A 72,089-nucleotide genomic window follows, 5' to 3' on the forward strand; every position below is an offset into this window, starting at 1 on the left:
GAATTACATGGTTGAACCCTATGGGAACACCTATAATTTCTCATGGAGAAATCATCCAAATTTCTCATGGAAGGATCAACAAAAGCCTCAACAGGGCTTTAACAATGGTGGAAGAAACAGGCTTAGCAATAGTAAGCCTTTTCTATCATCTTCTCAGCAACAGATAGAGAATTTTGAGCAGAGTCCCTCTAACTTAGCAAACATAGTCTCTAATCTGTCTAAGGCCACTTTAAGTTTCATGACTGAAACAAGATCCTCTATTAGAAATCTGGAAGTACAAGTGGACCAGCTGAGTAAGAAAATCACTGAAACTCCTCCTAGTACTCTCCCAAGCAATACAGAAGAGAATCCAAAAAGAGAGTGCAAGGCCATTGATATTGTCTATATGGCTGAATCCAAGGAGGAAGAGGAGGACATGAATCCCAATGAGGAAGACCTCATGGGACGTCCCCCAGACAGGAAGGAGTTCCCTATTGAGGACCTAAAGGAATCTGAGGATCATATAGAAACCATAGAGATTCCATTGAACCTCCTTCTGCCATTCATGAGCTCTGAGAACTATTTTTCTTCTGAAGAGGATGAAGATGTAACTGAAGAGCAAATTGCTCAATATCTAGGAGCCAGCATGAAGCTGAATGCCAAGTTGTTTGGTAATGAGACTTGGGAAGATGCACCTCCCTTGCTCATTAGTGAACTAGATACATGGGTTCAGCAAACTTTACCTCAAAAGAAACAAGATCCTGGTAAATTCTTAATACCATGTACCATAGGCACCATGACCTTTGAGAAGTTTCTGTGTGACCTGGGTCAGGTATAAATCTTATGCCACTCTCTGTAATGGAGAAGCTAGGAATCTTTGAGGTACAGGCCGCCACATTCTCATTAAAGATGGCAGACAAGTCAATAAGACAAGCTTATGGATTGGTAGGGGACATGTTAGTGAAGGTTAAAGGCCTTTACATCCCTGCTGATTTCATAATCTTAGACACTGGGAAGGATGAGAATGAATCTATTATTCTTGGAAGATCCTTCCTAGCCACAGCAGGAGCTGTGATTGATGTTGACAGAGGAGAATTAGTCCTTTAATTGAATGGGGACTACCTTGTGTTTAAAGCTCAAGGATCTTCCTCTGTAACCATGGAGAGGAAGCATGAAAAGCTTCTCTCAATATAGTGTCAAACAAAGCCCCCACAATCAAACTCTAAGTTTGGTGTTGAACCCCCACATTCAAACTCTAAGTTTGGTGTTGGGAGGTCCCAACAATGCTCTGATGATCTGTGAGCTCCATGAGAGCTCACTGTCAAGCTATTGACATTAAAAAAGTGCTTATTGGGAGGCAACCCAATTTTTATTTATCTATATTTCTATTGTTCTTTTATGTTTTATTAGGTTTATGATCATGTGGAGTCACATAACAATTGCTAAAATTAAAAAGAGAGTAAAAAACAGCAGAAGAAACAGCACGCCCTGGAGGAAGAGCTTATTGGCGTTTAAACGCCAGTAAGGAGCATCTGGCTGGCGTTCAACGCCAGAACAGAGCATGAATCTGGCGTTGAATGCCAGAAACAAGCAGCAGTCTAGCGTTTAAACGTCAGGATTGCACCCTGAGGAAAGCTGGCGTTTAACGCCAGCAACAAGCATCAGGCTGGCGTTAAACGCCAGAAACATGCTACATTTGGGCGTTTAACTCCAGAAATAAGCTTCAGTCTGGCGTTAAACGCCAGGATTGCAGGCAGAGGGCATTTTACACACCTAATTGGTGCAGGAATGATTCATCCTTGACACCTCAGGATCTGTGGACCCCACAGGATCACTTCAGGATCTGTGGACCCCACAGGATCCCCACCTACCTCAACTCACCTTCTCTCCTCTTCACACAATCCAATAACACTCTTCCCCAAACGCCCTTCACGAATCACCTCAATCTCTCTTCCCAATCACCTCTTTACCACTCACATTCATCCATTCTTCCCGATAAACCCCACCTACCTTCAAATTCAAAATCTCTTTCCCACCCAAACCCACCCTAAATGACCGAACCCTAACTCCTCTCCCTCCACTATATAAACCCCTCTATCCTTCTTCATTTTCACTCATCATTACCCTCTCTTATCTCCCTTGGCCGAATACATATCTCTCTCCCTCTCCTCTATTTCTTCTTCTTCTTCATCTATTCTTTCTTCTTTTGCTCGAGGACGAGCAACTTTCTAAGTTTGGTGTGGTAAAAGCATAGCTTTTTTGTTTTTCCATAACCATTGATGGCACGTAAGGCCGGAGAAACCTCTAGAAAGAAGAAAGGGAAGACAAAAGCTTCCACCTCCGAGACATGGGAGATGGAGAGATTCATCTCAAAAGCCCATCAAGACCACTTCTATGAAGTTGTGGCCAAGAAGAAGGTGATCCCTGAGGTCCCTTTCATGCTCAAGAAAAATGAGTTTCTGGAGATCCGACATGAGATCCAAAGAAGAGGTTGGGAAGTTCTTACTAACCCCATTCAACAAGTCAGAATCTTAATGGTTCAAGAGTTCTATGCCAATGCATGGATTACTAGGAACCATGATCAAAGTATGAACCCAAACCCAAAGAATTATCTTACAATGGTTCGGGGGAGATGCTTAGATTTCAGTCCGGAGAATGTAAAGTTGGCATTCAACTTGCTTATGATGCAAGAAGATGCACACCCCTACACTAGAAGGGTCAACTTTGATCAAAGGTTGGACCAAGTCCTCATGGACATATGTGTGGAAGGAGCTCAATGGAAAATAGACTTAAAAGGCGAGCTGGTTCAATTAAGAAGACTGGACCTTAAGCCTGTGGCTAGAGGATGGTTGGAGTTCATCAAACGCTCCATCATCCCCACTAGCAATCCGAAGTTATTGTGGATCGGGCCATCATGATCCATAGCATCATGAGTGGAGAGGAAGTAGAAGTTCATGAAGTCATCTCTCTAGAACTCTACAAAGTAGCCGAAAAGCCCTCCACCTTGGCAGGGCTAGCTTTTCCTCATCTCATTTGCCATCTATGCTACTCAGCTGGAGTTGTCATAGAAGGAGACATCCTCATTGAAGAGGACAAGCCCATCACTAAGAAGAGGATGGAACAAACAATATATGCCTTCCATGGATCTCAAGAGACGCATGAGGAAGCTCATCATCAATAAATTCCTGAGATGCCTCAAGGGATGCATTTTCCTCCAAACAACTATTGGGAACAACTCAACACTTCTCTAGAAGGATTGAGTCATGACATGAACCAATTAAGGGTGGAACACTAAGAGCACTCCATCATTCTCAATGAAATTAGAGAAGATCAAATAGTTATGAGGGAGGAGAAACAAAGGCAAGGAAGAGACATAAAGGAGCTCAAGGACGCCATTAGTCCTTCAAGAAGAAGACGCCACCATCACTAAGGTGGACTCATTCCTTAACTTCCTTGTTCTTATCTCTCTGTTTTTCGATTTTTGAGCTTCATGTTTGTCTATGTTTGTGTCTTTACTACATGATCATTAGTGTCTAGTATCTATGTTTTAAGGCTATGAATAATTCCATGAATCCTTCACCTCTCTTAGATGAAAAATGTTTCTAATACAAAAGAATGATGAAAAAGAGAAATGTTATTGATAATCTGAAAAAACATGAAATTGATTCTTGAAGCAAGAAAAAGTAGTGAATAACAAAAGCTTGCGAAAAAAATAAAAAGAAAAAGAAAAAGCAAGCAAAAAAAGCCGATAGCCCTTAAAACCAAAAGGCAAGGGTAAAAAGGATCCAAGGCTTTGAGTATCAATGGATAGGAGGGCCCAAGGAAATAAAATCCAGGCCTAAGCGGCTAAATCAAGCTGTCCCTAACCATGTGCTTGTGGTATGTAGGTCCAAGTGAAAAGCTTGAGACTGAGTGGTTAAAGTTGTGATCTAAAGCAAAAAGAGTGTGCTTAAGAGCTTTAGACACCTCTAACTGGGGACTCTAGCAAAGCTGAGTCACAATATGAAAAGGTTCACCCAGTCATGTGTTTGTGGCATTTATGTATCCGGTGGTAATACTGGAAAACAAAGTGCTTAGGGCCACGGCCAAGACTCATAAAAGTAGCTGTGTTCAAGAATCAACATACTTAACTAGGAGAATCAATAACACTATCTGAACTCTGAGTTCCTATAGATGCCAATCATTCTAAACTTCAAAGGATAAAGTGAGATGCCAAAACTGTTCAGAAGCAAAAAGCTACAAGTCCCGCTCATCTAATTAGAACTAATATTCATTGATATTTTGAGATTTATAGTATATTCTTTTCTTTTTATCCTATTTGATTTTCAGTTGCTTGGGGACAAGCAACAATTTAATTTTGGTGTTGTGATGAGCGGATAATTTATACGTTTTTTGGCATTGTTTTTAGATAGTTTTTAGTAGAATCTAGCTACTTTTAGGGATGTTTTCATTAGTTTTTATGAAAAATTCACATTTTTGGACTTCACTATGAGTTTGTGTGTTTTTCTGTGATTTCAGGTATTTTCTGACTGAAATTGAGGGATCTGAGCAAAAATCTGATAGGAGGCTGAAAAAGGACTACTGATACTGTTGGATTCTGACCTCCCTGCACTCGAGATAGATTTTCTGGAGCTACGGAACTTTAAATGGCGCGCTCTCAACAGCCTTGGAAAGTAGACATCTAGAGCTTTCCAGCAATATATAATAGTCCATACTTTCTTCGCGTTTAGACGATGCAAACTGGCGTTCAAGGAAAGCCTCTGCACGTGTAAAGCTCAAGCTCAGCCCAAGCACACACCAAAGTGGGCCCCGAAAATGGATTTCTGCATTTAGACTTATTTCTGTAAACCCTAGTAACTAGTCTAGTATAAATAGGATATTTTACTATTGTATTAGACGTCTTTTGATTGATCTTTAATCAAGGTATGCAATTTTAGACCTTCAGGGGAGGCTGGCCATTCGGCGATGCCTGGACCATCACTTATGTATTTTCAACGGTGGCGTTTCTAAACACCATAGATTAAGGGTGTGGAGCTCTGCTGTACCTCGAGTTTTAATGCAATTACTACTATTTTCTATTCAATTCAGCTTATTCTTGTTCTAAGATATTCGTTGCACTTCAACATGATGAATGTGATGATCCGTGACACTCATCATCATTCTCACCTATGAACGCGTGACTGACAACCACTTCCGTTCTACCTTAGAACGAGCGAGTATCTCTTGGATTCCTTAATCAGAGTCTTCGTGGTATAAGCTAGAATTATTGGCGGCCATTCTTGAGAATCCGAAAAGTCTAAACCTTGTCTGTGGTACTCCGAGTAGGATTCAGGGATTGAATGACTGGGACGAGATTCAAACTCGCGATTGTTGGGCGTAGTGACAGACGCAAAAGAATCAATGGATTCTATTCCGACATGATCGAGAACCGACAGATGATTAACCATGCTGTGACAGAGCATTTGGACCATTTTCACTGAGAGGATGGGAAGTAGCCATTAACAACGGTGATGCCCTACATACAGCTTGCCATGGAAAGGAGTAAGAAGGATTGAAGGAAGGCAGTAGGGAAGCAGAGATTCAATAGGAACAAAGCATCTCTATACACTTATCTGAAATTTCCACCAATGATTTACATAAGTATCTCTATCTCTATTTTATGCTTTATTTATCTTTTAATTATGAAAACCATTATAACCATTTGAATCCGCCTAACTGAGATTTACAAGACGACCATAGCTTGCTTCATACCAACAATCTCCGTGGGATCGACCCTTACTCATGTAAGGTTTATTACTTGGACGACCCAGTGCACTTGCTGGTTAGTTGTGCGAAGTTGTGAAAAATGTGAGTGAACCATAATAGTGTGCACCAAGTTTTTGGAGCCATTGCTAAGAATTGTTCAAGTTATGAAAAGAGTAAATCACAATTTTGTCTATCAGTGATACAAAAGTACTCATGATTTTCCTCATTCATTGTCTCAATATGATTATCCATTTCGGCGAATATCTTTGAAACTCAATAAGTTTTTTAGAGACTTAATAGACAATAGTGTATTATTTATTATAAATTTTGTTACTCTAGGAAACAAAATTATAGCTCTTCCATAACCTTCTATCAGATTGCCTGAGCCAATAATAGTATTAACATATTCTTCTTTTGGTACAAGATGGGTAAAATATATATTACTTTTGAGAATGGTGTACGAACTTGCACTATCCATAAGGCAAACATCTTCATTATATGTCCTTGCCATTCTCTTCAAAGACAAATAATAATAAAATGAGTAGAAATATCTACTATGCAGTAAATCATTTCCTTAATTGAAAATATTTTCCTAAGAAGTATAGTATATACTAAAATTTGTATTATTATCTTGGCACATTCAGTAATTTTGAAATTCATAAACATAAATATTTTATCAAATATTATATTTGAAATTCAGATGCATAAAAATAAAACTTAGCAATAAGTTTCTTACATTATGAATACTTAACAATCTCACATATTAAACTATTCCATCATTGATCAAATGACCAATATTTTATTCAGAATCCTCAAAGAAATCAGATACATTATAATGAGTGGTGGAATTTTCAACATCATTTGAAACAAAATTTGACTCTTTTTCTTTGTCGTCATTTTTTAAAGATGCTTGATAAAGATCGACTAGGTATCTTGGGGTACGCAGGTACGTGACCAATGACCCTTTCCATCACAACGAAAACATTTATCCTCAATTGATTTATTTTGCCCATTATTTTTTTCTTTATCCCACTTCTGGTGAGATCCTTTCTTGTGAATATAATTCATTTTCCTTCCATTACTTTTGTTGCTACCAAAGCCTTGCCATTTAGCTCTTCTGGGATTATGATTTACCACATTTATTTCAGGAAATGGGACAACACCAGCTGGGCACGCTTCATGATTTCTTAAAAGTAACTCATTGTTGCGTTCAACAACAAGAAGGCAAGAAATTAACTCAGAATATATTTTTAATCCTTTTTCTCGATACTGCTACTGCAGGAGCACATTCGAGGCATGGAAGGTCGAGAAAGTTTTCTCTAACATATCATTATTAGATATCTTTTTCCTACATAATTTCATTCGTGGGGTAATTCAAAATATTGCTGAATTATATTAATTTATGAATTTAAAATCCTGTAGACGCAAGTGCGTCCATTTATATCGGGCTTGAGGAAGTATTACCGTCTTTTGATGATTCAAGGTCTTTCTATAAATCTGCAGGATCTTTTAATGTGAGATATTCATTTTTCAATCCTTCTCAAGATGACGACAAAGGAAGATCATGGCTTTGGCCTTATCCTTCAGGGATGTATTATTTTCAGCCTTAATGGTATCTCTAAGATCTATTGAATCAAGATGGATTTTAACATCTAGTATTCATGATAAATAGTTGTTTCCAGATATATCAAGAGCATTAAATTCAAGATGAGAGAGCTTCAACATAATAAAAATTTGTTACCTGGAGTCTTCCTAAAATTTAATTAGAGTTTCGTGCTGATAATGTGTTGTAAAATAAATAAATAAATAAGGAAGGGAAATAAATAGAGAAATATAAATATGCTCTTATCTCACTATTGTAACACCCTAATATTCAAATCCTTATGCTTGAGTCATAAGTTAATGATATTACGATAGTATGACTCTCAGGTGGATTTTTAATATATAGTTTAGAAGTATAATTGAAAAGAGTATTAATCGAGAAGCCTGAAAAGAGTAAGAATAAAATCGCAAAATCGTAACACTCACATATCGACAAAAAGAAGGTAACGTGAACTGAGAAGATATAAAGATAATGCCATCGAGAAAAATAAGATAAAACAAAAATATAGATAGGTAACATAAATAATTAGCCACTAGTCGCGACCCGCGAAGTTTAGGTCGGCTAGAGTACAGTATGAAAGTAGTTGACAACAGTATCTCCTAATCTCTCCCAAAAGAAATATAAGAGCCTTTGAAGGCAAGTTCAAAGGAGTTCAATACATAATATAAGATTTTCAAAATAAAGGTGGAGAGATTCTAAGCAAAATATAAAGTAGAGAATATAAAGATCTTCGCCGTCTCTCAGATGAACCACAGCTCACTTCCGAGCACCTGGACCTGTATCTAAAAAACAAGAGATATATACGGAATGAGAACCCCCAACCCACAGGTTCCTAGTGCGGTAAAAGTGCCAAATAAATACAATGCATTGTAATAAAAACTCACTAAGCATCCTAAACTTCTTTTCATCACATATTCATCCTATGTTCTCACTAATCCATAAATAGGCAAGTGTGATAAGGGAATGCTAATCTAATTCATCTTCCTCATGTTTTTCAACTTTCTAACTCTCCAACGAATCGGAATCAGAATCATAAACAAAACCTTCACCAGTTATTCTGTCTCGACAATTCTATATCAATACATCGTATCCTCACCTGGAGCAAGTGAAATCACTTCACTACGTCTACCCAGGGAACTCAAATTATCTCATTTTCTACCTGGAGCAAGTGAACTCACTTCACTGCGTCTACCCAGGGAACTCAAATTATTTCATTCAATAATCATCATCTTAAATTACTCATATCATTATTCCATTTCAACAAGAATATCCCTCAGCGTCAACCGATACCAGCATGAGGGACCTCTCAGTTGTACAAACACAAATAATACAAACAAGTAATACACAATAAGGGACAAGTAGAACAAGTAGCACATAATCAGGTAACATAGCATGTTTGTACGATTTAGCAATCCAAAACAAATAGGCAAACCCAAACAAGTCAAACATATGCAAATGATATATGCCTGTCCTATGGCTGATGATATCATCTGTCGGTTACAAAGCTAACCCGACATGTCCTGGTAGCTAACCATTGGACAGTCCCTGCGAGTGCCATCCCCAAGCTCAAAATCATAATCAATCAAAATAAAATATTCATGGGGGAAGAGCTCATCCGGAAAGGTATAAGTGTCTGGCCACATCTTACGATGCAGGGTCAACAGAATCTCGGATCTCAACTTGGAGCAAGTGGAGCCGACCCACTGCATCTACCCAAGGAAATTCGAAACTCAGCTAGTTTCACAAATCTCAAATCAACCTCGACTGGGAGCAAGTGGGGGCTAACCACTGCATCTTTCCTAAGAGTTGCAAACCAAACCCGGAGCAAGTGGAATCAATGCCACTGCATCTACCCAGGCAGGTATATCTCACCACATCTCAGAGCAAGTGGATCAATGCCATTGCATCTACCCAGGCAAGTGTTTAAAAGCTCAACCTAGAGCGAGTAGAATCACCACTACTACCGCTACTACCCAGGCATCACAATCTCTTACCTAGAGCAAGTGAGATGAACCACAACCCTTGCTACTACCTAGGCATCTCAACATACATTCATTCAAACCTCCAAGTGGATAACGCCACTGCCTACTACCCGGAGTCACACATTACATTCAACATTTCCCATCATTATTCATTTTTCACATTTAATCATTAATCATATACATATACATACTCAGCCGTAATTCAATTCTTATCACAGTCATCCGGCCCATACTATGCACAACACTCTCACCATCATCCTCAACAACTCATACAATTATCATTACTCATCATTCATCATTGATTCTTACTTTACTTCATCTACAAGTCACCACATGTCTTAGCTTCTTTTCATTACTAGGCATACTATAAAAAGTTTGGACTTAAAGGATGAAAATGGAGGCTTAGAAGTCTGAAATTCGGTTTTGAAAACTCAAAAATCAACTTTTGCTGAAAACGGGGTCACGCGTGCGCGTCACTCACGTGCACGCGTGGAAAGGAAAAAAAGGAAGTGACACATGAGTGTCGTCCATGCGTACACATGGGAAGCAGAAAGGTTGCGCGACGCGTGCGCGTCAGTCACGCGTACGCGTGGGTGCGTTTTGTGCTCCTTGCACAAAACCAGCATAGTACCAGCGCAACTCTCTAGATTTTCTACTGGGCACTTGCATCAATACAGCGACGCGTACGCGTCAGCTAGGCGCACGCGTAAGACAGTAAAAACGTGAGTGACGCATACGCGTCGGCCATGCGTGTGCGTCAGAGTACGTTTTCTTAAAAATTTTATTAAGTTTGAAAAAGCTGCAGAATTTCATTTTTAAACCTCAAACTTCCGCCGCACATAACTATTTCTACAAAATTCCTTTTTCAACCATTTCTGAACCGTTGGAAATATTGTTGCATAAAATTTCATAAAAATCCAGTTTTGAAGATTTCCTAACTCCGAGGACCGAGTTACGGGCCGCCGAATTTGGTCAAAAATCAGCTTTTACCCAAAAACAGAAATCACCAATTTTTCTGATGTTCACAAGCCAAATTCATTTCCACTCATCCAAATGACCACAACCTGACCATATTCACATAATTACACTCAACCAAAACCAAACCTACATCATCTACGTAATTCAATTCAATTTCGTCACCTTCCACTCTTAAATCCCTAATTTATTATTATTTCACATTCCTCCCATTTATTCACACACTCAATATTCAATATCCATTTGATCTCATATGACATCACACAATTCACACATCACCTACCTTCCTTACCTTTTTTCGGCCTCCGACCCAAATTCACAATTTAAATACATATTCCACAAACCAATATTCATTATCTAATTCATCACATTTACAACACACCAAATATGCAAATTCACACAATTCTCAACCCAATCATTAATTTATATTACATATCAACTATACATATTAGTACTAACCATTTACACAATCCAAACTTAATCCTATGGGCATCTATCCTATGAATTCTCATCACACCACACGGTACTTAAATGAAACTTAAACCGTACCTCTTGTAGCCAAAATAATTGAGCTTACTCCAAACCTCACTAAGGCCCCACAAGTAATATCAATCTTCCAATTGTGCACCAAAATCACCCAATACTCTAACATAATCAATTTTCACACTTATAATCAACCTAGGGTTCATGAAATTGATAAATCACAAGGATTAGAGGGTTCCTTATCTTAACCCACGAAATTGATTGATGGAGCTCACTAATGACTCATATTAGAGCACTCCTAAAAAATCAAAATCACAAGATTTTCTCAAAACCCAAATCAAATTTGAAGTTAAAGAGAAAAATAAAAATTAGATAGAGGACAATAGAATACTCACCACAAAATTTAGATAGAATTGTAGAGGATGAGAAAAGCGATGCGTGGCCGTAAACGGCTCATCAATCGAAGTTTCGGATCAAAAGTTATGGTGATTTGAAGTTTGATGGAGTTAGGATTTTCTCTCTTCTTCCTCTCTTATCCAAAGTTGCGCCCTACACCCTTTCTTTAGGGTTAATGAACTGAAATGCTCGTAACTAATATTTATATATGTTGGGTCTTGGGTCCACTTGGGCCCGGTTCACTTGATTTAGTCCGTTGGCCTAATTTTGGGCAAAAACCTTTAAGATTAGAGTTTTAAATCATATTTTAAATATTTCTATCTTCCCAAATTATAAATTATTATTTCTTAAAATTATTCACTTCTAATTAATTTTCTCAGCCACAGTACCAGACAAATCGCAGCCGGTACTATCGGTCAAATTTCTAGTGCGCATTTTTATTCAAAAAATTATGTTTTCTAATTCAGAAAAATTCACTAAGTCTAAATATCACATTTAAATTATCAAATTTCGATTGCTAAATTTTTTAACCGTATTCGTTCCTATTTAATTTATTATTTAATTAATTACGCTTTGACCGGGTTTTACAACTATAATAGAAGTAATTTATATATTTACTAATATTATAGAAATTATAACTTAAAATCATAGAGAGATAAAAGAGAGAGATTTTGTAGTGTAATGTATAAAGAGAGAGAGAAATATTTGTGATTGTTATTGATATGTTTCATATGATTCATATTACGTTGCTATTTATAAGCATAAAAAAATTTTACTTTTCAAAAATAATTAAATACAATCACCCTTATAAACCAAGTCTCATGAAAAATAAACATCCACATCAGGTATTTTTATCACAACAATTTGATTAGTATTAATAATTTTTCTTTTGTGTTGGACCATAACATTAGTTAAATTTTGGACTTGAGTTTGAGATCATACTTTTTATGTCAATATAAAATTTTTCTTTGTTTAAAAATTATTCTTGGTATTGATGTTGTTAAATAAAATTTTATTATATAACATTTTTGCTATTCTTATTTTGTATCGTAATTATTATGAATATTTACAAAATAATATTACTTTTAAAAAAAAAGTTTTGAACAAAATTTTTTAATTATATATATAATAAAATGAGAAGCATTTTACATTATTTTTTTTAAATAGTACAAATATACTATGGCTTTAAAATATTTTTTATTACATAAATTTAATATAATAGTAAGAAAAAAATTTAAAAAATGGTAAAAATAGTCATAAAATAATGTCTATTGTCTCTTTTACATGACTTATTATAATTTTCCTCCATTAAGTACTAATATATATTTCTATATCAAAAGAATTATTACTATAATTTTTAAATTTTTTTCACTATTACATTAAATTTATGCACGAAGAAAAAATATAATTTTATTAAAAAAATATACCAAACAAAGTTTTAAAGTCATAGTATTTTTTGTTACACAGAATAAATTAAATTTATATTATTCAAATTGATAAAACAAAATTTCTAACAAATTAATATAATTTTATTAAGTTTATTGATTAATAATAATTTTTAAACATAAAAAATTTATCACGGAAACAAAAAGTTGAACTAACATAGAAGGTTAATCCCCAAGTTCAATCCGAAAATTTCATTAACTAACCTAACACAAAAACTTTTATTAAATATTAATTAGAACTATTAAACTAATTTAAATGAGACACAAACTTTAAAATTTTCTGTTTACAACAATTTAGGTAGTAGGTCCATCAATAATAATTTGTTCATCAATGCGGATTCCATTATTATAACCAAAGTCTAATCTCATTTTAACACTTTAAATTTATATATGTAAAAATTTTTTATCATCTACACAGTAGCATTGGCCTTTTTTTAAATTGATGGTCAAATTCATCCATAAAAAATCATTCGTTTCTCAAAATATTTTTTAATTAAATTTATCCTTTAAAAATTATAAGTTAGTTTTATATTAGTGTTTTCGTCACTTTCATTGTTCATAGCACTAGAATTTGCTGATATGGCACGTTAAGTGACATCACAGTACACACCTAATAATCTTAAGTAATTGCTACCAATATAATAAGTTTATGAAATTAGATCAAATCAATTTCAAATTAAAGAATTTTAATGTCTTAAGGCCCTTCTCAATCTGACATTGATTTGATCTAAGTGCATTAATTTATCATGCTAGCAGCTAATTAAAATTGTCATGTGTGTGTTTTGGTCAATTTGGTTTATTATTTAATATGTTACATCAATACATTTTGATGCTCTTAGTAATAGAAGCGATAAAAAAATTAATATGACTAATTTAAAAATTTTAAAAGACGAATTTAATTAAAAAAATATTTCGAGGATCAATTTAAAAAGCTAAGCCAGTATTTTTCAAGAATAATTCCTACATTTACTCGTTTATTATTTGTAGAACATTTTAAATTTTTAACTTTTATACATATATAAAAATAATATAATAAAAACTATATGTTTAAATAAAATTGTTCTCGATTGATAACCTAAACATATATATATTGGTACATATTAATTAATAAACTCCTATATTTATTTATTTATTTTCAAATTATCATCAGTGGCTAATAATCTAGCTTTAAGCTTCATTAAGTTAGATCAATAAACTTGCTAGCAATGACTAATGAAATATGGGTGAATTATATATGGTGTGTGAAGTCCAAAGACTCATCGGGTAAACCAGCAGAAAGACGTTCTCAATTTTTACAATTCATTTGCGAATAAATCCTTTTTAGGTACTATGAGATAGTTCAAAATATTATTTAGACAATTACAACATATCTAAATATACTCATATACTGATAAATACTTAAATTTACAGTAATACAGAAATATTGTGAGAATTTTACAACTTCATAATTTTAGGATTAAATCCAATCCTGCTATAACTATAAGATATAACCTAACAAATTACTATATACAAAGTTCTCTCAAACTCACATAGAAAAAAGATAATACAAATGTACAATACAAGTTTAGACTACAACTGTGTATTCTAAGCTTTCATAAGCCAGAAATTTTTGGGGTGAAATAGAAAAATTGCTCTATAAGCAGATTTTTTTTATATATATTCCTCTCAAGATCCTTCAACAAGTTTAGAGATTCCAACAATTTTCTTATATAGTATGAGATAAATCGGATCCATTGGAAACCTTTTCTAGTTAGTCGTTATTGAGTTATGTAAAGAATAATGTGCCTTTTGCTTATGTTATTCTTCTTTATTATTTTTGGACACTTAGCAGTGTACTTTATAGTAGATGGAATAGAAAACTTCTATGAAACTGCTTGACTAGTTGAGCATGTTTGAATTCAAAAGTTGGAGTCATAACAAATAGTTTTATAAAAAACAACTTTGAGTTAGGCAGTTTCCACGTCTTTATCTTTTGTGGACTTAAGACAAGACATCGCGTCTCTAAGCTGTGCTATTTCCTTCTAAGGTAGCTAACCCAATTAATTCTTCTTGAGTTGCTAAGCAAGAAGTAATTGGATATCGGATGGCAACATGAATTAGATACACTAAGAGTACAATATCAAGACTTGGAGCCCAAAAATATTGTAAGGCTCAATTCAAGAAAAGTAAGGTTATGACATGGAGCTCAAGTAAATACTTAGACCCCTAGCTAGCTACTCCAAAGGAAGTATCATGAGTAACAAGAAGGTGGATTGTCTTACAAAATTTGGGACTTTAAAATACACTTCATCAATCAACAACTTTAAAGTCTTATTACTTGTTTGAGAATTCTTGAATGTTTGGTGCTCATAAATTGGACTTTCAGAAGCATATATCAAGTATAAGTATCGGTGGAAATTTAAGGAGAAATTCAAAAACAAATCATTATGACAAGAGTCTTACTAAATGTCTAACTTAAGAATATTAAAAAAAATAGTGTTAGATAAGAGACAACTCACCATGATAATATTTTTTGTTAACTCTTTTTATTCTTGTTTTATTTGATATTCTTAGGTAAATTATTATTAGAGCTTGTTTAATCTTATTCTATTTTTTTAGAATACATATATGAGTATATAGATATTCGTTTTAGATATAAAATTGACATAGAATAGGTTTTTCAAAATAAAAAACATAACATAAATCTAAGTAATTTAGTAAATATATTAGTAGTATATAGTTAACTTAGAATGCTTTTCTTTTACTCTCAACCTAGCATCTTGCATGATTAGGAATTGTGAATTTTGACAATACTTGAGACTCATGTTTTTTATTGATACATTAAGAAAATTTAGTTGTTTCTCGTTAAACTTGAATTGCTTTGGATATTGAGTTGTACTGCGTGTGGTTTTTGTTTTGATTGTTCATGAAATTTATACCCGTAATCTTTTGGGCAAAAAATGGTACATTTATATACTACTAAAATATTTTTTTATGTGATTTTAGTCTCTTCTTACATTTGTAATCTTGCCTTATTTCATCCTTTAGTTTTAATTGTCATTGCATGCATGTATTTAAAATGATTGAAACTTTATTTATTTTGGAGTCACTAACCATATAGCTTACCAATTGCGACACTTCCTAGTTAGCCACTTTAGACCTCTTATATCCTTTTTGTTAAAAATAGCACATTACAAATCTAAGACAAAAAAATCGATAAAACACCTTAAGCCTAACTCTCTAGATAACTTAGAATGTTTTGTGTGTTTAGATATGGGATAGGAGTTTTGCAGGAGGACATGCAATAGTTAAAGTGTCGGGGAGGATTGTACATTAAAAAAAAAAACAGAGAAAATTGATAAAAAAAAAAATTAGCGTTTTGAGAAAAAATAAAAGAATAAAGAAAAGAGAGTATGCATATATTCATATAAGGTATAAATAATTTGAAAAAAAAATGTGTAGGTAATTATAAAGCTATAAAATTGTGAATATGGTAGGTTCACATAGCAAAGTTTTTAGATAAGTAGGCCATTTTATCTCACTTTTTTTTTCAAATCTTGTCACACCCTTACCTTTATCATATTTCAAAACCTTGTTAAAACTTTTATTGATTGTATGTGCATGTAAATGATTTTGAATGATAAATTTTATGAGAATGATAAATTAACGAAAAGATTTTATAGAAATGAGTAGGATGAGAGCTTAACTTATACATTTCAGAGAATGAGTAATACGTATTTTTTCAGTGAGACTCTATGTTGATTAATGCATGAATAAGTAAATAGCAACTCAATTAGTTTTAATAGTTTAAAAGCATTAGATATTTTTCAGTTGTATATATTTAAATTTTGAGTATTGTCAAAGTTCTAAGACTAAGTTCTTAGATCATATAAGGCTTAGAATATTTTGTTGAGATGTTTAGATACTAGCCTTCTTCTTTAAATGTTCTTATTTTTTGGGGATTATTATATGTAGGGGTGTTCACGGATCAAATCGGATCGGATATGAGCAAAATTTCAATCCGATCCACAATAAAAACATTGGATCAGATATCGGATATATTCAATCGAAGAAAATATTCTTATATTTCAAAAATTTAAAAAAAATCAAAATTTTTTCACCAGAACCAAACCCTAAGACAAACAGTCATTAAAGCACATATTTTAACATCAGCTAGATTATCTAAATTTTAAAAAGATCAACAAGAACTAGACCATGATAATATCTAAATGTAAAAAGAAAATTAACCAGAAGAAAGAAACAACCTAAAAAATTAAACAAAAATATTTAGTGATATTTAATTTTTTAAAAAATATCTTCTCAAAGTGTCAAAGAAAATAGAAGCAAAGTTCCAAAAGCAAAGCAGAATGGCAGTGACTGAAGCATAATTGCAACAACAATTAACAGAGTTGTCTGAGCCAACAAGCAGAAGTGATGAAAGACAGAGATGTGGTGAGAAAAAAAGACGGCATAGCGATGAGAACGAACAATAGAGATGCTACAATAACAAAGGACGGCGAGGTGATGCAGTGGTGAGAGGATAAACACGAAGAGGGGATGAACGATGGATGAAGCACATAAGTAGTGAAGAGAAAGAAAACACAAGGAAAAGAGCACAAGTGCAACTACACGAGGAAGAGCGGTGACAAGTCTCTAGTGAGCAGTCTCTGGTGGTGGTCAGTGACTGAGGTCTCAGAGAAGAGGGAGTGCGTGATTGCATTGACTGAGTATGGGTGAGAACTGGGAACTAAGGGCACAATGCCAACACTGAAAGGGATGAAATTATGGTTCTCTCTAATTTGTGATACTAATGTGTATATATTATTTATTTATTTATTTATTAATGTACAAATCTGCGAATCGGATCTACAGATATAGACGTAATATTTGCGATCCGATCCTATTAGAGTGTGGATCAGATCCTATTCGATTCGATCATTTTGCGGAACGGATCATATCTTTAATTTGCAGATCAAATGCGGATAAGTACTGTAGATCTGCAGATATGATTAGATCCATAAATGTTCCTAATTACATGAGGACATACGTGCAATGGTTGAAGTATGGAAGAGTTGATAGAACCCAATTTATTGACTAAAAAATGTAACGGTGCCAAAAATCTTAATGAGTGCTAGCTATGGGTCTAGAAAATTTCAAGATTAAAAGACTCAAGTTTGTTGTAAATAATTCTAAATCAAATTAACACTATCAAAATTTAGTTTAAAATATGTCACAATTTAAAATAATAACCGAATGTTTTAATTTTGGATTGTTCTCCCTTAGAATCATAATGTAGTACATTGAAATTGGCTATGGAAAAATCAAAATTTTGATCATAATTAACGAAAATTGAATAACAAAAAATTAAAAGAGCAAGCAATAATTAAATGACAAGAGAAATTAATTGAAAGTAATTAAGGCAATTAACTTGGAAAAGAGAATGAAATCAAGCTTTAAAAAGTTTTGGCTAGGGTTGAGGATCAAGAATCACTATCCTTGTTACTAACCCACAAACATGATAATTACTAAGAGCAAATTCAATTCGTCAACCTCTATAAATTGAGAAAAGTCAATTAAGTTTAATTAACCCTAATCTATAAGTCTTAACTAATTTACTAATTAAACTTCGTAAAAGGTTAGCATTAGTGGAAACAAGATTAATTAACATCCTTTAATTACTAATTAAATTGGACAATACTGAAGATCACCCAAGTTCTCAATCCAAGACAAGAATAAAAATTTACTCCACAACTAAATGAGACATTTCATCAAACATGTGAAAGGCATAAACATAGAACATCATAAATTACAACAATTACTAAAAACTACAACTACCCAATTCAAGAAATCAATAATAACATCTCAAGTAAACAAGAATAAAGTATAAAACATCAAATTATATTAATTAAAATTAACATTTAAACATGTTCATCAATTAAAGTGCTCAAATAAAAACTAGGAAAAGATTCAAACCAAAAGAGAGTAGTAGAACAAGAAAATATAAGCAAAAACTAAATTCAACAAGATTAAAATCGAAAACTAGAGAAAAATTGACAAGAAACTAGCTAAATCTACCACAAATTTAGAGAGGGGAGAGAACTTTTCTCTTTAGAAACCAAAAATTATTGGGAATAAATAGTATGATTACAATCCAATCACTCATGTGTCAAATAATTTGTTATTGTTATTATATTAAAATGTTAATATAATAAGGTCCTTTATTAAATTTAGAGATTTATCATTGTGATAGTGATCATAATATTGAGAGATAAATCTTTTATAATTTAATCTAAATTGTTCTTGGTTATAGGATTATTAAAAAGGACATTATAATTTGGAAAGATCATATATATATATATAATGATCTTCATTGGATGAAGATTAATAGATTTCATTTATTAAATTATATATATATATATATATATATATATATATATATATATATATATATATATATATATATATATAATAGATCTTCATTGGATGAAGATTAATAGATCTCATTTATTAAATTAATAGATCTTCAAAATTGGAGAGAGAAAAGTTGTTAGGTGATTTTGAAAAAGATAAGAAATAAACAAAAAGTCAATTTGTTAGTTGAAAAAGATTTGAAAGTTAATTTTGAAAAGATAAGAAGTTAGAAAAGATTTTTTTGAAATCAAATTTTTGAAAAAGATATAATTTTAAAAGATATGATAAAAAAGATATGACTAAAAAGATTTAATTTTTAAAATTAAAATTGATTAGTTGACTAACAAGAAACTAAAAGATATGATTCTAGAATTTAAAGATTGAACCTTTTTTAACAAGAAAATAACAAACTTCAAATTTTTGAATCAATCATATTACTTGTTAGCATAATTTTCGAAAATAAATATAAAATTAAGAAAAAGATTTTTGAAAAATATTTAAAAAATTTTTGAAAATTGATAAGAAAAATGAAAAAGATTTGATTTTTGAAAAAGTTTTGAAAAGATAAGATTTTTAAAATTGAAAATTTGACTTGACTTACAAGAAACAACTAATTTTTTTTTAAAAAAATTTTGACTAAATCAATTCAAATTTTTGAAATTTTGAGAGAAAAAAGGAAAAGATATATTTTTTATTTTTAAATTTTTAATGATGAGAGAGAAAAACAACAAAAATGACTCACAACATGAAAATTATGAATCAAAGCTCATGATGCATGCAAGAACACTATGAATATCAAGATGAACACCAAGAACACTTTGAAGATCATGATGAACATCAAGAACATATTTTTGAAAAAATTTTTATGCAAAGAAAACATGCAAGACACTATGAATGCAAAAATGCACATGAAAAATATCATATAATACAAAACAAGAAACTTTAAAGATCAAACAAGAAGACTTACCAAGAACAACTTAAAGATCATGAAGAACACTATGCATGAATTTTCGAAAAATGCAAAGGTTTTTAAAATATGCAATTGACACCAAACTTAAAAATTGACTCTAGACTCAAACAAGAAACACAAAATATTTTTTATTTTTATGATTTTATAATTTTTTTGGATTTTATTTTATATTTTTCGAAAAACATATAGGAAAAAGAAAATAAGAAATTCAAAATTTTTAAGAAGAATTCCACTAATCTTTCAATGTTAGCCTAAAGTTCCAATCCAGGGGTTGGACATGGCTTAATAGCCAGCCAGTTTTAGAATGGCATTACATGTATTGAGGTGATTAGTTGAAGTCTCATTCCAAAAGGATTTGGATATGGCTTTACAAGTTAGGATTTAATATGCTTCATGAAACTCTAGAATCCATTTTTAAAAATTCTGAAGCCATAGAGTGATTTATTTTTAATTAAATTTTTTTTTCAAAAATACGGATAAATTTTTTGAAAAATTTTTGAAAACAAAACAAAAAGAAAATTACCTAATCTGAGCAACAAGATGAACCGTCAGTTGTCCAAACTCGAACAATCCTCGGCAACGGCGCCAAAAACTTGGTGCACGAAATTGTGATCTCTAATAATGACATTCAACTTGGTATGCGCGTTTATAACTCAGCACTTTCTTCACAACCTTGCACAACTAACCAGTAAGTGCACCGGGTCGTCCAAGTAATAAACCTTACGTGAGTAAGGGTCGATCCCACGGAGATTGTTGGTATGAAGCAAGCTATGGTCATCTTGTAAATCTCAGTTAAGCGGATAATAATTGGTTATGGAGTTTTCGAATAATAATAATAAATAAACAGAAAATAAAGATATAAATACTTATGTAAATCATTAATGGGAATTTCAGATAGGCGTATGAAGATGTTGTGCTCCTTCTGAATCTCTGCTTTCCTACTGCCTTCATCCAATCCTTCTTACTCCTTTTCATGGCAAGCTGTATGTAGGGCATCACCGTTGTCAATGGCTACATCCCATCCTCTCAGTGAAAATGGTCCAAATGCTCTGTCACAGCACGGCTAATCATCTGTCGGTTCTCGATCATGTCGGAATACAATCCATTGATTCTTTTGCGCTTGTCATCACGCCCAACAATCGCGAGTTTGAAGCTCGTCACAGTCATTCAATCCCTGAATCCTACTCGGAATACCACAGACAAGGTTTAGACTTTTCGGATTCTCATGAATGCCGCTATCAATTCTAGCTTATACCACGAAGATTCTGATCAAGGAATCCAAGAGATATGCGCTCGGTCTAAGGTAGAACGAAAGTGGTTGTCAGTCACACGTTCATAGGTGAGAATGATGATGAGTGTCATGGATCATCACATTCATCATGTTGAAGTGCAATGAATATCTTAGAATAGGAATAAACTGAATTGAATAGAAAATAGTAGTAATTGCATTAAAACTCGAGGTACAGCAGAGCTCCACACCCTTAATCTATGGTGTGTAGAAACTCCACCGCTGAAAATACATAAGTGATGGTGGTCCAGGCATGGCCGAATGGCCAGCCCCCAAAACGTGATCACAGGATCAAAAATACAATCCAGGATGTCTAATACAATAATAAAATGTCCTATTTATACTAGACTAGCTACTAGGATTTACAGAAATAAGTAATTGATGCAGAAATCCACTTCTGGGGCCCACTTGATGTGTGCTTGGGCTGAGCTTGAGCTTTACATGTGCAGAGGCTTCTTTTGGAGTTGAACGTCAAGTTGTAACGTGTTTTTGGCGTTCAACTCTGGTTCGTGACGTGTTTCTGGTGTTTGACTCCAGAATGCAACATGGAACTGGCGTTGAGCGCCAGTTTGTGTCCTCTAATTACGAATAAAGTATGGACTATTACATATTGCTGGAAAGCTCTGGATGTCTAATTTCTAACTCCGTTGAGAGCGTGCCATTTGGGATTCTATAGATCCAGAAATTCCATTTCGAGTGCAGGGAGGTCAAAATCCAACAGCATCAGCAGTCCTTTGTCAGCCTTCTTATCAGAGTTTTGCTCAGGTCCCTCAATTTCAGCCAGAAATTACTTGAAATCATAGAAAAACACACACAAACTCATAGTAAAGTCCAGAAATGTGAATTTAGCATAAAAACTAATGAAAACATCCCTAAAAATAGCTAGATCCTACTAAAAACTACCTAAAAACATGCCAAAAAGCGTATAAATTATCCGCTCATCAACGTCCCAATAAGTGCTTCTTTAATGTCAATAGCTTGAGCTCTTTTCAGAGCTTCACAATTATTCAGAGCATGGTTGTGGCCTCCCAACACCAAACTTAGAGTTTGAGTGTGGGGGCTCTGCTTGACTCTGTATGGAGAGAATTGGATGAAGCCTTTCATGCTTCTTCTCCATGTTTACAGAGGAAGATCCTTGAGCCTTACACAAAAGGTAGTCCTCATTCAATTGAAGGACTAACTCTCCTCTGTCCACATCAATTACAGCATTTGATGTGGCTAGGAAAGGTCTTCCAAGGATGATGGATTCATCTTCATCCTTCCCAGTGTCTAGGATTATGAAGTCAGCAGGGATGTAAAGGCCTTCAACCTTCATTAAGACATCCTCTATAAGTCCATAAGCCGGGTGGACGAACTTGTCATGGCTATCACAGCAAGTTTTCAACAATCTTTTTTGAACATCTTCATATTCTAAAGGGGCCTTGCTGATTTCAAAGACACTAGTAGTAGTGACGAATGGCAAGAAGTTTTTCTTGTACTTTAATCCATCTGGCCATATGAAAATTTCTTGTGTCCGATAATAAGCATCAAACCCAAAAAGTATGTCTTGTTCAGAAAGAAAGCTTCCTAAGACTCTTAGCCATGTTTTTGTCCCTGGGAATATCTGAAACCCGACATTTTCTTTAGAAATGAGATCAATTGTAAAGATCTCTTTGTTTGCTGTAGTGAATTTTTTGTTGAAGAGGATCCATGTTTCTGGGGGGAAGCAAGCCAGGTCTGACTACTGTAGCGCAGGATCTTGTAGAAGTCGCGAATGAGGGCCTGGTGGTGGCTGTGTCACGACAGATGGAGAGCCGTGGGGTGCAAATGGTGAGCGATGGGGAGTCGCGAGCGACAAGGATGCATCGAGTGAGCAAGGTGAGTGTGAGTGGAGGGTGAAGCAGAAGTGCGATAGTGGTTGTCTTTCCTGCGCGAACGACAAATGAGGTAGCTGAAAAGGATGCAAGGACGACTGGGGATGACGCGCGAGGAGGTGCAGTGGCAGCGCTATGGCGGCACAACGAAATCGCGACAACATGGGGCATTGGGGAGAGGGATTAGGATTTGTGGTTTTGTGTGGTGAATGGTGAGTGGAAGTAAAAATAAATTAGGGTAAGTTTTGATTTTAAAATACCATTAATGTTAATTAATCAAATTTTGAATTTGAAAAATAATTTAAATAATAATTATTAATTAAGTTGTTCAATTCTTGACTGGTTAGACACTTGGTTCCTATACTTTTCCTTTTATCCTATTATTAATGAAAGAGTAAAGACTTAATTCGGTCTTTATCTATTTTTACAAAAAACAAGACGATTCTTGTCTAATAAAAAGAGAGACTTCGATCCTAAACCTTTTTATTTTGAGACAATACGATCTCTTTGTTAAAAAATATGTGAAGTAGTAACAAAAATTAATTTTTTGGAGTTTCATTTATAATTTGAAATTTTTATTTATTAATGGTGGTTAAGTGGAGAAAAAGCATTATTAGAAGCAATATTATATGGAGAACAAGTAATTACAGTACAAAAATTTTTTAAAGAGAAAAAAATAACATGGAATAAAAAATGAAGAAGAGAAAAGTAATGTTAATAATATTGGTGTTGGTGTTAATAATAGTTGAGAAAAGAATGATGATAATAAAATATACTTGCACAATAGAAATAGTAAAAGTAGAAATTATAATGATGATGAGGATGAAAAATAGTGGTGTAATTAGTCTTTTTATTAAAAAAAATTTTAAAATTTAAAATCTCAACAAATTACAAATAAAATCCCTCACAAATTTAATTTCAGTTATTATTTATTGAATTTTTTAACTGAGAAATTATATTATTCTAAAATAAAAAAATTAATAGTCAAAGTGTCTTTTATTTTTGGACAAAAATTATCTTAATCGTCATAAAAATAGACAAAATTGAGTTAAATGTTTACTCTTAAGATAAGCAAGCAATGGATTTTGGTTCTTTAGACTTCATTAACCAAATGTTCTAATTTCTTCTAAAGTTAGTTTATTAATTCGCTTAAATATGTTTTTAACTTGTCCGATAGAATAATACAGTAAAAAAATAAATAAATAAATAAATAAACTAAGGATCGTTCCATGCACAAGGAGCAGTACTCTGCAAATTCACGTCGCTGGAGTTGCTCTAAAATTAACTTTCATTCTCACTGTCACTTCATGTATGAAGTTAGTCCACAATGTATTTTGGTCAAAACAACGTGGTTTGGTCATTTTCGCTCCATCTCTGGACCTTCACCTATGCAAAAATCTCTCACCTATGACTATGAGCCACACATATCTACGTCTTAAATAGTTTGTCTTTATGTTCTTTTGAGCATAGCTTGCCTTTCGCTTCAGTTAGTTGGTTAATTCCATATGCTAAAAACTACAAGGAGAGAAGAGCAATAGTCCAACAAAAAGAGAAAAAGCAAGACAAAGTTTCCTAGCTATCAAGAGCGATGGTTGAAACTGATGGAAGGGAAGAACAACCAAACCAGTCATCCACCATGAAGACAACTAAAATTTTTGGTCTCATTACAAACTCCATATTTCTGGGCTTAGGCACCTCCGGCGGCCCACTCGTTATGCGCCTCTACTTCATACACGGCGGAAAACGCATCTGGCTCTCTAGTTTCCTCGAAACCGCCGGCTTCCCTGTCATGCTCATTCCCCTTTCCATTTCCTATATACATCAAAGATGCAACAAAACAACCAACTCTGAAAAACCAAAGCTTATCTCTATGGAGCTTTATCTGTTTCTTGCCTCCGCTATAGTAGGCATCCTCACCGGCCTCGACGACTACCTCTATGCCTACGGTGTATCTCTTCTTCCAGTGTCCACTTTTTCTCTTATTCAGGCCTCCCACCTCTCTTTCACTGCCGTCTTCGCTTTCCTATTGGTGAAGCAGAAGTTCACGGCTTATTCGGTGAACTCCATAGTTTTGTTGACCATTGCCGCTGTGGTTTTGGCGCTACGGTCCAGTGGGGACCGTCCTCACGGTGAGTCCACTGGGAAGTACATAGTTGGTTTTCTTATGATTGTAGCCGCGGCTGCATTATACGGGTTTGTTTTGCCTCTTGTGGAGTTGGTTTACAAGAAGACCAAGCAACATATCACTTATTCTTTGGTCATGGAGATTCAGTTCGTTATGTGCTTCTTTGCCACTTTTTTCTGCACTATTGGGATGATAATAAATAACGACTTTAAGGTCTGCTACCACTTTATTACCCCAAGAATTATATACATTTTAAGAAATACTTGCATGCATGCTCCTGTGGTTTATTTAATGCTTTCTCTAAAATCTTTTCCAATCCCTTGTTAGTAATGAATAAGGTTAGAGAAACGCTATTTCCGTCAATTTCAACCAATATTATAGTAGGTCGTCAAACAAATTTGGTATAAACCTTACCTCATTTATGATGAGTTTTAAGTTTGGATTTCGAATATTCTTATTTTTAAGAATTTCGAATATTCTTTTCCGTCTGTTGAATGTTAGCTGCAATGTTAGTCGTATAATTTTGCCTTCTATGATTTTCTCAATTTGTTATGTTTAAGACAATTTTGGGCGTTTCGTTTTGCAGGTGATTCCACGAGAAGCTAGAGATTATGAGCTTGGAGAAACAAAGTACTATTATGTGTTAGTGTGGAGTGCTATGATGTGGCAATTTTTCTTCTTGGGAGCAATAGGGGTTATCTTCTGTGCGTCGTCATTGTTGTCTGGGATTATAATTGCCGTGTTTCTGCCTGTTACTGAAGTGTTGGCTGTGATCTTGTACAAGGAGAATTTTGAAGCAGAGAAGGGGGTTGCTCTGGTACTTTCTCTGTGGGGCTTCGCGTCCTACTTCTATGGAGAGATCAAACAAGAATGGAAGAGGAACAAAAATCACCGCCTCAATACAGAGCAAGCTCAGTGTCCCCCTCTCTCTCTTATTCCATGATTGACAAGTCAAAGTCATTGTTATGATTTCACCATCTTAGGTTGCTTCTGCTTCAATTGTCAATATAGCAGGTCGCCCTAGGGCCCATGATCTTGACTAAAACAACGAACGAATATCCATCCTTATCTTTTCAACAATGGCGGTCCATTATCATCCTTAGATCATCTTTATCATTGAATGTACTTAGTAGTAAAAAATTCTAGTTTATAATACTTCTTTGGAAAAGTACATCTGAATTTAATTTGGTATATATTTGAATCAAAGAATTAATATACAGTTCATCCTATATTGATACATAGACATCAAATTTCTGAACCGACAGAAAAAGGAAAGGATAGAGGAATTATATTTTGGAAAACTTGATTAATTGCAATTAGCCTATCAAAAGAATGTAATTTGTGGTTATATCATTTGAAGTATAACAATGGATTGAAGAAGGCAACACTTGGGAATAGTTACAAGATTATCGCACCAAATTTAAAATATTGAAAGAATAAGAGAAGAAAAAATGATACACAACATGTTCCCATCTCTGTTCTGAATACCATGATGATGGCCTAAGAATTAATCAGAAGGGTCCTCGTGAAATTTTCATAAGTATTGAAAAAGGAACTGGCGCCAAGAAATAGCTTCGTACAACTACAACTTTATTTTCAGTAATCTGAGCACCCACTCCTTGCTTCACTATATCATATCTGCCACAACGGAACAAAAGTGAGCAATAAGCATAGTTTCGAGGCCAATGCCCGACTCAATAAGGAGTGCTTGGACCAATATATTAATGCACCCATTTTGATATTCAATTGTTACCAACAATTAACTGCAAACAGAAGGAACTAAAACATCATTTGATTTTATTTTTTTCTTTTGTTGGGGGCCGGGGGGGGGGGGGGGGGGGGTGGAACTAGCTATCTTATTTTTAACATCAATCTCATGAAGAACTTTAGTCTGATCTAAAATAGCATTTAAAAAGTTCTATAAAAACAGATGAAATATCTTGTGATGGCACAAAAATTCTCTCCATCAATACATGCACATAAGACAAATGAAAGTGAACGAGGATAGCTAGAACGTACCAGATAGTTTATGTGCCTGAATGGTAAATTCATTACCTTCTACTTTACAAGGTTGAAGAATAAAACAAATCCATGGATTTGTCTTTGGCAAGTCCAAGGAAATGATGTCGGAACAAGCTCTCAGCTCAACAATTTGTGCATGAGGACGAGGATTAGGATCAGCACAGATAGTTCTACCATAATATTTGGACTGTTCAAGTGTTCAATAATTTGCTTCCACCTGTAAGTTCAACCAGTACATAGCTGCTGGTAAAGCCTGTTATCCATGTTGGATCTAAATTACAATCAGATGTTACTCAAGAATACAGCTCTATAATAGAAAAAGCTAATCTAAGCAAATCAAGCAAGTATGCAAATAATGAGGATATCAACCAATCCAATAAAGCGCTAACTGCTGTACCTACGATCAAATCAATCATACTCAAGATAAAGTATTTGTAAGCAGTTACTGTGGTAGGTATAGATACTAAACCAATATCCCTTATCCCTCATCCTTTATTTTCTCTAAATGATCATAGATAAGAGTTCATGAAACAGTGCCTTTATATTTTTCCTTTTTGTAAAATCTCTAGAAGTACATTAGTTTAACTTCTACTTCAAAGCATTCTATCTCAGTATTTTCTACAACATGCACAGTCAAGCAACCATCAAGCCTTACTTTGGACATAAAGCAACTAGAACTACCAGTACTAAGACAAAGGCATACCAGTTTCCTTCAAATGTTGAGTGGTTTTCCTGCTTTATTTCCTCCTCTGCTAGTTCTTCAAGTATAGCACGTTGTCGTTCATTAATTTTACTAAAACAAGAAAGAGTGGATCGTAAGTAATTTATGAGCAGGCAAAAGTAACTATTACTTGGCAAGCTGGCGCTTATTTTATTTATAAATATGAACAAAAAGAAAAACGTAAAAGCACTTGTGTATACTAACTAATTAAGGAATAAAAAATATCATCTGGAAACAACTTTGATAATAATGCATGTTTTTTGATTTAAAAAAAAAAAAAAAGAAAACCCAAATATGAGATCTCTTTCTGACAACTGAATAATTCTGTTCAATTTTCACAACTGTATCAGAGCTTGTGGTTGGCACACAAAGTGGGCTCCTTGCAGAGGGTTCTGACTAGCAAAAAGCTGAGTAAGATGTTGTGAGTAACGTACTGCAAAGTGCAACCATTAGGATGTGAGACAATATAGGGTGGTGTATTAATAGAGACCTATCGGAGTATGTGATTCCCAAAGTGCTCCATCAAGTAGTATGCCCCCTACCCCCCTCTCCCCATGCTTGCTCCTTCTCTATAACAACTAGCTTCTGAGGATGTGGCTCCCCACTTTCCTTGGGTACTCATCAACTGGTTTTAATGAACAGATCAGATTAAGTGGCACCGACCCTTGATTTTTTATCCTTCATTTTTTCCCCAAAAAAATTCACTGATGTAAAGGGCAGGAAAAAGACAGCAAACAACTATATAACCCATTTTCCATGATATTATAATATCAACTAGCATCAATAAAGAAATAGAGTGGGGAAAATAACATTATAGCAGGAGCATTTTACTGCTACTTTACATGATAAATAACAAATTCCTGAAAGTTTCTAAGGTATATGAACTCAACAAAAAAAAAAAAATTTAAATAGTACGGGAACTTACGTGGGGAAGTTAATACGAAAACGCACATACTGATCCCCATGATGTACAAGATAACCATGCTTTGGTAGTCCTGCATCAACAAGTATGGTAAAGAAGCAATTCTAGAACCATGAGAAAAAAGACAACAAACTTATCCAAAACTGTATATGAAATGGGGAACCGTTCATTTAACCTTTTCCTCGTAATACTAGTAGCTGCCCTGGTTGAACACCCTTGGGTATCTGATGGGAACAGAATAACACTATTAGACCAAGTAGGTACAAAACAAGCAGTGTTGAAAAATATGCCCATGCAAATGATGTGAAGACTTGAATTTATGAGAGGGAGATGATGGCATAAAACAAGCCACGTTTGTGACACCATTAAGCACAAAGACTTTCAAGAAATAAAATGTTTCAATTTGCACAATATATATATATATATATATATATATATATATATATATATATATATATATGTATGTATATATATATATATCTTGGTAACTATTTTTAAAGCTCAAAATATTAGACTAAAATATCAGACCTGCATTGTCATCATTTCCAGTAGAGTTTTTACACAATGCAACCAGTTTATGCAAGACCCATGCATGACCTGCTGAGTAAAAGTCTAGAAGAGTCTATTAATTATTAGTAGCGTTTCACCCTAACATAATTATGCTTCTTGTTAGCAGGTCAAACTATTCTGAACCACTGTCCTCCTAGGTAAAAGTTAACCCATTTCTTAATGGGTACATAACTTCAATTTTTTTTCCCCCATAATTGTGGTGTCAGAAGTTTCATGGATTTCACATATGGAATCAAAACAACAAAACTAGAGAGTGAAGTTTTGCATGTAATAACAGCAGTATGCCTTCCGTAGCACTTTGTTAAATTTATTGTTGTACTGGAAGAAAACAGGGGAGGAGAAACGGTTTAATCTTTGGGTCCTGTGAAACACAAAATGAATACTGCAAAGGTTGTCTTAAAAAGGAAGATCAGATAGAGCTGAGCTGATCAAGGGTTCATGTCAAGTTCAATTCATGAACTTTCATTAAGGAGTATTAAATATCCTTATGCACCCTTGCTGAAGCCTATGCCATGCCCTGACCTTAAAAGATCAGGCATCATCTCCATGTCCTTCCCTAAACCTTCCTTCCCCAATGATGAGACTCTTCTATCAAAATAAATTGTATCTTACCTTTACTTGCATCTTCCCAGATAGAGTAGGCACATCAACTTTGCCACCAAGAATAGCCTGTAAAATGTTTAAAACTTTGCTATAAACTGAATATATTAGAGTGGGGGCGTTAACACCCAAATAATTAAGATGCAAATGGTATGTTCCTAAAACATTACAAGCAACAGCATGGGAGAGAATAAACTTCAGTATAACTGAAGTTATTCCTCTTATATTTATGAGTGAAAATCTGTTCCCTCAGGCTGAAGGAGATGAGACGTATTACTATGCCTTTTTCAATATCTGGTCTCAATATATACATCCATTTCTACGCAAAATGAATTCTACAGCCTTAACAAATGGTTCTCATATAAGTATATAACATAAGAGGAACACCATTATTTTCAACCAAAGTGAACTATATATTATAAGAAGCTAGGATTAATAAACAGTCTTGAAAGAAACACCATTTACTGCAACTTCAGGCTAATCATCTTAAGGCTTATCAGCCTTTTAAAATAGAAAATAAAAAGTACCAGATGGATGTCCATATGTGAAACCACAAAAAGTATTTTAGGACTCACCTGCGTAAAGCTAATATTAGAGTCCACATAGATATCTGCACCATCCCTGGCAAAGACTGAATCCTCGGCAACCTAACAACCAGAGATAAGATGACATTCTAATAAGAAAAGAAGTACAGAAAATAATTAACCATGGCCACGAAGAAAATTATATTATTGGTGGAGAACATATATCTCCATGCACATGAACAATATAGATGTCCAAGTGCCAATTAAGATAAAATATGCATGCTATACAGGTATCAAATCCAAAATATTGAACACCCATAATTACATGCTCAAGGAACAATGTAGCTCTTCTTCTGTGATGTAGCACTGACCTGTCCATAATTAAGCTACTAGCCAAGTTGCCTAGGGGTCCCAGGGAAGAGCTAGATAAGTTGAATTGAGCAGGCCAGCACACAAACCATAGTGGATTATTTATACAGATGATTTTCATTGATAACAACTGATATGTTAATGTTTGTCACGATTTAGTTGGTATTATATTAGTTAATTCCGACTTTCTAAATGAAATCTTCACCTAACTTATCATTCGCATAATGCATTTATATTCATTGAGGAATGATAATTTAATATTCAAACTTTAACATTCTAATCCAAGATATAATCTTAGACAAAATATGCCAGTCAAGAAACAAATCTGTAGAAATAATTCTGTTAATTATCTATTTTAATTTATAAATATGGATTAAATGTATATTCTAGTTCTCCAAAGATAACCACTAAATATTTAAGATGACTTTTTGTCGATCTTGCTAACGTGACCCTCTGACCCTGAATAATTTGGTGTCAATCTATATGCATTTTAAGATCTGCACTGAATAAATAAACAGAGAAGAAAAAGGTGGGGATCTTTACCTTGATTTTGATGTATAAACTCCCAGGTCGAGCTCCACTTTTAACAGCATTCCCGGCCTCTGGCACATGGATTGTATCTCCAGTATCCACACCTAACCATTAATTTAAGAATTCAATAAGACTAACAGAAAAAAAAGTTCGACTTTGAATGAAATAAAATGAAAGTATGGCAAAAGGTGAACCAAAGTAAGGCAAGTCAGATCTGCATCATGCATAAAGCATCTCATTGAAATATTCTCATGTATAAGAGGGACCAAATTAGGCTAAAGCAAATCTACAGAATGGAGAAGATCTCATTTCCTAAAAACACCTGTGTATAATAACTACCACTTTAAGAGAGATTGGATACTATCCCGTATCACCTCAATTTGAGCAAGTACAACGAAGAATGATCAAATTCATTTTTCTAATTGACCGTTTCAAATAAGAATAAGCAACTAAAATGACAAACATCAAACCATGTTCCATTAAATTTAACAATAATGATGCCGGGCAAAGCTGCAGTTCTTGGTAATCTCATCACAAATACTAAAATCAAACCTGCTGGTATTGTAACTTTAACCTCTTTAATCCCTTCAACCACCCCAGATCCTCTACAAGACGTACAGAAATCCTGCACAAAATAGGGACAGAAAATACAAGTTTACACAAAGCAACCAACCTCACACGATTATTTTGGCATGGACTGTGGAATTAGGATAACACCTTAATGACGCGACCTGATCCTTTACAGGTAATGCATGTTGATGTAAATGGAGGTATTGTTACCTGGCAGAAAAAAACATTACAATCAAGAATAAAAGAATGTTCTGATAAGTGATAACTGATAACTTCAATACAACAAAAAGAAATAGTTTCATGCATGAGCCAAATCTTGTTTAAAAATATCCCATATTAATAAAGATCATAGATCTTTCAGGGCACTTACTCGACCTAAGCCCCGGCATGTTGGACAAACTTTAGCCTTCGCACGTGGTGGATACCCTCTCCCATCTGGATTAACATAAAAGGAAAATGATTGCATCAAATGGGATTACCGTATGTCACACAGGGTACGACAAACATATTGGCTCACTTCACCAGGCCAAGGATTTATCTTTTACAAATTGGATTCATCACAAGATTTCATCATGAATGTTTCCTGCCTAACAGGATGGCATTAGCACTTGTACTAATCAGGCAGCTTTTTGCAAGCCTCATACACAAATGGGAAACTGTAAAACTTCAATAAAGTAAAACATGGGCTCATTTTAAATTTTTATTATAATTAGATAAACTAGATTTTGCACTAAACTACTTGTGCAGCTAATGATCATTCAAAGGCAATATTATACCATTTCCAAACACAACATAACATATAGAAAAGACAAATGTGGAACTCCAGAAGAGATGAATTTCTCCTAGATTTCTTAATTCCCTGAAAATAGTAATTTTACTCACCGCAATAATCACATGGAACGAATGCATCAAATGACACATGTTTAGTGCACCCTCTTGCAGCTTCTGAGAAAGTAAGGGACAACTCCACCTATTAGCAAAACATTTATAAAGAAGTTAGGCTTGAAAAAGTAGAAATTGTTTCAAACAATAGATCAGAAACAGAGTTAAGCTGACCTCTATACTTGATGAAGAATGAGTGATTTCTTCTTCAAATAGCTGTCATGATCAAGAATGCTGAGAAACCTCCTTGGAAAAATATTTTATGAAATGAACAAAATAGGTGAAAATAAAAACAACATTAAGTATGAGCAACCAAAGTACCTCAGAGAATACTGTATGAAATGAAGAAGAAAACTCATGGTGAAAACCATTTTGAAACCTTTCTTTCGCATTTTGAAACCTTTCTGCAAAATCATCATTGTGGTCGTCATATTCTATGTTCTGTGAACCACGGCTTTGCATCTTCATCTGAAAAAGGTGGTTCATCGAATAAAATGATGGTAAAGTATTAGTCAATTCAACTTCCTAAATTGGAGTGGAAGCTATATAAATTACAGAAACTAAACAAAAGAAAAAAATTACAAAAAAGCTAAACAAAAAAAAAATCTTAAATGTTAATAGCATTTAGGAAGAGAAAAAGACCTACCTTGTCATATTGGGCCCTCTTTTTAGAATCTCTCAATGTCTGATATCACATACAAAACGGCAGGTGAAATATCATTCTGCTGATTAATTAGTTTAAACAACCACCACGCAGGGAAATAAACAAACAAAGTCATGATAAGGACCTCATAAGCTTCTCTTATATCTTGAAATTTCCTCTTTGCAGATGGATTATTCTTATTTGCATCTGGATGGTACTTTTTAGCAAGCTGCATACACCAGAGAAAGTATGCCATAAAACAGTGTTAGTAAAAGAAGACCCTTCAATCCAAATATTCTCATATCAAAGGTGCATAATAACAGGATATATCAAGATTTCAACCAAAATACTCAGGAAAACTGCTGCTAGCCTTCTAGCATGTTCCAAACTCTAAAAACATTAGCTGTACAATATAAAATTGATGAAGATAATTGAGACATCGATTAAACCCATTTTTCTATTTAAAACATGATAATTGCTATGAATTGAAGACGTGATCTCTTTAAAACAAAGGAGCAATACAAAAAAGAAGACAAATGACTAATCTTATTCCAAATCAGCTGCTGTGACATTGGACTAATTCCTAAATAGAAGATAGTTTATAGTTAACAAAACAAATTGTCATACTATCATCTATATAAAACTATTTCTCCTCTTGTTGTGTTTTACACTTGTAATCATGGATGTACCTCTTCGCATGCATCACCTCTAATTACAAAATTCAAAGAAAATGATAAAACAGCTGCTTGACAAATGCCAAATATGCACAAAAATGCAAATAAAAGAGAACGTCGGTGAGATGGCAAATGTTTCTTCCCCAAGTGTGGCTGTTTTGGAATCCATCATTAATCTAATCTAACAAGCATAGCCTTGACCAACCAACAACCATACGTGCAAAACAAAGAATTCCTAGCAATCACTCACCAACAGAAAGGCCTTCTTTATCTCATCCTGAGTGGCGTTCTCAGAAATGCCAAGAACTTGATAATAATCCTGCTCAACCGATGTCGAAAATGCTGGAAGAACGCCATAAGCATAAAAAGAGAAAATAAATAACTGAACACATCTGCAAATAAAACTCGTAGATAATTGATCTAAAGGGGAAGAAAAAAAGTAACATAACTTGTACTAAGTTTCTTATATCCATCCATTGCGTTTCCAAATCACAACAAAAAAGGGATACGTGACTATATTTCCGGAGACCATCAATTAAAAGTGTGTACTCACTGAAGAAAAATACCTACGTAGTCTTGTTTGATCTGAGAATCGAATAAAATGGATATAAGGAACTTCATCTAAGCTTTTCCTAAATAAAACACATAGTGATCCTTTATCATAAAAACCTGCAGCATGAATATATCGATATCTCAATGGTTTACTCAAACTCAGAAACTCCTCCGATTTTGGGACATTACTGCGATTGAACAAAGCTGGAACATAGACACATTCAATTCAATAATAAATAAATCAGTAAAAAGGAATCGATAACTACTGAACCAATATATATATTTTATAAAAATAAAAAGACTCGACAGAAATTCATGAAATTGAACCGGAACGTGCCTCGACTGAGAAACGGCGATTGGCGAAAAGGCAATAATTCGGTGAAGCAGTGTCCTCTATGGACGACAGGTTCTGAAAACGCAAAAGAGAGCAAACGGCGGCGATACTGCAATGAAGAAAGAAAAGAGGAGAATCAAGAATGTGAAGGAAGAAAAAGAAATGAAGAAAGGAAACAGTAATTTTTATACTTGTAATGGTTTTGGTTCGTTGAGATTACCGGCGTAAACCACGTGAACCTTCTCATTGGGAGGGATCCTCTTCGGAAGCGAAATTGAGTTACAGTTATGCTCTGCTTCCACACACACAGCGAGCACTTGGAGAAGGGGGTTTTAGACTTTTAGGCAGTGCATTTGGGTTTTAGGCTTGGACAAACGGTAACCACATTTTCTCGTTTTGACCTTTGAACCTGACTTTTTTACATTTCCTTACAAATTGTTTTCCTTGTTATTACTTATTACCATCATCGATCTACCATCTCAAATGGTAAAGGTAAATATTCAACACGTACATTTGAGGTTGATAGTTGAAAATTATTAAATAATTTGACGAATTTAATTAAATTATTATTTAATAATTTTTAACTATTAAATTCATAAATTTTCACCAATTGTAAATCAATTATTCTTAAAGAAATATAGTATTACGAGTAATGGAGAGGTATTACGACCTCTAAAAACAAAATGCGTACATAGTATTTGAAGAAATATATCTTAATTAGGAGCCTGTGAAAAGAAGACATAATCTAAAATTGCATCTCGTTCGAAAGTCGACGATATATACATGAGTAGAACGACAGAAATATATATATATATATATATATATATATATATATATATATATATATATATATATATATATATATAATTCAAAGGTTATACATAACAACATTAGTTTTGACATGCGAAGATAAGGCCGACTAATTAATATAATACATTCCAAAAGTATAAACATAAACACAATTTCTGTTTCTCTAGAATCAACCTCTAAAAGAGATATACAAATCATAATATATAAAAGTGGGGAATATATATATATATATAATCTAAGTACAAAATATAAATTCCAAAAGAAATCTTTGCTTCGCAGAGAGAAATTGGCACGCTCAGCGAGATGCATCACGTCCAATACCTGTAAAGTGGAAATTCCCGAAACGGATGAGAATATCATCCTTTTCAAAGTTCTCAGTAAGGGTAACAGTTCCAAAACAGAGACGATGTAAAGACTACGCGAATCCTCTAGGCAATCGTAAAACTTCAACAAACAGAAATCCAAGCCTAGAAGTATATTAAATCAGAAAACAGTAAGGTATGCTAGGTGTAACTAATTACACTCATACATCTCAGGTTTTCACTCGCCCTTTCTCTTTTCATCAAATCTCAAGTTCTCCCCATTTCATCTTAACATCCATATACATGGTCTCACAGTTAATCAGTAACAGCAAATACAAGTAATGATATTCAAACGCAACCAAATTCAATTACAGCAATTATGACAGATATCAGTTAAATAATAATAATCATACAGTCAAACCACATATACAATAAACACACTCAAACAATGTCATATAGATGCAAATGATACATGCCTATCCTACTGGCCATGAGCTCACATATCAGTTATATTGTCAGAACCCGACACATTCGGTAGCTAACCCAGATATCGTCTCTTTGTTTCACTTCCACACTCTTGGGATAGTGTCTGCCACACTCTTGGAATAATATAATGTCTGACACACTTTTCGGTGTATATAGTGCTCCCACACTCTTAGGATATAGTGACAGCCACACTCTTGGGATATAGTGTCCGACACACTCATGGGATATAGTGCCCGACACACTACATCAACAGAGAGAGAACCACGAACAAGCGGAATTTCACACCATCCTTGCTCAGGTTTTAATCACAAGTTAAACTGCAAGTGGAATTACACCACCATCCTTGCCAAACATAGGACAATATGCAAGCGGGATCGCACCTCCATCTTTGCTTCCCAAAACAATATGCAAGCGAGATCACACCTCCTTCCTTACCAAACACAATCTTCTTAGTCTGTGAGCGGGATAAAACCTCCGTCCTCACTACAGGCGGGATAAAATCACCATCTCTGCAGAATGGTTTACGTACTGAGCAAGCGAGATTATATCACCATCCTTGTCAGGCCAGGAACCCTCATCATATTCTCACCACTGTACACATTCTATTCATTCTCAGGATATCATACTCATCCTCATTAATACCTCTCATAGTTAATCACCAATCCTTAATATCACATCTCTCATCAATACATGAGCAGGAAACGACCACCAACCACACAACCATTCTCAATTCCATCTCATTCTCTTTATTCAGCCATGCCATATCAATCCACAATTCAATATCCAATAATATAAATCCATAATTTAGAACCCAATACTCTTCTTATTAAGTGTAAAACTCACATCATCATCAATTATCATCAAAATCATATTTTACTTCATTCATAGTCATAATTATAGTTGTTCACTATTATTTTGCAATATCAACTCACTGGGCTTCTTTCCTAACTCCTCTATCCTCTATTATACTAGCTTTAGACTCACAACAGAGCTTACAGGAATTTGGAAGGCTCGAAAAATAGTTAAAAACTTAAAATATAATTTTTACAAAACAGGGTGATCTTGCGTTCGCATGCCACCCCTCGCGTATGCATGACAGTTGAAATTGGATGGTCGCGTACACAGACCACTTCCCGCGTACGTGGGAGTATAAAACAGAAGAGAATATACGCATACGCATGACATATCATGCATACACATGATGTGAAAATGGTCATTTTCGTGTCTGCATGCCATGTTCACGTGCGCGAGGGTGTTGGGTAGTGCCCAATACTCGCGTATGCATGATGTTTCCGCGTACGCATGTATATCAAAATTTCAAAAAGCTGATATGCTGCAGGAATCAGTTTTTCAGCCCAAATTTCAAACTTTCATAACTTTTTTCTAAAAAATTCACTTTTTAAACCGTTGGAAAGATTATTGAATATATTTTCATAAAAGTCTAACTTTGTTGAATTTCCAATTTCGAGAACTGAGTTACGACCCGCCGAATTTGGTCAAAAATTATTTTTACCAAATGTTACAAAATATATATATTTTTACCAATTTTCAATCTAAAACCATACCAAAACCCTTTTTTAAAGCATATTCAATACACATTCACTATTTTCTCCCAATTCAATACCTTATCAACAAGGCCAACACAATAATTCTAACTTCTATCACCATTGAATCACTCTTTATCTATTCAAGAATCAAATTAGACAAGTTTCAACCCAATCAAACTAATATTCATTAATCACAATCAAATCAAATATTAGTAATTATGCAACTTACTATGACTTACCTCATAAGAGATATCTCATCCCATTATGGCCTTAGGCTCAATTTTTCGCAACATCACATTCATATCCAAAATTTACAAGACTCAAAGCTAAGCTAAAATACATCATCAACATACATCATACTCACTATACCTCATTCAACATACCACATTCTCATCATAATTTATACCCAAACTCAACAACAATCAAATCCTCAATTCTCAACCACAACTAACTAATCATAAATACAATCAATACCATTCACATAACTTTAAATAATGCCTATTCGAAACTCAAACCTGTACCTAAATGTCGGCAGTTTGAACTTTTGAAGCCTTTACTCGCTCAATCTTCAAGCTCCACCACTCAAATTTCAGCACTCAAATTTGCTAATCAAGTTCAGCTTCACACCAAAATCAGCCCAAACAATCTATATTCCATATAATCTAGTCACAACAATATATCTCAACATTCATACCAGGGTATTCATACATAAAATTGGAAATAATGAAGGAGTTAAGCTTTCTTACCTTAACCCACATAAAATTTGGATGGAACTCACCAATAACTCATACTAGAACACCCATAAACAATCAAAATCACAAGACTTTCTTAAAACCTAAACCAAACACACGAATTGAAAGGAAAAAAACAAAATTAGACAGAAGACTTCGAGGTACTCACCACAATACCTAGATAGAATCGAAGAGGATGGGGAGAGCGATGCATGGTTGCAAACAGCTCGTCAAAAGTAATGGACAATCAAAAGCGAGGGTGAATAGTGAAACCCTTCTCTTCTCTCTTCTTCTAATCTCAGCGTCTCTCTCTCTCTTTCTCTTTGATTAATGAGCTGAAATGCTCATAACTAGGGCTTATATATGTTGGGCCTTGGGTCCAACTTGGGTTCGGTTCGCATTTTGGTTCGTTTGGCTTAATGGGCCAAAACCTTTATAATAAGTGCCCGATTTTCTATTCCAATTACTTTCATCTTCTCTAAATTATAAAATTCAATTTCTTAATTTATTCACTCATAATTTAATTTTTCTCACTTACAGTATCGGACAAATTTAAGTTGATACAGCCATTGTTATCGATAGTAAACACTTTTTTGCAATTAGCTATTTTTTTGCGTTTAATTTTATTTTCTAACTTAATTTTCTACTGAAAAAATTTTAATTTATAATTTATTAATTTCTTATCCTATATACTCACATTTAATTTAATAATTAATTATTTATAACTTTTCTTGGATTTTACAATGGCCTTATATCCAGTATCTGAAAACTGGAAATATTTCGTCTGGAATTGATAATTTGAAAAAATTTAAACGACAAGCTTCCTTCTTTACATTATTAAATGATAACCCATATAGACGAGGTTATACTCATTCACTATTGAAATGTTTAAATAGATTGGAAGCAGATCTCGCCTTAGTCGAGGCGCACGAAGGTATCTGCGGTACGCATGCAAGAGCTCGGAGTCTATCTTCAAAAATTCTCCGTGCTAGCTTCTTTTGACCTAGTACTCAGGAAAACTGAGCAAGCCAAACGACCTCCATTTCATGGTAAGCTTGTAGCCAAATAGGAGGGCCTATTTCGAGTTGTTGAAGTCTTAAGAAATGGAGCATATAAATTCAATCTTTAAGTAGTATCATTTTATCTAATACTTGGATATCTCCTCTTTAAAATAATATTATAGTTAAAAGACATGAATAGGCTTGTACTCTTTTTTTACTCACAAAATTTTATTCAAAGAGAGTTTTACTTATAGAGATTTTAACATGGCATGCGTACCTGCACCTTTGTAAACAAAAGTCAAATAACAATCTATTGTGGCTCAGGACAAGCCAATTTATATGTGAATTATCTCCTTATCCGATCTCTATCAAATTCAACATGTGACTATCAAATACAAATTATGACTAATATGTCAATATGTCATCTGAGTCTATTATTCCTTTAATCACATGGTCAATAAACATCACAACTTTATCCAGTAGTGATAACATTTTTTGGAATACATCCAAATCAATATTTTACTATATCAAATTACCAAATTGCTACCTATCAATTATAACACGGTCACAAAAATTGAAGTGACTATTTATAAAGATTACCCAAAATTCATCGAAAAAACTATTTCGACATATTTCATAAAACTCAAAAAACAAATTCATTGATCATTCAAAATGACAATGAAACCACCAACCTATCTATCATCAAATATTATCTATCAGCAACACTATATATATATATATATATATATATATATATATATATATATATATATATATATATATATATATATATATATATATAATTTTTTATCAATTCATATTTGGCCAATTGTATATATAATTTTTTATCAATTCATATAGAGCCAAAACAATTGGCCAAATATAGAACCCAAATCATCATAAGATCGATGATCGAAAGTTTCTTTTTACAACTCAATCATTGTCTTCAAAATAACAAAAGCATAAAAACAAAATGCTAACAACAAATCATACATTAATCTGCCAGGTTTTCATCTTTTTCCTCGACAGTTTTATTATCATCTACTAGCAATCTTTCATGGACTACTTTATCCAGATCCATCTAGGACAAATCTTGGATAGAGACAAGAAACTTAACCTGCATCACCGTCCGCTTAAATCCTTCAGTAAAGACATCTAATATTTCACTTTGCCTATTATTCTCCAAATTTTTAAGTTTCACAGTAACATCAATCATTTGATTTTGCATATTCAAGAGGTCATTCTCATTTTTCTTCAACAACTTTGACTTTTTCTCATAATTGCTTTAACTGACTTCAGCTCCTCTTCCTTTTACGAGAGCTTCTTTTTCATCTTAGCTATTAGATCATTCTTCAAATCCAAATCTTCTCTCAAACTAGCCAGCTTATCAGTCTTTTCTAATAATTTTTTATGCTTTACCTCCCGACTTCGACCAATGCTCGCCAATCGGAATTTGACCACCTACAAAAGAGCACCTCTATTAGATAACTAAAAATTGTAATCTACCTTATACATGTACTAAAGTCGCACATGAAAATATTGATCAATAGCAACATCCCCAACCTCATTAACTAAGGTTACGTCCGATGACGACTGAAACGTCTCATCGGCAACAACCATGAAAGTAAAATTCTTATCCCAAACTGAGGATCCATCACCATCGGCAAAACCATGCACTGTTTCTTAATTACTCACGAAAGTAGTCAGCTCCTCTAGCAGAATTTCTTTTCCGTTTTCCAATAAGTAATCAGAAACATCCACATCAATAAGATCGGTCTTCTTCTTTTTAAAGACGATCTTCCTTCTTTTTGGGATAGGTTGATTAACCTCTACTCCTCCATCTCCTTTGACAGGTTCGATGACTAGGCCTCCTTTTTGACATTCTTTATCTTGTAACAAACTCTTAAGCTCTCAGTCAAAACTCCAGATATTTTCACCTGATTAAAAATAAAGAAAAACATTCAAATACAAATCAATTATGTTTCTAAACATATGGAGATCTTCTATCAAACCTTAGCGACATAGTTCACCCCAGACATTTTGCCCTCTTCCCATGAGAGCAAATCAAAAATAGAAATTAAACTTTCTCTATCAACAACCTCCATAAGATAGTCTATTATACACTCATTCCTTGAATTTATCTCTTTGGGACCCAAAATATGTTGCAGTTGTAAACACCATCAGAAAGAAAATTTCTAACCAAGGTATTCATCCAGGTAAAAAAGAAAATTTTCTTCCGCCGATCTTACTTTCAAAATATTTCTTTAAAATCTTTGAACGGCAACTTGTAAAGTTTGAAAATTGAAAAACCAGGAATACTATTCAAATTTACCCAAACCCCCCTTCCAAACCCTAAAGAAGATTTTATCTCCAGAAATTTCATTAATATTTAAAACACCTCAAAAAAGCCCAACCATTTGGGTGCGATTAAAAGGAAGCACAATTCAACTGCTTCAACGCCCTACATTGAAAATTCATAAAAGGCAACTTCACCCAAAGCTCTTCCAACACACAACTATACATATAGAAATACTCAAAATGATTTTTCCTATAAAACACACACTCAACTCTTATACATGGTAACAGTTCCACTCGAAACTTAGACCTCGCTATTTTTGTAGAATCTATTTCATTAATACTATCTTTATCTATAAAGAGAGACCCACAAGTTTTTACATCCTCATTAACCCACTTATAGAAACCACCATTATCTTCCTTTTGTACTTTTTTACCCTTTTTCTTTCATTATTTTTCACAAAACAAAAAGAAAAAGACGAAAGGATGAAAAATCAAATTAAAAGAAAAAGTAACTGATCTCTTTTACTCATGTTTCACTCTCTTCCCAAAACGTTTTGACTAAACTAAACTTCCATTCATGAAACCCTTCAGTTTTTCAAATAAATATGTCAAAATTTCATGAAACCGATTCAGTTTCATATAATCAATCACAACCATTGTTTCTCTTAAAACTAATGGCACTAAATCGCATTGGAAACTGGAATGATAGTTTCCTTATCATTTAATGACAAGACTTTTTTTTCCTTTTTCGAAAACAAAAACTTCTCTATTTAATTATTTTATCTTGTATATTTATTTTGATAAAAATATGTTGAATTGGGAGCTCCATACTTATAGATCAAAACGCCAAATTATAACTCATCAATAAAAGCTCAACTTGTTTTTATCAAAATATCACCATGTCAAACTCGGGGACTATGATATGACGGTTATAAATCGATTATAAATTATAACTCGGCTAAGAATGTTATAAATCAGTTATCAATAATAAACATCAAAGCAAATATTAAAACGGTCGAATATGTCATTACTCTCCGTTTAAAGTAAAATTACTTGGAGACATAGCCGTTATCTTCTAATCTCGAATATGAAAAGGAGGTAAGACGTTAATTTCATATATAGCAATACAAATCATATTATTCACTCACTAACTTGAGCATCGGAGTGCTTTTTGCATATACCCACCCCTTTGTTCTCCTGTTGCCGAAGTATAATTCATCTCGATGGAAAGCTCCAAGTTATTCATCAGCAGACGAGAACAAATTCATACCATCAGCATCTCATATTCTCTTTTTTCTCAAGCTTACATTCCAAGTTTGATTTTGTAAACTCGGATTTAAAATCTTTTAGTTTTGGTGTTCTAGAGAGCCTGGTTTAAAGCTCTATTATAAGATTTAGGATACGAGTTTGGTTTGAGTTTCATTTTGTTTGGCGTTTAAATTGGTTATAATCAAAATTTGATTAGAGCAAAATTCTACTATTATTTTGGTAGAAACTAATTCTAAATATCATTGTACTTAAAGATTGAACTAGGATATATAATTGTCATCTCCATAAAAGCTCATATCTCATTTTGAGTTCAAGACTAAAAAGCTCATATTTGATATTGAGTTTACAAAAAAGTAGTGACCTGGTCATTATAACTCGACAACTACAAGCTATAATGCAGAGATTAGGTCAAAAGAACGTTAAGGTTTTCATAACTCATAAATTACCAACACATAACTTGGTCGTTACATCTATAACTCGGCCATTACAATTTGGTCCATTCCGTATTACTTGGTAATTGTCACCTATTACTCGGAAAACAAGTCTTGATCTATTACCTATATCTTGGCCAATGAAACCTATACCTTGACCCAAATTTACCTATTGATCCGTTAGCAATAGCTCAGCTTAAGATTTACCTATAAAACGAAATTTAAATAAAATAAATAAAACGTGCCTATTTCAGTTAGAGAGAATCTTGGCTTTAACGGAACCATCTGAACACGTGCAGAAGTGGTTACCAAAATACTAGGACCACGGGATAACCACCTATAGCATAACAACTTTATAAATACAAAACTCTAAGCACGTAAAATGTACACTATTCTCTGAATAACATATACCTCATCTTATACTTTTTTCTTACTTGAGACTCAACCCTCTCCGGTGTTCCTTGACAACTGAAGTATAGCTTGATATCTGCGTTCTTAGGACATAAAATTCCATATAAATGGAAAGAGTTATACCTCGACACTAGGAGTTATACCTCGGCTCAGATTACTGTGCAGGAACAAGTAGCATATTGATTCAAACCCCTTTCTCAGTGTTTGCTAAACCATAAGTACAAACATGATGTTTGACTTATAAATTAAATCGAAATAATTCATATGAAACGATGTCAATATATTTTACACTCCAAAATCACCTATAAGCTTTCAGGCTAAACTGTTTAATATACACTCCAAAACTATTAGGCAAGCAAATTAACAATCTTTTTAGAATCACTCCTTAACTATGCAAGAAACATAATCTCAAAATTTAGATTTTAGTATAAACTACAAAGAATCGTGGAGCATTTTCACATCAGTGGTGGAATACAATTGGGAAGTAGAGGAGGAAGTTGGGCAGCAAGCTCTCGAGTCCTCATTTTCTGGAAATCTTGGACCAAAGGTATACTATGAGAAACAAAACTAAACCAAATGTAACGATATGAAGAATGTGATTCGAGCCACTTTTAATCACGGCCTTGTTCAATCTTCTCATATTGTTCTTCACCCCTACTTGAGCCTTCATTATTCCCATTTGCTGCATTGAAAGTTTGGAAAAGTAAACTAAAAGGTTAATAAGACGGTTTAACATTTTCCTTCCAGAAAGTAGACGAATGAGTTAATTACAACTTAGCAACATGGAAAAAATGCCAAGAACCAGCTGAATTCTTTATTTATTTTTCCCCCTCTTCTGAGAAATGATAGAAGCTCCAATTGAAAGTGATTGCCTTTTTAAGATTTTAAGACACTGCAAGTATCTACTTTTTAGTTTTTACTTCATTTAATATTTAGGATAATGATTAAGAGAAATTTTCCGGCACATTTACAATTCACATTTCAAAACATAAAATTGAAGATTTCAAGAGAATGAGATATATAGTAGAAAAGTTGAATTCCAACAACACAAAACTAAATATGGGAAAATACATACCACTTGTTCCAAAAAATCCTTTTGATACTTTACTTCTGTGCCTATCTCGTTTGCAACCTGTGGCAGAAATATTTAGAATTGTGAGTCCACAACAACTGAGGAAGAATAGATGGAAAAAAAAAAAAAGAAGAAAAAAGCAGGAAGATAAATTTTTCAAACATGATAAAGTTTAATCAAACCTAATTCCATCGAAAGAATTATTTGGAGGCTATAATTCAACAAGTCAGTCAACCAATAATATTCATACATGCATCAATAATTAAAGATTCTATCAAATGATATCATGACAGAACTCAGAAGCAATGTGATCTAGAGCCAGCAAAACTGAATCTGATAAGATAATTCTCCCCTACACCCATGATAAGTCCACTAGTGTTAGGCCTATTCAGGTTAGTTAGAGAGTCAGTTTGAGATTAGCAATATTTATAAGAGCTTAAGCATCTTTGCAAATCATGTATTGTGAATACTCAGTTTTGTGAATTCATTTGAATTCACTTGGAGATAAACAACCGACTCGAAGAGGTTGTATCACCAGATTGATAGAAACTGCATTAGTTAGTTTGTGCAACAGCTTCAATTAGAATCTATTAGATTTAGTTAGTTTGTTATATGGCTCATGCCATGGGGAAGAGTGCTTTTCAATGAAGAGTGAAAGCTTGCTCTTTTACAATAGAGAAAAAAATTTAAAAAAAAATAGAAAGAAAATAAAGACATCCTATGCAATGCACACTCTCCTGAAAAATTTAATTATAATCTTCATTCTTCACCAACTTTACACTTCATCAAAGAAACTCCCTTGTTATATACCATAGAATCATTCTAGCTAGAGATAGACCTTCAAAGTCTAATCCTTGAGACTAGAGCGACTCCACAATTGCAATTGACTACATAAATATTGTTGTTGAAGGATTTCTCATTGTTGAGCAAGCACTAGTATCTCTAATCCCTATCTTCCAGTACAAGTATTCTCATTGAATCAGTTTCAAACTCAGCCTCTAGATTAGGTAATATTCTTCATTGAAAATTTAGGGGCATGAACATGTACATATATCATCTCCAATATATTCCCAAGATTACTTACAGATAATAAAATAAAATAAAATCCTCAAATAACTGAATGAGCGTGCCTTCTTTCTAAGCTATAGTTCAAAGTTAGGTCAATTTATGTTGAGAGAAACCTGGTCCTTTTATGAAAAGAACATCTAATTATTTGAACACGAATGATCCAAATACTCTCAACTCTCAAGTGATATCATCGCACACACAAAAACCGAAGATGCAACCAGATCCGTTCTAAACTCAACACATACATATCCCTTCAAAAAAAGAAACAGACACATACAAATTGCATGTGAATATTTAGAAACAAAAGAAAAATAATAACATACATGTTTCAACCTTCTAACTTGGGTATGAAGACCGGTGATCTCGTCCTCCAAGTCGAAGGGATCAATTCGCAATTGGATCTCGTCGGTCCCCGATACTGCCCTTGTGCTAAGCCCATCTCTGCAATGATATCAATTGAAATGAGGGATTCAAAATTAAATCAGAGGGAGAGAGAGAGAGAGTGTGTGTGAGAGAGAGAGAGAGAGTTGAGAGCTACCTTGACCGGAAAGGGGCAGCGACGCCGTAGAAAGGAGCCGCCCTGTGTGAATTGGAGGCCATTTATTTGAGAAGGCAGCGGAGAGAAAACGGAACGGAATGGAACCGAAAAGCCAACAAGTTGGAAGTTGGGAATATATTTTGAATTGTCAACCACTAGGAGGGCGTTTGGGTATTTCAATCAACAGGCGAAGGGGAGTCTTAGTAGACAAGAAAATAGATTGGTAGCAGGAAGCCAGGAAGCCAGTAGGAAATAAGCAAAAGAGAAAGAGGGGAGAACCTAGGGAAAACCCCGGAGAAATTTAGGGTGATTTGGTTTTTGCGTTTATATTTTTTTTTTCATTTTTAATATTTATTATTTTTTAACTTTTAGACTTTAAAAAGAAAAAAAAAGTAAAAATATGAGAGAAAAATAGAAAAAAGAATTTTATTGTTTTTAACTTTTTATAAAATTTAAAAAATAAAAATCTTAAAAATAAAAATACAATCAAACGTACATCTTTTTGCTAGTATGTTTCATTTTTAAAAATATTTTTACACAATAAAGAATTTTTTTACTAAAATAAAATAAAAAGAGGTCACATTTACTAAAATTTAAATTTTTAAATAAATAAAAAATATTTTATTTACTAAAATATATAATTTATAACATTTTTACAAAAATTTATTTTATCTCTTATCTCGTTTACAATGTAAACGAGATGCATAAACGAGATAAGGCCGTTACACATCATGTGTACAAACGTGTTACGACATTCGACAACTCTCTGATCACGACATTCGTGAAGTGATGGCATGTTGAGACCCACACTTTTTATTTGCCATGGGGTGAGTGCACTATTATCCTACAAGATATTGCATACCACCGCGGGCTAGTGCGCATGGAGAGCCAGTGGGTAAATGCTTCCATGATTTTTGGACATGGTACGGGATTGAGACTTGAGAATTGGTGGGGCAGCTACTTGGTGCCAGGCCTCCTACAATTCAACAGCAGGGTGCGTAGAGGAAGGAGTCTATCTTCTTCAAGCTGACATCAATGCTAGCAATCTATACTCCACCTTTCAATCTCTTTTCTCCCGCCAACGCTACTCAATATCAGACTCTTCATCTTGGATAAAGAACTTACTCGCGGAGTGTGCAACAGAATGAGATTATCGCACTCAAAGGCTGCGTTTGTTTACAGGGACAAGACACTGAGACATGGACACAGAGACACAAAATCATATTTGGCAGAGGAGACATGGATAGAGACTGTGTGTCCAGAGACACTGAATTAGTGTATTTTGTGTCCATCCTGACAGGAAGGACACAAGGACACTAACAAGGGACACAACTTATTTTTCATTCTTTTTTCATTATTTTTGTTAATTTTTCATAATTATATATTTTTATTATTATATTTTTCATCTCAAACTTTTTGAATGAAAAAAATGAGAATAAATTAGATTTTCATAATTTGTTTTAGTTTATCACCAAACAGAATACAAGAACACAATTTTGTGTCTCTGTCCATCAGTGTCTTGTCCTGTCCTGTTCTCAAAAATAAACGCAACCAATATCACTCCAGTGTCACTGTTTCTCATGTGGTAATTGAGATACACACTTATAATCATATATCCACTACTACTGCACATTTTGGTTTTTTTGGAAGAAAAATGGAAGATAAGAAGTGAAATGTTTGGGAAGAATACAAAGAGTTGCACATCCTTTTATAGCTGTTGAAAATTTGTCGTAACGTATCTCATTTACATTGTAAATGTCATAACTCTTTACTTATCTTGTTTACCGTGTAAACGAAAAAAGAATACACGTATCTTGTTTACATTGTAAATGAAATATATACGTCTCCCATTTCGTGTCTTGTCTTGTTTATAGTGTAAACGAGATACGTGAATTCTTATTTTATTTACACTGCAAACGAGATAAGAGATAAGATATATTTTTGTAAATATGCTACAAATTATATATTTTAGTAAATAAAATATTTTTTATTATTTAAAAAAATCCGTTAAGATTGTCTTAAGTCATAAAATAGATATACTAGCCGCTCAACAAACACACGCGTAGTCTTAATTTTAAAATATTATTTTTATATTTCTATCTTTAATTAGACATTTAATATAATTTATTTTAAAATTATTGATATTAAATTTAACACATGTAAAATATATAAAATAAATAAATTTAAACTAAAAAACTAATATTAAAAAAGTATTACATTATTATTATGTATAATAAAATCAAAATAAAAATATACTAATATTATTTATAGATAGTTATTTATAAATATTATTAAATTTATTTATTTTTTCAATTTTATTTAATTTAAAAATTTATATTTAAAATATTTTTTATCTTCATACATAATTTTAATAAATAAAATTCTTCAATCTTATATTGAACATCTTTAATTTTATTATTCTTTTAAAATTATTTTATTTTGATTATATCATCTCATCATATTATATACTATCAATGAGGAATTTAAAAAATTTTAACAGTGAAAGCAAAGTATATATAACATGAAATACAATAAGAGAGACAAAGTAGGTTAAATTTAACAACATAGCGGAGACAATTATACATAATTCTTAGGGCAAATGACCTCAATAAACCAAATGCCACTCAATATTACTTGGATGTCCCAAACCAGAAAATGCAACGTCAAAGTCCCAAAGCACATTTCTATATAAATCGAATTGACTGAATTCGATTTAATGAAACACGAAGTAAATCAAATCCATTAGATTCGAATTAGGTGAAAAACTTTGTTATATGAAAATCGAATCAAATTGATTCAATGTGACATTTTCCTACTAAATTGAATTAGATGGATTCGATTTTGAAACATATGGATTCGATTTGTAGATGTACGTAAATCGAATCTTATGAATTCAATTTATCCATGCACGTACGTAGTTATAAATCGAAAGTAATAGATTCGATTTATTGTTTTGGACTATGTGAATAATTCAAAAACATTTAATTCCATTTATAGAGCACTGAAGTATATAAAAATGAGCTCAACATGAAATTTTGTGGAAGAGTGAGATTCACAATGGCTAGTGATGAGAGTTTTTTAGCTCTTGTACACTATAGAGGGTCCATTAAGAAAAAAATACGATCAGGAATTAAGTTTACTAACAAGGACCTACTGAGTGTTTTTCTCAAACATTCGACTAGCTTTGTTGAATTTAAGAATACTATATTCCAGAGACTAGGACTGCAAGGCGTGAAACGGGTAGAGAAGTTGTGCTATATGATCCCGATATCTTTGTTACGCGATGATGTCAAGTATGATTCATTCATTATTAGCAGTGACGAAGATTTCAAGGTGCTGTTCCATTGTCGCCATCAGTTTCCTGAGATGAGGATTTCAGATCTGTTGGCAAAGCTTGTGGATGTGGTATCTAGTTCTGGAGGTTCGAATAAGAATCCCCACTCCATAGGACATTCAGATTGGTTTAGTTCCATGCTTGTTGGTTCCTCGTCAGTTGTACCGGTGATTGCACCTGAGCCAGATTTAGTAGCTTCACCATCCTTTGCAGTTAATCTGAATCGTAGTTGTGATGCAGTAGTTGGTGAGGCTGGACCGTTGGGAAAGGTTGCTTTCGCGATGCCTGGCTCTCCTGCGAGGGTCCTGATTTACAGAGCGGTTGGAGTACTTGATGGAGTTGAGGATGCATTGCATGATGATGATGATGTGGAGCCCGCCACGATAGCTGATGATAGCGATGATGAGACACCACAGACGACTCTAGCTGTGGGTGGGAAAGCATCTAGTTCAGGTACTAACCAGTACCTCCACACTTCTTTGCTCCAGACTTGGATGCTATAGTACCTCAGGGGATCCCAGTATACCTGTTGGTTTTGTGGCAAGAGACACACAAAATGTAGGAAGTGTATCTGAATTTCAGGTCAGTCAGTAGTTTCAGGATAAATAGGAAATCATGTTTAGCGTGAAGACCTATAGCATTCGCCGTGGGGTTGAGTACAAGGTATTGGAATCAGATCATCACAAGTACTATGGCAAGTGCAAGGAGTTTGGCAATGGGTGCGCATGCCTCATCTGGGTTAGCCTTTGCCAGCGCAAAGGGATCTGGGAGGTAAAATGGTACAATGGTCTTTATACTTATCTAGCCACATCGATCTCTAGTGACTATAGAAAACTTGATTATCATGTCAAATCGGCCTTCATACTGCCCATGATTAGAGCTTATGCTGCCACTTCGATCAAGGTACTGCAGAATACCACAGAGCACACTTTGGCCTTAGACCGACGTACAAGAGGGTTTGGATGGCCAAACAGAAGGTCGTGTTACAAATTTATAGAGACGGGGAAGAGTCGTACAATGACTTGCCATGATGGGTATTGGGTTTGCAGATTACTATGCCAGGTAGTGAAGCTGTGTTGAAGACGAGTCCTGTTTGAGTCGGTGGGCAAGTGGATGACTCTACAGCTTATTTCCATCGTTTGTTTTGGACATTCCCACCGTGTGTTGAGGTATTTCGACATTGCAAGCCATTGGTCGGTGTGGACGGTACCCACCTGTACGGCAAATACGGTGGTAAATTACTTGTTGCGATTGCACAGGACGGCAACTCCAACATCATTCCTATTGCTTTTGCACTTGTGGAAGGTGAGAATGCAAAGTCGTGGTCTCCGGACACATGTGACACCTCAACCGGGTATACTAGTCATATCAGATAGGTACAATGGGATAAAGACTGTGTTAGAAGCTCCTGATAGCGGGTGGCTTCCGCCTACTGCATATAGGGCGTTCTGCATCCGTCACGTGGTGGGTAATTTTACCCTGACTTTCAAGGGCAAAGATGCAAGGAGACTCCTATTAAATGCTGCATATGCGAAAACTGAGGTCAAGTTTTATTACTGGTTTGACATCCTCTATGTCTTTGATCCTGCTATGTGTCACTGGGCAAATCGAATTGACTATGCACATTGAACTCAGCATCGGGATGAAGGTCGTAGATTCAGACACATGACTACGAATATATCTAAGTGTGTGAACTTGATACTAAAGGGTGTGAAGAACCTTCCGTTATGTGCATTGGTGAAGGCCACATATGGGAGATTGGCCGAGCTATTCGTTTGGAAAGAAAGAGAAGCCGAGGCACAGTTAAGCACCGGGCAGCAGTTTAGTCAGCATCTGCTCAAGGTGATCGAGGCAACTCTGAAGGCCTCGAGGTGCTTCACCGTGACTTTGTACGACAGGGATAGCTCAGAGTTTACAGTGGCTGAGACCACTCCGACAGGGAGCTTTTCTCTCGGCTCATATAGAGTATCCCTTACGGACCAGACATGTGACTGTAGATATTTTTAGGCACTTCATTATTCATGTCGGTATGCCTTGGCAGGCTGCGCATATGCACGCTTGACTTGTTCCACATATGTCCACGAGGTGTATCGTCTTAGCTCCGTATTTAATGTTTATCGGATGGGATTCATAACTCCAATTTCTGAGGGATTTTGGCCGCGATATGATGGATCCACCGTTATACCTGATCCGGCCAAGAGACGTGCGTCTGAAGGACGTCCCAGGACCACCAAGATCCAGACTACCATGGACGAGGCTGGCCCAAACAGGCCCAAGAGATGGGGACTTTGCCGACAGCCTGGGCACACACGTAGGAGTTGTCCCTATAGAAGAGTGACGATTGGATCCGCATCTGCCAGAAATGTCTAGTGTTTATGTTTTTTACCGTGTCATGTTGTATTTCAATTTAGCGGTTTTCTTCCAATGTATGGTTCCTTTTATGTCATAATTGTCTACTGTGGATGTTAATTTAAATTTTTCGTGCCTTGTGTTTTAACAATATTCAAGTCTTTGTTTCGGTGAAGACTTTTGTTCATAAAGATTATCAGAAGTACAGAAAATGGAATACATAAAACATGGTAAACAAATAAATCTCCATATATAACTAAAAGTGAAATACGTAAAACATGTAACTAAAAGTGACACTAAGGCCTCATAGAAGATGCGATCCGGTGAAGCAGCGTCGAGGACGTCTGACCCACCTGCCTTTCTATGCCAGAGGGACCTCGTCACCATCCCCGTCCCCACCATGATCCCCATCACCGTCTCCTCCCTAGGGTACCTCGTCTAGTGTGCCAGCATGCGATGTAGATGGACCGGACTGTGATGTACTAGGTCCAGCGAATGCAGAGGGTGGTGTCCCATCCAATGCAAACATGTCGTCTACAGGTCCAGAAGGAGGCTCATTCAGGTCCACATCAACCCGAGTCTGGGATCCAGGAAGCGGAGACCTACGTATGGCCAGCTTATCCTCCTGCATGATCATGCTAATCTCGTCCAGAAAGTGTGACGCTCCAAACTCTGCATCAAGGCCCTTACTACCAAGCAAGTCCGACCACATCTGACTTGGGCTAATGTATGTCTAATACTCCTGCAGACTATCATCACATGTAGGAACCCCAGCAAAATATTCTCCAAATTTGTGCCTAGGAATATCGGCACCATCCGTAGGACCCCCACCCACTCTGCCACCATCACCACCTGAAACCCCTACTCCCTCTAAACCACCTATACCACCTCCAACCCCACCTCTGTGACAACCTGAACCCTCAACCCTACCTCCACCTCCATGACCATCACCGGATCCTCCGTGTTCCACGTCACCACCTCCACCCTGACCGTTGTCCCCCATATTGCTCTTATCATCCTCCTCCACCGCCACATCGGGCTCGGCCTCGGCCACAACCTCCATATCCACGCAGGCCACGACCCCTCCCACCTCGCCTACCATGTCCTAACACGCTGTCTCCGAGCAACCTTACAGTTGTCTGTAACATCGGGCAACTGGTCCACGTCAGGGACTCGTCTGGGACCTCGTTGTATCGCCTGAGCTGGTATCGCAGCTATCCTAGGATCACCTAAGATGAGCTCAGGCGATAAGAACCTCCTGCCATGCTGATACCACCAATCAAGGTACTCATGAGAAGGTCCTGGATCCGCAACAACGTCAAACTATAGCACGTGATCTGCCCTGTTAGCCCAATGAATGTGCCAACTCTGTAGTGTCAATGAAACCAACGATCGATGCCCCGTCCATCCTTCGACATCAGAAAATCTATGTTCAGGGTAGCACAAGGCCTACCATGAATCCCACCAAACTGAGGAAGTACCCGATCTGCTGGATGCCACTCAATGACAGCAAAATAGATCAACGCTATCGCATCCCTCCACAACGCCATATGTTGTGGCTCCAATATCTCGGGGTGTATAACCTGGACGACCTCTGCCAGACTATATGGCATCTATAAGAACTGCGCATACAATTACTTATCGTTCGTCACCACAAATAACAAAAGATGCAAATATAACATATGCATGGAAATGAAAAACCATCAACCACAAGTACTCACATCTCCGGGCTGGATTAAATCAATTTTCAGCCTCCAATTCGCGACACGAGTCCCCTTGTCGCTCAAGCTCGGCTGATAACCTAACCATCTGATAACCACAACATTTAATTAACAATAAAGTGAAATGCTAAAAAATAGAGAAGAGTCTGCATAACTAAAGAGATACTACATCAATGCCAACGGCCAATGAAAAACATCAAACCCATTCGGCCGGAATTCAGGGAACCTTTAGAAGATCCACGACTAGAGGAGCTGCAATGGACCAGCCAACTTGACGACATTTTTGTTTGCCACACGGCACATGCACCTGTATAGCCATGACAGTGCAGCAGACATGGGCGGAGCTACATTGTAGCAAAGGGGGTAATCGCCCCCTAATTTTAATTTTTTACATGTAAATTATACGAAAATTTCAGTTTAGCCCCCTTTAAAATTTTATTTTAGTCTTATTTTATTATATAAATATTTTTGGCCCCTCTCTAATATTTCATCTAGCTCCGCCCCTGGCAGCAGACCCCCAACTGTACTGAGCCATGTCCTCTAGCTTGGTGACATACAGTAGCCATCGAATGTGGAGGCGGGTACCTGACTTGTCCCCAAACAGCTGCATCAATAGGAGCATCATGATATACGCACGGGCATACATCCTAACCGTTTTCTTGTCTGCCCCCTGCGGAAGCTTACTAAACATCTCTTGAAACTATGTGCACTTCACTGTGAACTTGTCGATGCAGTTCGCAGGAGGCAATACCCCCATCAGCTCCTCAAACCATACCCATGCTGACCGGCCACCCTTTATCTATCATGAAAAATCTTTCAGGCATCTGCTAACATACTGACCGTTGATCGGTAGCCCAAGCTGGTATGCTACATCTTGGAGGGTAATCGTGCACTCTCCTAATAGTATATGAAAGGTATGCATCTCAGGCCTCCATCTCTCTATGAATATGCTGACTAACGGCTCGTGCAATCGAAACCAACTCATGTACAAACTGGCCATCTACAAGTACGGAATGATCCTGTCATCTAACAGCATACCGTGTTGCCGTCTCATGCTGCTGATGCATCGATGGGGTAGTATAACGATAGAAAATTCCTTCTCAATTTTGTCACACAAAACTATTCAATGCATAAAAATTTCTAACTACCATAGACATTGCATGTGCTAACATTAAAAACATGTTTAAAATAACGCCCAACCAATTTTTCATACATAAAAACATTAATCACTTCATAATTCATGATTCAATTCATAAATCTATAGTTAACCCAATTCATAAATCTATAGTTAATGCTATTCATAAATCTATATCTAACCCTACTCTATAGTTAATAACTCAATCTAACATGAACTAAATTCAAATACCTGCTTTTTTTTTAATAATCCCAAACTAACATTTCTAACCAACTACAATGACTATTTTATATCAAAAAAAAGGAAAAAATCACTAACCTCGAGGTGGATGGCACCAGCAATATGCGCAACTCCATCTAGCCGATACAAACAATTCAGATTGTCCTCCATGTGGTCAAATTCAGTTATTCCCAGGTTGCTTTCAGAGATTTTTGGATCTGGTGGTGGGGTTGGGTGTGGGGTATGTGGGTTTCTTAGTTCGAATAAAATGAATTCGATTTGTATATATAGAGAAGATCCATGCAAATTGAATCCATTAGATTCGAATTATGGAAGACGTTGGACACATGTAAATCGAAACAATGAGGTTTGATTTACAAAACCATCAAATCAAATCCAATGATTTCTAATTACCTTGGGCGTTGGCTAAATCGAATATTCTTAATTCGATTTACATATATTCTTTAATCGAATTCATTACTTTCGATTTATTACCATCTTGTTCATGAACGCAATTCGAATAAATTTGATTCGATTTTCATACAACAAAGTTTTTCACCTAATTCAAATCCAATGGATTCAATCTACTATGTGTTTTTATTAAATCGAATTTAGTCAATTCGATTTATACAAAAATGTGCTTTGGGACTTTGACGTTGCATTTTCTGGTTTGGGACATCCAGGTAATATTGGTGTGCACTTGGTTTATTGAGGTAATTTGCCCTAATTCTTACGTACTATTTACAAAATTTTTAAATTTTAGTGGGAGCACTTGTCTCCACAATTATATAAGTGTATCCATCCCTGTACACTATCCTTTTTCCTTATCATTCTTTATAAATGTATAATTATTATTGTCTCACTGTCACTATTATAGTACCTTATTTTATTCTCCTTATTTGTTTTCTTCTTTTATTTACTCCAACCGTAATTAATTACCACTATGTATCATTCTCGCAACTCTCATTTTTGTTTATCACTTTGATCCATAGCTAGTCATTCTATTAATTTTTAACTTGTCGAAGATTTGTTATAAAGAATTTTTTTTTGTTTGATTTGGATATCTAGATGTATAACTATTATAAAGTATTTATTTTTCACATTTACTTATTAAGTCATATTTTATTATTTTAAGAAAAAATTTAAGATATCAAGCATTCAAATTTTTTGTTCAAATTATCGAAATTTGTCAATAATTATAAAAAATAATATCAAATATATTATATCTTCTTAAATAGTAATATTATATCGACACTACTATTTTAGCTACGATCAACATATACAATTAACTTATAAAAAATATGATATTGTTAGGTAACTCTTCTACTCTTAACACTGCTTGTAATAATTCTTAATCTTTCTTTGAATCTAATATGTGAACTTATATTTCTCCAAATAATAAAATTTTTAAGGTTTTTTAAAGTTTTGTTTATTTAAAAAAAAAATAACTACTGTAACACCCTAACTTTTAGCACCTCATGATCGCATTAAAAGTTCGAGCATCACCTACCTCTACTCCTTTAATTTCATACTATATTTATTTAATATTGAGCCTTTGCGAATACGACCCGAAATTCTTAATTAAGAAAACGAAATGTTTTAACTTTTAATCACTTAATCACACACACACACACACATATTTAGATATCATTATATACATAGACTAAGAACACCAATTACAAATCCTACTCTTCTAAAAACTAAAAATAATAAACGATGAGGGAAAAATAAATTCTAACAACTCAACTTGTGAATATAATCTGTTATGCTCCTGTAGCTCCACTCTAAACCTTCACACCTGTACCTGAAAGGGGTGAAAATAGGGGATAAGAATTGGGGAGTTCTTAATAGGGTCGGGATAGTTAATTAAGTCGGAATTATCACATGACAATTTAATTTATAGCCCAACACAAGGACCTAGAATAATCACCAATCATAGAAGTTCAAATTAAGAAGCAATGAAAATCACAAACACACTCAAGCAATCACAAACAATTTACAACACCGAATCAAATGCAAAATATGCAAATAGGAATGATGCATGCCTACTCCTATCATAGGTAATGAGCTCATTTGTTGGTTTCGACCCGCACCCGACGCAATCCGACTCGCAAGTCAGATAAGGCATTCCAACGGCATAACCTCTACAAGGTTCCAACCTTTTGCAGGCGCTGATTCTCCAGCTGATGAAGTATGCCAAACATGACCGCTACAAGTACTTGCAGGCGCTGATTGTCCAGTTGAAGCATGTGACCCATGTTCCTGAAAGCCATTCCACATTTACGGGCATCCCCGCACAGTCATACATATCCAAAGCCCACGACTTATTAACATTTATTCTTCGACACTTTAACCATACTATCATCACCCTCTCGTGACCTCCCAATAATCACACGTGCCGATCTATTTTCTCTTTTTTTTTTAAACCAAAACCAACTATTTATGACATTCTCCAAAATCTTTAAAACAATTTCACTTAAACTAATTCTTCTTTCAAAAGACAAAAGAAAACCATTTATTAGTTAAACCCCTCGACAAAGCCTCTAGACTTTAGAGGAGCGACAACCAATCTCAATTTTATCCTTGATATGACCGTTATACATCAGTTATGAGTTATAGCTCGGCAGACCTCCTTGTAACCGATGCATTAACTCTGCCGAGTTTATGACAATAAATGACCTTTGTTCAGTTACATAAAAAATAATCAATTCAGGAAAAATGATCGTTATCTTCTCCTGGTTATAAAAGGAAGCAATCAGAGTTTGAAAAGGTAGATCATCGTTTTAAGTTAAATACTTTCCTCTAATAATTCTCATTAACTGACGTGAGCGTCGGAGTACTTTTTGCAGTTGCTCCCCCTTGTTTCACTTGGTGGCCGAGATACATCGTAATTCATCGAGAAGGTCGGCCAACCATCTCACGAAGACGAATTATAGTTCGGCCACAACCAGGCAGGAACATTTGGCGCCCATCGTGGGGCCGAAAATTTAGAATTCTTTCTTCTTCATAGGCCCCAAATACCCCAGCAACTGTTAATGACTGATGTACCTCCTCCCGCTCCATCCGAGCTCCTTCGGATGGTAACCGAGCTCCAACAGGCAAACCAGTGGATGGACGAGGCAATCAACATATGGTGGACGAGAATTAAAGGATGCAGCAACAAATTGAGTAATTAGTCAATGCTCACCTTGAACATAATAATGATCATCATGAACGGCACACCAACGATGAGCGTCGGTCTACGCTGACACATGTATCGGAGATGCCTCAAAATGATGAAGGTAGGGGTCCTCGCAATGATGAAGCTTCACCCGAGGGCGAGGAAGATGAGCTTGATAATTCGGTAGGGCCGTTCACAACCGACATCATGAATTTTCAACTTCCCAGACAATTTACTTTGCCGATGACGCTGACTCCGTATGATTGGTTAGGAGATCCAAAGCAACACATCAAGAAATTTCGATCTATTATGATCGTTAACACCCTATTTTATGTCGTTATTTTCTCTCCTTTTTAGATGGTCCTGCACTTGACTGGGTTTGTTCTTTGCCTGCATATTCAATTTAACGTTTCCAAGAGTTGGCAAAGCAATTTGAAGATCACTTTGCATCGTCGGTGATATATTTGCACGATTCTGACTATTTGACGACTGTTAAGCAAGGTCCTCAAGAAAGTCTGAAGGACTACATTACCCGCTTTATGAAGATAGCTACGAGAATCCCTGATCTTCATCCTAAAGTCCACTTGCATGCCATCAAAAGCGGCCTTCGCCCAGGAAAATTCCAGGAAGCCATTGCGATAGCCAAGCCAAAGACTCTAGCTGAGTTTTGCAAGAAGGCCAAAGGACAAATAGATATTGAGGAGCTTCGCCAGGCTCGAAAGGCTGAAAAGTCGTCAACCACTAAAGACGGCGATAAACCTTGGGACAACAAGAAGAGTTTTAGGCCTACGCCCTGTTACGAGTCATATACGCAGTTTAATGCAAAGAGGGATGACATTATTAAAGAAATACTGAATTCCAAGTTGATTAAACCTCCTCGTAAAGCTGGCAGTTATCCCGAGCCGAAGAATGTTGACAAATCCAAGTACTGCACATTTCATCCGAAGTATGGTCACACAACTGATAAATATGTGGTCGCAAAAGATCTCCTTGAACGCTTCGCAAGGCCAGGGCATCTTGATAAATTTATTGCAGGTCATATGCAGAAAAGATCCATTCCTACCTCAGATCCATCCCCTGTAGGATCATCATCAAAGGACAAAGAAAAGGCCCTTGCTCAACCTAGGGGCATAATTAACTGTATCTCGGGAGGCTATGCCGGGGGTGGACACACAAGCTCGGCTAGGAAGCGCACGTACAGGGCCATGTTGGCCCTTGAGGATACCACCAACAATCCTCAACCAGTACAGAAAATGCCAGAAATGACCTTTTGCCCAACCGATTTTAGTTGCACTAACACCAACTTGGATGACCCTGACGTCATCTCCATCCAATTGGGCAACTTAATAGTTCGAAAAGTGTTACTAGACCCAGCAGAAGCGCCAATGTGTTATTTTTTGCCACATTTGAAAAGATGAAGCTAAGTACTAACATTTTGCAACCCTCTGTAGGAGACTTGGTCGGATTTTCAGAAGAACGGGTTCCAGTTATGGGTTCAGTGTGGTTACAAACCACGCTTGGTGGTGGACGAAATTGTGATCCTTAATTAATGGCTCTTTGGCATGTGCCAAGGAGAACTAATTTAACTAACTGATTACTTGCACAATTCCGTTCAACTAACCAGCAAGTGTACTGGGTCGTCCAAGTAATACCTTACGTGAGTAAGGGTCGAATCCACAGAGATTATTGGTTTGAAGCAATCAATATTTATTTTATTAATTTTAGTCAGGATATCAATAGGATTATTTGGATTAAAAGTGAAATTACTAGATTTGATTATAAAAATAAAAGAGGGAACAATGTTACTTTGATATGCAGTACTGGGGAATATGTTGGGGTTTTGGAGATGCTTTGTCTTCTGACTTCAACTCTTCCTTGAAATCCTCTTCTCACACGCAGGTCCCTTCCATGGCAAGCTCTATGTAGGGTGTCACCGTTGTCAGTGGCTACTTCCCATCCTCGCAGTGAAAACTATGCTCACGCACTCTGTCACAGTGCGGCTAATCACCGGTTGGTTCCCGCTCCCACTGGAATAGAATCACTCTTTTGCGTCTATCACTAACGCCCAACAGGTTAAAGTTTGAAGCACGTCACAGTCATTCAATCCCGGAATCCTACTCGGAATACCACAGACAAGGTTTAGACTTTCCGGATTCTCATGAATGCTGCCATCAATCCGGCTTATACCACGAAGATTCTGTTGGGGAATCCAAGAGATATTCATTCAATCTGATGTAGAACGGAGGTGGTTGTCAGGCACACGTTCATGGGTTGAGGAAGGTGATGAGTGTCACGGATCATCACCTTCTCCACAGTTAAGCGCGAATAAACATCTTAGATAAGAACAAGCGTGTTTGAATGGAAAACAAAGGAATTGTATTAAATCATCGAGACGCTGCAGAGCTCCTCACCCCCAACAATGGAGTTTAGAGACTCATGCCGTCACAAAGTATGTAATTCAGATCTGAAAATGTCATGAGGTCCAAGAAATGTCTGTAAAAGTTGTTTAAATAGTAAACTAGTAACCTAGGTTTACAGAAAATGAATAAATTAAGATAATTGGTGCAGAAATCCACTTCTGGGGCCCACTTGGTGTGTGCTGGGGCTGAGACTAAAGCTTTCCACGTGTAGAGGCCTTTCTTGGCGTCAAACTTCAGGTTATGACGTGTTTTGGGCGTTCAACTCCGGATGATGACGTTTTTCTGGCGTTTAACTCCAGACAGCAGCATGAACTTGGCGTTTAACGCCAAGTTACGTCGTCTATTCTTGCGCAAAGTATGGACTATTATATATTGCTGGAAAGCCCTGGATGTCTACTTTCCAACGCCGTTGAGAGCGCGCCAATTGGACTCCTGTAGCTCCAGAAAATCCATTTCTAGTGCAGGGAGGTCAGGATCCAACAGCATCAGCAGTCCTTTTTCAGCCTAAGTCAGATTTTTGCTCAGCTCCCTCAATTTCAGCCAGAAAATACCTGAAATCACAGAAAAACACACAAACTCATAGTAAAGTCCAGAAATATGATTTTTGCCTAAAAACTAATAATATTCTACTAAAAACTAACTGAAACATGCTAAAATCTACATGAAATTACCCCCAAAAAGCGTATAAAATATCCGCTCATCACAACACCAAACTTAAACTGTTGCTTGTCCTCAAGCAACTAGATAAATAAAATAGGTTTTAACAGAAATAAAGAAGTAATAATATTCTCGAATTTTAAATGAAGCTCAGATTCTTATTAGATGAGCGGGGCTTGTAGCTTTTTGTCTCTGAACAGTTTTGGCATCTCCCTGTATCTTTAAATTTTCAGTATGATTGGCATCCTTAGGAACTCAGAATTTCGGATAGTGTTATTGACTCTCCTAGTTAAGCATGTTGATTCTTGAACACAGCTACTTATGAGTCTTGGCCGTGGCCCTAAGCACTTTGTCTTCCAGTATTACCACCAGATACACAAATGCCACAGACACATAACTGGGTGAACCTTTTCAGATTGTGACTCAGCTTTGCTAAAGTCCCCAGTTAGTGGTGTCCAGAGCTCTTAAGCACACTCTTTTGGATCACGACTTTAACCACTCAGTCTCAAGCTTTTCACTTGGACTTTCATGACACAAGCACATGGTTAGGGACAGCTTGATTTAGCCGCTTAGGCCTGGATTTAACTTCCTTGGGCCCTCCTATCCATTGATGCTCAAAGCCTTGGATCCTTGCTACCCTTGCCTTTTGGTTTTAAGGGCTATTGGCTTTTTCTGCTTGCTTTTTCTTTTTCTTTCTTTTTTTTTCGCCTCTTTTTTTTTTCACTGCTTTTTCTTGCTTCAAGAATCAATTTCATGATTTTTTTTTCAGATCATCAATAACATTTCTCTTTGTTCATCATTCTTTCAGGAGCCAATATTCATCAAATTCAAAGTACATATTATGCACTGTTCAAGCATTCATTCAGAGAACAAAAAGTATTGCCACCACATATAATTAATTATAAATTTTATTATTAAGAACTCGAAAAAAAATATAGATTACTTCTTTATTCTAAAAATCTACTACTTTATTCATGCCTGATGATGATGAGAAAAATAAATTATAGCTTAATTGGAAATAAAATCAAAATAGACATACTAATTACTACTACTCCTATATAACTTCTAAGGTGAAATCCTATAATAATACTATCACAGAGTTAAAGCTAGAATTAGAACTTAACAACCTGTATTTTGGGAAGTGGATGTTCCTCTAGTCTGTAGGGTGCCTTCAAGAATTAATTTCTGACGCTTCTGCTCCCTTAAGTTCACATCCTTGCTCTTCTTGTTCCCTTAGGTGCCATGATCTTGATGGCAACTCACACCAAACTTAGAGGTTTGCTTGTCCTCAAGCAAAAGAAATGACAGGAGAGGAATAGAGGGAAAGGCAATTTTGAAATCCAAAAGATATGATGAGTTGAAAAAGATTTGAAAAAGATTTGGATTGGAAAAAGATTTGGGCTTATGAATTAAGATATATTTGATATTTTTTTTTTGAAAAAGGGATTTTAGAAATTAGTGTTTTTAGAAATTAGGATTAAAAATTTTGGAATTGAAGGATGACATTTTGAAACATGTTTATGCAAGAAATCATGAATTGAAACATAAAAATTTAGAAAAATTATAAAGAAAAACGAATTTTACCTCCTCTCCACCATCCTGGCGTTAAACGCCCAAACGATGCATGTTTTGGGCGTTTAACGCCCAATTGCTGCTTCTCCTGGGCGTTCAACGCCCAGCTGATGCTTCTTTCTGGCGTTGGACGCCCAGATGGCTACCCTTACTGGCGTTGAACGCCCAGTGGGTGCTTCTTTTGGGCGTTCAACGCCCAAAATGTTTCTTACTGGCTTTTTCACGCCAGTGAGCTTCCAAATTTCCCTGTAACTCTGTGACTTCAACCAATTGCTATTTCACCTTTTGAAGATACTGTAGCATCTACCTGTAAAACTTTAATTTATTAGAAAAACGAAAAAAATTAAATTTTGTGATTGGCTGGGTTGCCTCCCAGCAAGCGCTTCTTTAATGTCATTAGCTGGACTATTACTGAGCTTTTAATCAAGTCTTAGTTTTGAGCATTCTTGCTCAAAATTACCTTCAAGATAATGTTTAACTCTCTGTCCATTAACAATGAACTTTTTGTTAGATTCATTATCCTGAAGCTCTACGTATCCATATGGTGATACACTTGTGATTACATATGGACCTCTCCACCGGGATTTTAATTTCCCAGGGAATAATTTGAGCCTTGAATTAAATAGCAGGACTTTCTGTCCTGGCTCAAAGACTCTGGATGACAATTTCTTATCATGCCATCTTTTTGCTTTTTCCTTGTAAATTTTTGCATTTTCGAAAGCATTGAGTCTAAACTCCTCTAGCTCATTTAACTGGAGCAATCGTTTTTCTCCAGCTAATTTGGCATCAAGGTTCAGGAATCTGGTCGCCCAATAGGCCTTGTGTTCCAGTTCCACTGGCAAGTGACATGCCTTTCCATACACGAGCTGGTATGGAGAGGTCCCTATGGGGGTCTTGAATGCTGTTCTGTATGCCCACAGAGCATCATCCAAGCTTTTTGCCCAATCCTTTCTACGGTTAATTACAGTCCGTTCCAGGATTCTTTTAAGTTCTCTATTTGAGACTTCAGCTTGCCCATTAGTTTGTGGGTGATAGGGAGTAGCTACCCTGTGGTTAACTCCATAACGTACTAGAGCAGAGTAGAGCTGTTTATTGCAGAAATGAGTGCCCCCATCACTGATTAACACTCTAGGGACACCAAATCTGCTGAAGATATGTTTCTGGAGGAATTTTAACACTGTTTTAGTGTCATTAGTGGGTGTTGCAATAGCCTCCACCCATTTGGATACATAATCCACTGCCACCAGAATATAAGTGTTTGAGTATGATGGTGGGAAAGGCCCCATGAAGTCAATACCCCATACATCAAACAACTCAATCTCTAAGATTCCTTGTTGAGGCATAGCATAACTGTGAGGCAGGTTGCCTGATCTCTGGCAACTATCACAGTTAAGCACAAATGCTCGAGAATCTTTATAGAGAGTAGGCCAGTAGAAGCCACTCTGGAGGACTCTTGTGGCTGTTCGTTCACTTCCAAAATGTCCTCCATACTGTGATCCATGGCAATGCCAAAGGATCCTCTGTGCTTCTTCTTTAGGCACACATCTACGGATTACTCCGTCTGCACATCTCTTAAAGAGATATGGTTCATCCCAAAGATAGTATTTTGCATCTGTGATTAATTTCTTTGATTGCACCTTACTGTACTCTTTGGGTATGAATCTCACTGCCTTGTAGTTTGCAATGTCTGCAAACCATGGCACTTCCTGGACGGCTAGTAATTGCTCATCCGGAAAGGTTTCAGAAATTTCAGTGAGAGGGAGGGACGCCCCTTCCACTGGTTCTATTCGGGACAGGTGATCTGCTACTTGATTTTCTGTCCCTTTTCTGTCTCTTATTTCTATATCAAACTCTTGCAGAAGCAGCACCCATCTGATGAGTCTGGGTTTTGAATCCTGCTTTGTGAGTAGATATTTAAGAGCAGCATGATCAGTGTACACAATCACTTTTGATCCTACTAAGTAGGATCTAAATTTATCCAACAGCATCAGCAGTCCTTTTTCAGCCTAAGTCAGATTTTTGCTCAGCTCCCTCAATTTCAGCCAGAAAATACCTGAAATCACAGAAAAACACACAAACTCATAGTAAAGTCCAGAAATATGATTTTTGCCTAAAAACTAATAATATTCTACTAAAAACTAACTGAAACATGCTAAAATCTACATGAAATTACCCCCAAAAAGCGTATAAAATATCCGCTCATCACTTGGTGAGCAACCATTATCTAGAACACAGTATATTTAATACCTTGTGGTTGATTGTTTTAGTCCTTAAAACCTTATCTTAGGAAGACCTTTCTTAAATAAATTTGCTGTAATTGTCTCCACAGTTCATCTTTGTGTTAAATTTCCTGTGCAGGACAATATTGTGGCCACGATTCATGGCGACTTACAAGAAGCTCGGTATTGTTACAGCACAATCCTGAAGCCTATCAAAAGAAACAACGAATGGCGTATAAACTCCATACTTGCCGAACAGCTAATACTGGCTGAGCTAGATCCCAGAGCTGACTTTCAAGATCGTCCTCTACCAAATGAAGAGCTAACAAAGCTTATGTTAACTAATGATCCGATGAAATTTACTTTTGTAGGAACATCAGTAAAAAATGAGGAAAAGAAAAACTCGTCCGTTTTTTACAATAGAATGCCGATCTGTTTACTTGGACATCAGGAGACATGCCAGGCATAGATCCATCTGTTATCACTCATAAACTAGAAATAAGTCCGGCAGCCTAACCAGTATCTCAGAAAAAAAGAAATCTCGGAACTGAGAAAAGGCTCGCATCCATGGCAGAAGCCAAAAAGCTCATTGACGCAAACTTCATCCTTGTGCGTCGACTTTACTGATTTAAATAAAGCATGTCCTAAAGACGCCTATCCTATGCCTTCTATTGATACTTTGGTAGATCACTCTTGTGGTTATGGTACCTTGAGTTTCATGGATGCATACTCTGGTTACAACCAGATTTATATGCATCCATTAGACCAAGAAAAAATAGCTTTTATTACTGAGTATGGTAATTATTGCTATAATGTCATGCCATTTGGCTTAAAGAATGCAGGTGCAACGTACCAGAGACTGATGAATAAGGTCTTTGACCAGCAGATAGGTTGGAATATTGAGGCATATGTTGACGATATGGTCGGCAAGACAAAGGTTGGCCAATCCCACATAGATGACCTTGCTGAAATTTTTGGCCAAATCCGAGCTATAACATGAGGCTTAATCCAGAAAAGTGTGCTTTTGGCGTGCGAGGAGGAAAATTCCTCAGCTTCATCCTTACCAGCCGAGGAATTGAGGCAAATCCCAAAAAATGTCAGGCAATCCTCGATATGAATAGTCCCACAACCATCAAAGAGGTCCAATGATTAACAAGGCGGTTGGCAGCATTGTCCAAATTCCTGCCATGTTTGGCGTCCAAATCCCTGAGCTTTTTTCAATGTTTACAAAAAAATACAACTTTTCAATGGGATGAAAGTTGTGAAGCCGCATTCAGGAGTTTAAAGCAATTTCTTTCTAAACCCCCTGTTTTACAAAAGCCTAAGGTCGGCAAACCATTACATTTATATTTGTCAATCACTGATATGGCAGTTAGTTCTGTTCTTGTTGCAGAGAATGTGAAAACGCAACAACCAGTTCATTTTGTAAGCAAATTACTGCAGAATGCCGAGTTTCATTATCTGAGGTTAGAAAAACTTGCATACGCACTCGTTTTTTTGGCAAGGCGGCTTCGTCCCTATTTTCAGAGCCATACAATCAATGTTAGAACTTCCCAGCCACTACGCCAAATACTCGCCAAACCCGAGCTAGCAGGAAGGCTGATCAAGTGGTCCATCGAACTCTCAGAATTTGATATTCACTATCAACCCAGAGGATCTATCAAATCACAGTACTTTGCTGATTTTGTTGCTGAATTCACGGGATCAAGTTCGGCGTAGAAAGTACGAGTTGGGTTCTATTCGTCGATGGAGCCTCGAACCCCCAAGGATCTGGAGCAGGAATACTTTTGGAAAATCCTGAAGGGGTTGTTGTTGAGCATTCTCTTTGATTTTTCTTCAAGGCCAGCAACAATCAAGCGGAATATGAAGCCCTAATTGCTGGGCTTAGGTTAGCAATCGAGTTGCACGTTATTAATTTACAGGTTTATTGTGATTCCTTGTTAGTTGTTCAACAAGTAAATCAATGTTTTCAAACCAAAGATCCTATTCTATCAAAATACCTAGATATTGTCAAAAGCCTTATGGATCATTTTTCAAACATTGAAGTTAGTCTTATAGCTAGAGATCAGAATCACAAGGCAGATATATTATCTAAATTAGCTACCACTCAGTCACACACTGCCTCACTTTTGCAGTCAACCCTTCATGAGCTGAGCATAAATATAATTGGCACTTTTCATATAGATAGTGAGGATAGCTGGCAACAGCCATACATTCAATACCTCAAAAGTGGAGAGCTTCCATTAGGGGTCCAAGACCTGAAAAAGTTTAAACGACAAGCATCTTTCTTTACACTGCTAAATGACAAATAGTATAGGCGAGGTTACTCTCGACCACTTTTGAAATGTTTAGACAGGTCAGAGGCCGACTTAGCCCTAGCTGAAGTTCACGAAGGCATTTGTGGGATGCACTCAGGGGCAAGAAGCCTGGCATAGAAGATCTTCCGTGCTGGCTTTTACTGTCCGACCATATGGGAGGACAGTCAGAAAAAGGTTCGCACCTGTGATCACTGTCAAAAGCATGCTCCGGTAAGCTGGCCATTTAATCAATGGGGAATTGATATCCTCAGACCTTTCCCCACTGCCCCAAGACAGGTAAAATATTTAGTCGTGGCAATTGATTATTTTTCTAAGTGGATTGAGGCTCAACCCCTAGCTAGGATTACATCGGCACAAATGATATCATTTGTTTGGCAAAAGATAATCTGCAGATATGGTATACCCCGGCATATCATAACCGACAATGGTCGCAAGTTTACCGACCATAATTTCAAGACCTTTTTGCATAATTTAAGGATTAGACAATATTTCTCCTCAGTAGAACATCCTCAATCCAACGGTTTAGCGAAAGCTGCAAATAAGGTCCTCCTCCAAGCTCTAAGGATGAAGCTCGATGAAGCTCGATGAAGCAAAATTCTTCATCTTAAACCGAGCCCTCATGCTCGATGCTGAAACTCCAGGGTACTTCCCCCCTAAAAAAAAGAGAGAAGAAGAAAGACCTCAGTGAGTACACTGCAAATAGCATACAATCCAAATCAAATAACACAATAGTGCCTCGCCAAAATACTTTACAATAGACACCCTATTTTCCTCCCATAGAAGCAAGTCTGACACGGATATCAAACCACCCCGGTCAACCATTTCCATCAGGAAGCTTATTATACATTCGTTCCGAGGTGTTATAAGTTCGGGACCCAATATGTGATTAGGTTGATAACACCAGTAAATGGGAAAATTTTCGCCAAAGTTTTCGTCTAAGTAAAAAGGAAATTCTTCATCTACCAATTTTACCTTGAGAAACATTTCCTTAAAATCTTTGAAAGAAGATTTGCACAATTTGAAAATGGAAAATCCAGGGATACTATTCAAGTTAACTCAAAGGCCTTTCCAGACACCCTTGGCTTGAAAAAGAGAAAAAAATCTAAATCAAGCTCAATCTCTAGAAATTCCATCTGAACTTCAAAACATTTCACAAATGCCCATCCATTAGGATGGATCTGAGAGGGCAGACAGTTCATCTGCTTTAATATGTCACATTCAAAATTTGTAAAAGACAGCTTAACAAACAATTCTTTAAGAACACAGCTATACATGAAAAATTTTTCGAAATCTTTCTTTTTGTGAAAAACACGATCCATGCGATTGCATGGCATCAGTTCAATATGAAGACCGAGTCTCACTATCCTTGACAAATTAATTCCTTCAACACTTTCTTTGTAAAAAAAAAAAGAGAAGCCCTTATCTTCACATCCCCATCAACCCATTCATAAGACTCATCGTCTTCTACCTTAGGTAAAGCCTTTCTCTTTTTGTCACCCATTTTCTTTCTCTCAGACAGCAGAAATTAGAAAAGGTAAGGAGTACAGGAGTATTGTTACTAACCTCTTTTACTCATTCTTTAAAACTCTTTGAGAAGAAACACAAGTTAAAGCAGCAACTCTATCCCTATGCCAATGAAACTTGAAATAAATTTTTGACCATTCATTTAATAAAACCTTTTCAATTCCAGGTTAACATCATGACCCTTTATCAAGAGTTCAGTTCCAACGGTTACAAGCCCACTTAGGAACTCGTACCCTGCATTGAAAAAACACTACCATCATTAATTTGTGTCATCGTGGCTTTTGCTATTCTAAATAAATAATAATTTATATTTATGTATATATTATTATATACAATGAGTCAAGTTGATCTGGAGGCTCCTCATGCCGAGCTATAACTCGGTCACGTAAATTTGAAAGCTCAACCTGCCTCATTTAAGTTCAGGCTAAGCTTGGGGGCCGTGATATGACTGTTATACATCAGTTATGAGTTATAACTCGGCAGACCTCCTTGTAACCGATGCATTAACTCTGCCGAGTTTATGACAATAAATGACATTTGTTCGGTTACATAAAAAATAATAAATTCAGGAAAAAACAGTCGCTATCGTCTCCTGGTTATAAAAGGAAGCAATAAGAGTTTGCGAAGGTAGATCATCGTTCTAAGTTAAATACTTTCCTCTAATAATTCTTATTAACTGACTTGAGCGTCGGAGTACTTTTTGCAGGTGCTCCCCCCTTGTTTCACTTGGTGGCCGAGATACATCATAATTCATCGAGAAGGTCGGTCAACCATATCACAAAGACAAATTATAGTTCGGCCACAACCAAGCAGGAACAATCCTTAAAATGAATTCTTTTCAAAATAAATCAAACTCAAAACATATATTTTCTTAAATGAATTAAACTCGAAGCATAACTATTTTCTTAATAAATCAAAAACTAAATAATATAACTTCTCAAATCGAATCTTTTTCTAAATAACATTTCAAACAAAGTTTTAAATTTTATAACAAAATTTTGGCAGCATCTCTCCTAAAACTCGGAATTTGCCACCCTTCTTGGGTCCTATCCAAATCCTTTCTCAAACTCTTTCAAATCGTTTCCAAATAAATCAAAACTATTTCTAATATAAAAAAAATTATAAAATTAATCTAATTAAAAATCTATCTGCTTCTAAAATAAAACCATTTTCATATCTCAAATTATGTCATTAATTCATCAAATAATTTCTTATTAAAACTCAATGTCATCATCGAATCTCACTAACTTTAATTAATAATTCTCATTCACAACAGCCCCAAAATCATCAAAATAACCCCAGCTGGGCTGTCCTTCATGGTCAAACCACAATTCACAAGCAACAACAATAATTCAACATAAACTCATTCAAACTCAAACAATATAATATAATAACTCATAAATAACTAATTATTTAATTTTCAAAAACTTGAGATGTTATAACTACTATATTATTAGCTTTTTTCTAATATTTTCAAAAAATTATTTTTTATGTTTTTTAAATTATAAATTTGAGATTAAAAATTAAAAAAATTAATTCATAAAAATAAAAATATTATAAGTTATTTAAATTTTTTTAATGTACAGAATAATTAAATTTAAACTAATTTAGGTATAATACTAAAATTATTACGTTGTTATTATTGTAACAATCAAGATAAAATTTTATAAATTTTGTTTATTTTTTCAATCTTATTTAATTTGTAGTAAATATAAAAATTTATATCTAAAGCACTCTTCTCTCGCATAATTTTAATGGCTAAAATAACTCTTGTTTTTTTAATTTTATATTCAACTTCTTAAATTATCTTTACTTTCATTATTCTTTTAGAATTTTTAATTTTTATTTTCATAATTTTTTTTTACTATTCTTTATACACATATCTATCATGATCTCATTACCAATGTTATATTGGCTTTTTCTTTCTTCCTTCCACTTTTTTTTTTCTTTTTCTTCTACCTTCTCTTCCTCAATCACAATTAATATAACTCTTATGTGAATCATCTACACTCCTATAAATATAATTAAGGAGTAAATTTAACTTCTTCTATTATTTTATTATTTGCATAAAAATCACATCTTTTTTATCATAAAATTTGAAAATTAAAGTTAAATGATGATAACAGTATTTTTTGGATTAATAAAATTAAAATAAAGCACAAAAATAAACATAAAAGCTATAAAAAATAAAGGGCTCTAGAGAACGATAATATTAAATTTATATCATTATGGATGAGAATAGTATAATTTATTACAATATATCGTTTTTATATCACATAATGAAAAAGTAAAATTTATATCTACTTTTTATTATTTATTTTATTTATTTATGATTGTTTAAATTAGACT

The 72,089-nt window shown here is 35.3% G+C and overlaps 3 protein-coding genes across 6 annotated transcripts; 1 reads left to right on the top strand and 2 right to left on the bottom strand.

Annotated features, from left to right (window-relative positions):
• The first annotated feature begins 24,418 nt into the window (after positions 1 to 24,418).
• LOC112703236 (purine permease 1) lies at positions 24,419 to 26,477 on the top strand. The gene is made up of 2 exons (XM_025754596.3): positions 24,419 to 25,447; positions 25,821 to 26,477. The coding sequence occupies exons 1-2, from the start codon at positions 24,698 to 24,700 to the stop codon at positions 26,175 to 26,177; spliced, it is 1,107 nt and encodes a 368-aa protein (XP_025610381.1). The 5' UTR covers positions 24,419 to 24,697; the 3' UTR covers positions 26,178 to 26,477.
• Positions 26,478 to 26,520: 43 nt separating this feature from the next.
• On the bottom strand, positions 26,521 to 35,536 carry LOC112703235 (chaperone protein dnaJ 1, mitochondrial). Of its 4 annotated transcripts, none has more exons than XM_072199514.1 (21): positions 35,369 to 35,530; positions 35,152 to 35,257; positions 34,932 to 35,018; positions 34,513 to 34,604; positions 33,734 to 33,817; positions 33,592 to 33,630; positions 33,267 to 33,413; positions 33,120 to 33,161; positions 32,946 to 33,033; positions 32,434 to 32,498; positions 32,211 to 32,273; positions 32,046 to 32,118; positions 31,506 to 31,597; positions 30,645 to 30,716; positions 30,082 to 30,138; positions 29,428 to 29,511; positions 29,075 to 29,123; positions 28,903 to 28,972; positions 27,960 to 28,049; positions 27,290 to 27,473; positions 26,521 to 26,872 (listed from the first exon to the last, which is right to left on the bottom strand). In XM_072199514.1, exons 1-20 carry the CDS (start codon positions 35,393 to 35,395, stop codon positions 27,374 to 27,376), a joined length of 1,527 nt encoding a protein of 508 aa, XP_072055615.1. In that variant the 5' UTR covers positions 35,396 to 35,530; the 3' UTR covers positions 26,521 to 26,872; positions 27,290 to 27,373. The 4 variants fall into 4 exon arrangements, with proteins under 4 accessions (XP_072055615.1, XP_072055616.1, XP_025610376.1 ...); XM_072199515.1 differs by having other exon boundaries at positions 27,290 to 27,509; XM_025754591.3 differs by lacking the exon at positions 29,428 to 29,511 and having other exon boundaries at positions 35,369 to 35,536.
• A 9,101-nt stretch (positions 35,537 to 44,637) lies between these two features.
• On the bottom strand, positions 44,638 to 47,463 carry LOC112703237 (bet1-like protein At4g14600). The gene is made up of 4 exons (XM_025754597.3): positions 47,113 to 47,463; positions 46,898 to 47,015; positions 45,510 to 45,566; positions 44,638 to 45,116 (listed from the first exon to the last, which is right to left on the bottom strand). The coding sequence occupies exons 1-4, from the start codon at positions 47,172 to 47,174 to the stop codon at positions 44,955 to 44,957; spliced, it is 399 nt and encodes a 132-aa protein (XP_025610382.1). The 5' UTR covers positions 47,175 to 47,463; the 3' UTR covers positions 44,638 to 44,954.
• Between the last annotated feature and the right edge of the window lie 24,626 nt (positions 47,464 to 72,089).

This window comes from Arachis hypogaea, chromosome 7, assembly GCF_003086295.3.
Source record: "Arachis hypogaea cultivar Tifrunner chromosome 7, arahy.Tifrunner.gnm2.J5K5, whole genome shotgun sequence".
NCBI classification, from domain to species: domain Eukaryota; kingdom Viridiplantae; phylum Streptophyta; class Magnoliopsida; order Fabales; family Fabaceae; genus Arachis; species Arachis hypogaea.

Coding starts and splice junctions, on each gene's coding strand:
- LOC112703237 (XM_025754597.3), bottom strand. CDS start 47,174: ATGGCCTCCAATTCACACAGGGCGGCTCCTTTCTACGGCGTCGCTGCC. Junction 47,016..47,112: donor GCTGCCCCTTTCCGGTCAAG/GTAGCTCTCAAC, acceptor ATATCATTGCAG/AGATGGGCTTAGCACAAGGG. Junction 45,117..45,509: donor AGGATTTTTTGGAACAAGTG/GTATGTATTTTC, acceptor CTTTCAATGCAG/CAAATGGGAATAATGAAGGC.
- LOC112703235 (XM_072199514.1), bottom strand. CDS start 35,395: ATGAGAAGGTTCACGTGGTTTACGCCG. Junction 35,019..35,151: donor ATCGCCGTTTCTCAGTCGAG/GCACGTTCCGGT, acceptor TCTATGTTCCAG/CTTTGTTCAATCGCAGTAAT. Junction 28,050..28,902: donor TTTCGTATTAACTTCCCCAC/GTAAGTTCCCGT, acceptor TTCTTGTTTTAG/TAAAATTAATGAACGACAAC.
- LOC112703236 (XM_025754596.3), top strand. CDS start 24,698: ATGGTTGAAACTGATGGAAGGGAAGAACAACCAAACCAGTCATCCACC. Junction 25,448..25,820: donor TAATAAATAACGACTTTAAG/GTCTGCTACCAC, acceptor TTCGTTTTGCAG/GTGATTCCACGAGAAGCTAG.